This window comes from Populus trichocarpa, chromosome 17 (genome assembly GCF_000002775.5).
Source record: "Populus trichocarpa isolate Nisqually-1 chromosome 17, P.trichocarpa_v4.1, whole genome shotgun sequence".
Classification (NCBI taxonomy): Eukaryota; Viridiplantae; Streptophyta; class Magnoliopsida; order Malpighiales; family Salicaceae; genus Populus; species Populus trichocarpa.
The window spans coordinates 9,630,090-9,702,178 of record NC_037301.2 but is presented as its reverse complement, the minus strand read 5'-3'; the positions used below and the strand labels follow the sequence as shown (position 1 = coordinate 9,702,178).

The 72,089-nt window shown below is 32.3% G+C and overlaps 6 protein-coding genes across 7 annotated transcripts in view; 4 read left to right on the top strand and 2 right to left on the bottom strand.

The window, feature by feature from the left end:
* LOC7495980 (defective in cullin neddylation protein AAR3) overlaps nt 1-5,401 on the top strand; it is a 9,921-nt gene extending 4,520 nt beyond the window's left edge. The window contains exons 2-8 of the mRNA XM_024588520.2: nt 1,414-1,465; nt 1,636-1,711; nt 1,808-1,887; nt 2,177-2,273; nt 2,970-3,015; nt 4,576-4,664; nt 4,772-5,401. Coding sequence (XP_024444288.1) covers nt 1,414-1,465; nt 1,636-1,711; nt 1,808-1,887; nt 2,177-2,273; nt 2,970-3,015; nt 4,576-4,664; nt 4,772-4,920 — 589 coding nt within the window. The 3' untranslated portion in view covers nt 4,921-5,401. The remainder of the gene's footprint in view (nt 1-1,413; nt 1,466-1,635; nt 1,712-1,807; nt 1,888-2,176; nt 2,274-2,969; nt 3,016-4,575; nt 4,665-4,771) is intronic.
* An 11,530-nt stretch (nt 5,402-16,931) lies between these two features.
* On the top strand, nt 16,932-19,981 carry LOC7495979 (uncharacterized). Its single transcript, XM_024588602.2, has 4 exons — nt 16,932-17,824; nt 18,108-18,503; nt 19,081-19,301; nt 19,422-19,981. Exons 1-4 carry the CDS (start codon nt 17,047-17,049, stop codon nt 19,677-19,679), a joined length of 1,653 nt encoding a protein of 550 aa, XP_024444370.2. The 5' UTR covers nt 16,932-17,046; the 3' UTR covers nt 19,680-19,981.
* Nucleotides 19,982-21,065: 1,084 nt separating this feature from the next.
* On the top strand, nt 21,066-27,005 carry LOC7495978 (granule-bound starch synthase 2, chloroplastic/amyloplastic). Its single transcript, XM_024589058.2, has 8 exons — nt 21,066-21,671; nt 22,699-23,248; nt 23,371-23,435; nt 23,794-23,871; nt 23,974-24,084; nt 24,479-24,523; nt 25,148-25,321; nt 25,761-27,005. Exons 1-8 carry the CDS (start codon nt 21,384-21,386, stop codon nt 26,715-26,717), a joined length of 2,268 nt encoding a protein of 755 aa, XP_024444826.2. The 5' UTR covers nt 21,066-21,383; the 3' UTR covers nt 26,718-27,005.
* Nucleotides 27,006-29,926: 2,921 nt separating this feature from the next.
* LOC7495977 (ATP-dependent zinc metalloprotease FTSH 6, chloroplastic) lies at nt 29,927-38,964 on the top strand. Its single transcript, XM_002324024.4, has 6 exons — nt 29,927-30,723; nt 30,897-31,437; nt 31,529-31,842; nt 32,027-32,267; nt 32,374-32,691; nt 37,412-38,964. The coding sequence occupies exons 1-6, from the start codon at nt 30,122-30,124 to the stop codon at nt 38,867-38,869; spliced, it is 3,474 nt and encodes a 1,157-aa protein (XP_002324060.4). The 5' UTR covers nt 29,927-30,121; the 3' UTR covers nt 38,870-38,964.
* A 9,867-nt stretch (nt 38,965-48,831) lies between these two features.
* On the bottom strand, nt 48,832-50,571 carry LOC7482478 (amino acid transporter AVT1I). The gene is made up of 3 exons (XM_002323826.4): nt 50,258-50,571; nt 49,547-50,154; nt 48,832-49,410 (listed from the first exon to the last, which is right to left on the bottom strand). The coding sequence occupies exons 1-3, from the start codon at nt 50,424-50,426 to the stop codon at nt 48,895-48,897; spliced, it is 1,293 nt and encodes a 430-aa protein (XP_002323862.2). The 5' UTR covers nt 50,427-50,571; the 3' UTR covers nt 48,832-48,894.
* A 16,382-nt stretch (nt 50,572-66,953) lies between these two features.
* On the bottom strand, nt 66,954-68,999 carry LOC7482477 (amino acid transporter AVT1I). Of its 2 annotated transcripts, XM_024588917.2 has the most exons (4): nt 68,784-68,998; nt 68,475-68,660; nt 67,787-68,394; nt 66,954-67,660 (listed from the first exon to the last, which is right to left on the bottom strand). In XM_024588917.2, exons 2-4 carry the CDS (start codon nt 68,644-68,646, stop codon nt 67,145-67,147), a joined length of 1,296 nt encoding a protein of 431 aa, XP_024444685.1. In that variant the 5' UTR covers nt 68,647-68,660; nt 68,784-68,998; the 3' UTR covers nt 66,954-67,144. The 2 variants fall into 2 exon arrangements, with proteins under 2 accessions (XP_024444685.1, XP_002323861.3); XM_002323825.4 differs by having other exon boundaries at nt 68,475-68,999.
* Nucleotides 69,000-72,089: the final 3,090 nt, after the last annotated feature.

Below are 72,089 nucleotides of genomic sequence, written 5' to 3'. Positions count from 1 at the left end.
TGCAAACACCACAAGGAGGGAATTTTCCTTTATTTTTGCATTTCTTGGAGCTGCTTGCATCACCTTGTTCGTTACTACCTCGTCATTTTTTATTTTTTCCACCTTTATTGAGTGGAAATTTATTTTTGTGCTATGTCTGAAAGCACCTTTGTTGGAAGCTTCATTCCTTCTCGATGTTCTTTGCCCTTGAGCTTGTAAAGAACCTACTTGCTCAGTGACTAAGAGTTGAGTAAGATCTTTCGACTCTTCAATGATGGTGATGACATAATCAATTTTTCTGTGAGGGAAATTAAGATTTTCTTCACCACTTTTGATCCATGATGTCACTGCCATATGCTTTGGTTTGGTTGACAACTTCAATTAATCTAGAAGAGAAATCTTTGATGGTTTCTCCTTTCATTAGTAGATTTTGAAATCTCTTCTTAGAGTATGAAGCCTTATTGCCTGAATTTTAACGGTGCCATGAAATTTATCTTGTAACGTGTCCCATGCTTGCTTTGCCGATGAAGAGTTCATGATTCTTGAAAGATCAAGTCTGAGACACCTAGATGAATTTTGGCAAGTACATCAACATCTTTTTTCTGCCAAACGTGCATCGAAACTGTCTCAGAACTCGATGAACTTTCTAGTTTTGTGGGAGTAGTGGTTGTGCCTTCCGCAATCTCTGTTTTTCCTTTTGGCGAATCTATGGATTTTGGAATGCCATTTCCCACTATTTACCACTAGTCATAAGCTCATAGGATAGTTTTGATTTTGATACTCCAGAAATCATAGGTGTTTCTTTTGAAAACAGAAACAGGTTGGTGGTAACTCGAATTGGGGGATGCCATGGTGATGAGCCTAGAATTTGAAGAAATTTAATGTTTTGTGCGGAAGTTGTGTTGGAGTAGTGCTATGAAATTGTACTCGAGTAGTGCTGGAATTGTGCTGTCTTGATTGACTTGTGCTTTGATACCACATGTGGTACAAAAAAAGAAAAGAGAAGAAAAGAAATTTGGGAAATTAAAGAAGCAGCATGGAACCAAGAGAGAGTGGAGGACACCGCAATTTTTGAAATTTGGTTCCTTGCTGCAGGAAGCTTACAACATCACATATATATAGAAACTAAGAGGACTTGCATGGAGGAGCTATTGTAGAAACTTCAACATTTATCACATGCTCACATGCAGCCACCTATATTGACTTTGCATGCTCAAAGCATGTATATGCATTTATTTAGTAAACAAAATATAATATAGATTTTTCAGTCACTTTGAACAAAAATTACACCTGGTGTATAATTATAAAGTCTATCAGTTTGGTGTCATTTGCTCTGTGGTTCTATGGAGTAGTTCTTTTTTAGCTAGATATGAACTTTCCTTTATATATATATATATATATCCATTTAACGATTTATGGCATTTCCTTTGACAGAATTAAAATTTTTGATGAACTTCTCAAGCTCATGTCAAAGCTAGAACTTATGGTGAGTTCCATTTATTAAGCTCTTGAACTGGATACATTTCTTTTGATTTGATCATTGATGTTCTCTACTAAGAACCAATTACTCCTAAATCTTTCTTTTTTCAATCCACAACAAAAGAAATGAATATATAATATTGTGTTCCTTGTTTACAACCCTCTATCTCTTTGTAGGCGGATTTCTCAGAATTCTCTCGTTTCTATGATTTTGTATTCTTCATGTGCCGTGAAAATGGTCAAAGGAATATCAGTAAGCTTTCTCATTTCTATTGTCTTCATATATAGGCGTTGGTTTGATGGATTGTTTTACATAGAAGATTTATATTTTCATGAATTTCTCTTGCAGCCGTAAACAAGGCTGTTTCCGCGTGGAAATTAGTTTTAGCTGGGAGGTTTCGGTTGCTAAACCAATGGTGTGACTTTCAGGTATGGGTGATACTAAGCTAACTGGATAATTGTGTTTTTTATTTTATTTATATTTGTTTGTGTTTCTCTTTTAAAAGCATTGTCTAGTTGAGTAGAGTTCTTAAAGAAATGCTTATGTAGCTGTTCATTATTCATGGATACGCAAGTTTATGAATTGGGACACATCGCCTCGCAGCTGAACTATGAATTATATTTTTTGTCAATAGATACCTTGTGAATATTGGGTATGATTACATTCTCTTGTTTTTCACGTTTCTGTCTAAGCAACTAATTTTTCGATTGCCTTTAGGAAAATCAACGACACAATATATCTGAGGATACATGGCAGCAAGTTTTAGCTTTTAGCCGGTGCGTACATGAAAATCTTGAAGGGTATGATCCTGAAGGTACATTGTCTTAAGGATATAATGATTTAGTGCTCACATTTAAGCTATACTATAAAGATACATGTTTGACATCCTGCATTTAGAACAATTTCTCTTTGCCCTTTTTTTGCCAAATTTGGTATTGGTAGAAAGGACTTTTTCCCTGTGATTTTGAACAACGTCGTTTTTCCAAAACAATGATTGGTCATATTTGCTATGCCTCTGGTTTGTGAAGTTTTCCACTTTTGAGCACCACTTTGTGCTCTGGTTTGTGAATTTGGGGTCTTGGAACAAGAATTTTGGTGCATGCTTGAAATTTCTTAAAATCAGCTGGAGGAAAATTATATTTGTGCTTTGTAAATTCATTCACCATTGTTGATAGACTTCTGCTTTCATCAACCATGTGGAACTAACTGATTCTCTCATTTCTCCCATCCTTCACTATGCCTTTCCATTTTCAATTTTGTTGCTCTCTGGCAGTAAGTGAGCAGGATTTTGTTATGATGGGTGTGGGACTCTGTACTAGGGTCTTAAAAGTGGAAATTTTGTGGAAAATAATAAAGCAACAAGTCTATAGAAAAGGTCTTAGGCATCTCTGTGCTCTTCTTCTCTCCATTGATTCAGTGTGTTTGCTTTTTCAGGAGCATGCTTGACTTGGTTCTGTTTTATCTTTGTTTGTAACAGAGTAATGTTCACTCATATGCCTCTTATTTGCAGGTGCTTGGCCTGTCCTAATTGATGACTTTGTTGAGCACATGTACAGGTTTGATATCTATATCCTTAACTGTTTTTTCATTGGAGAGATTACTTCATTTATTGGATGTTAGCTTATCTAGAATATACATTTTACAGAAATTAATTTGTTGTTCACTGATTACTTTCTTTTTCTATTATTTTCTTTTTCACATGCCTACAATAGAATACTAATTGTATAATCATGATAGTATTTTAATCTGGCCAAACTGCTGATTGGCCAACAATCTTCTAACAATGTTTGTTTCCCCATGTTCATCTGAAGCGAAGTTGTATTTTGTCTAATGTGAGGAACCTCTAAACATTGAAATTTAAATTAATTGCTAAATTTCTGTTTGTCAAACTTCATATAATGATAGGTCATTTTGCTCTTAAAGCCTATGGTCAAAAATCTTGCTAGGGAAATGATAGAGATATTCTCAGAGTTATTATTGTTAGTATATCATTTCTTAAACTTCATCTTCAAAACTTGGATAGAGGTTCACCCTCTGGTTATTTGAGTTTCCCATTCTTCTCATGAAACATGTATGCATGGAATTTGAAATTCAACTGAACAGAGTCTTTATAGTTTGTACCTGCTATTCTACCCATGTGTCCTTGACCTATTTGTGCTCTATCTATGAATTGGGAAGTAGTACTTATGAGTAGATAATTATAATACTTTCAGTAGCTTTTGTTTGAAGGTTGACATGTTATTGTATGAGATCAAAATGTCAAAGGGGTCTATGCACATTCTTTCAATATTACAATAAAGAATCAAGTTTGTGTGTCTTGTTTTACTAGAGATTCATTTTCATTTGAATTTATACATTTTGAGATCTTCATTAGGTTGTTGAACAAGAATGGTAACTGCTATAACCTTAGTTAGCGCATCATAATAGTTACCATGGAAGAAGTTGAGGAAGTGAACATCCATTTACCATGGAAGTTGTTGAGAATGGAACATAATTTCAGCTTAATTTGTTTGGTGGAATGATACAGGGCCTTAGGTGTAAGTTTTATTTTGTTATAGTTGACTGGTCCATGCATGATATGAAAGGGAAGAAAGGGGGAGTGGGGGGTGATTTTGCACGTGAGATTGCTTAGAATATATTTGGCTTTGAAAGAGCGTTTAAAATGACCTTGAGTCAGAGATTGGAAACTAGTTGAGTAATTTACATCAGCTGTAGAACTTATTGATAAATATTTTTGGTACCTATGGTGATAAAATGTTCAGTTTGTCTTCATCTTTTTCTATACTTTTTGAGCTTCTATAGAAAATTATTTTTTTTCTTCGTATTTTTGCTTAAAGAAATGTTAGAATTGATATGTAACTTACAGATTCAAGACAATATTTTCAAACAAATACTTTTATTATTATTATTAGTTTCAAAACACAAACTCCTGGAGTTTTGCATGTGGGTGTAATTTTGCGGGTCTTTGAAATAATGGTACTAAGTAGTTTATAACCATTCTAGCATGAGTAACAAAGACAAGTGAATTCTGATCCTACGACTGTTGTTCTAACTTTCTCGCCTTTGTCACTGAATTATGAATGAACTCACATACTCTTACAATATTTTTCTTGCAGGATATTGGGGTCAAACAAGGAACCAAACTTTTTCTGTAACTGTGGTGATTCAGAGTCTCGACCATGCACATTCGAAGACCCTCTTCCTGGTAATTACTTGAAAGTTCCACTTCATTTCCATCTTGTACCATGCATTTTTTTCTCTACTTTTATGCTACCTGTATGCTGTTTCCTGAAAACTTGGTTTTTGTTGCAGGATTGAAGGTCGCTCCTGGTTTGAAGAGGAAGTTGCCTAGCTTTCAAGATGAGGAAATGGACTGCTCAGATGCCCTCTTCCCTGATTCCACCAGGCCAAATCATATACTAAATTCAAAGACAAGTAGGCTGCTTGATTACAGACATTGAACCTGCAGGATAACCCAGCCAGCGACTGCATGGATATCAATAAGCTGAACAATTCAATGGGGTCCACCAAATCTCCATGTGCAGTTGAAGGATGCTTGTCGAGGGGCTTTGCAGTGGTATTCTCAACTCGTTCATGTCTACAACTTGATCGGGATAGGAGAGTCTCGTACACAGAGAGAGCTTCCACCTGAGTCAAAACACAGAAAAGTTGTTCCTTCCCACTCTACGCTCTGCAGGATTTTTATTGATTTGATGATCCATGTTACATCAGTCTTCTGCTCTAATTATTTAGAAGTAACAAAAATATTCGTTAGATTGTTTGATTTCATGATCTTTTCAGAAAAAAAGGAGGATTTTCTGCTTCAGTTTTTGTAAATGTAATTATTATTATTTTTAATTGTAACATGTCAAATGTGACTGTAGTTCTTACAATTGAAACATACCTTGCATAACATGAAGCTGGTAGCTTTTGAATTATGAATTTTGATTTTGAGTAATAATCCAAAACTTTTTGTTTATTAATAACTTGTGATAAAAATAAAGCTATGTTTGATATATTTTTTGCGAATTGATATAAGTTGTTTTTTAATAGAAAAATCATAAACATTTTTTTATTTATTTAGAAATAACTTTTGACTTAATTTTATAACAAACTTTTTATTGAAGTTAATATTTAACCAAATATATTTATGACCATTTTTATAAATAAAAAATTAAAAATCAATTTACAAAAGCTACATCAAGCCAACCAAGGCCCTGCGAGGAGCTGAATAATTATAGAAGGTTATTTGTCCACACCGGACAGCACTTGAGCTAGGTTGCCTCTCGCAAATTATCCCACAAGGACTCGTCTGCTACCTTTTTTTTTATTTTTAGTTTAATATAGAAGGTTATTTGTCCACACCGGACAGCACTTGAGCTAGGTTGCCTCTCGCAAATTATCCCACAAGGACTCGTCTGCTACCTTTTTTTTTTTTTTAGTTTAATATAGGTGTTCGGGCCAGCTTAACATGTTCAATGCAACCATGACAATCATTAAGTTACCTGACTTAATAATAATAATAATAATAATAATAATAAAAATATTTGAGAGAGTGGTATTGAAAACGTGTGATATCTTTTTGTTGGTGCGGTGCTTACGTTGTGGTGTCATAGTGGTTATGTTCTAGTGGTTTTTTTTATATTAAAATATAAAGGTGTTATATCATTTATTTTATATTTAATTTTTTTTTGAATTTCACCTTTCATCATTTGATTTAACTTGATTTTTATATTAAATTTAGTCCTTATTTCTTTTATTTTTTAATCCTTTTACTATTTGAATTTTATTTTCAATTTCATCCATTAACATTTGATTTTAATTTATTTTTATTTCAAATCCTATCCCTATTATTTTATTGTTATTTGTTTTGTTTTGAATCTTTTTTATTGTATTTTTTTTCAATTTTATCCCTCAATTGTTTTTTGTTGATGATTTTTTTTGTTTTTGTTTTTTATTGGGTTAGTCACTAATTCATGACTAGGATCATGAATTTCAATGATTAACACGAGTTAACTTTTTTTTGTAAATTATTTTTATTTTATTATTTAAAACTTGATAATTTATATAGAATAAAGTCGAGTTAAAATATAAGATACGTACGAGTCATGTGTAAAATCAATAGATAGATTAACTGTAGATAATAATTGGAATCAAATGAGGAAAATATCAATCAATTGAAAGAATCGAAAGATGTGAGCCGCAGTCGGAATAATACATGATAGCTTGAAAGCAAGTTCATTAACTAAATCACCAAAAGGACATAATTAACCCTCGGAGAAAAAAGAACTTCGATGACAAGGCGACAGACAAGAAAGGTTCCACGTAATAATTAAGGATAAGAATGATAGAAAATCAAACCCTTGAAAAGGACAACTTAGCAAGGGCAACGTAGAAAGAAACACAAAATAAAAGGCTGTTGATTTCTCTGTTTTCTAATTTAATTTACCAACTGACCTCACGGATATTTTTTTCGAGGAAATTGTCCCTCCTAATTAATAATATGTAGTTAATAATAATAAAAGAAAACCTCATAACATATACTAAAATGATTTTGGTTTTTCAGTATAGTAATGAACATTGAAAAACCAAATTTCTTTCCATTTTGGTCCTCAAAAGTTTTGAGGACTTTACTTTTCATATTTTTTAAATATCATCCTCTAACATTGAATTTACTGGTATTGAAGATTTACTGGTATTGAACTTCATAATTTTTATTTTTATTTTCTTTCTATGGAGTTATCCTAATCTCATGAACTAGATCGTGAATTTTACAGGTTAACCGTATTGACTCGAGTTATTTTTCTTTTATCATTTTCTTAATTGATTTTTTTCTCAACTCTATCTTGCAACATTCAGTTGATTGAGAATTGAACTTTAGAATTTCTTTTATTTGTGTTTCTATGAAGTTATCATAGTCTTCTGACCTAAATCACGAGTTTTGTGGATTAATTGTATTGACTCGAGTCATTTTTTATTGGGTTTTTTCTTCTAAATTCCATCCTTTAATATTGGATTGATTGAGAATTGAGCTTTATAATTTGTTTATAATTTTTTTTTCTATGAGGTTATCATGGTTTCATGACCTAAATCACGAGTTTTACGGGTTAGATAAGTTGATTGTTTTTTTTGTCATTTTTTAAATTGAATATTTTTTGTTTCAATTTCATCCTTCAACATTAGATAGATTGAGAATTGAGATTTATATTATTTTTTTATATTTTCTTTCTTCTGAGTTATCTTGGTCTCTTGATTCGGGTTTGACAAGTTAACCCGGGTTGACTCGAGTTATTTTTTTATCCTTTTTATTTGTTTTTTTTTCAATTTAATCCTTCAATATTGAATTGATTAGGAATTAAGTTTTATAATTTTTTAAATTGTTTTCTATGGGGTTATCACGGTCTTATGACTTGGGTTGTTGATTAGGTCGATTAACGCAAGAATTCTTGTCCTTCTTTTAGTTGATTTTTTTTTTCAATTTCATCCTTCAATATCTGGTTGATTGAAATTGAGTTTCACAATTATTTTGGTTTGTGTTTTATGAGTTTATATTGGTCTCATGACCTGAGTCACGAGTTTGATTGTTTGACTTGCGTGGTTTTTTATGTCTTTTTTTTAATTGATTTTTTTTATATAATTTTATCCTTCAACATTGGGTTGATTGAGAATTGAATTTTATAATTTGTTTTGATTTTTTTTCTATGAGTTTTGTCGCACATGTGTGGCGTCGTGACAATCTTCCTCTCCGATTAGGATTTTTGGGTATGGGTGAAAATAATAAAGAATTCTTATCATTTATCAGATAAAAAGGTTTAAAGTCGTCACCTAGTATTTTGGTCACTAAAAATCCTAATTGGTCTTTAGAGACTAGATAAAAGGACTGGTTGTATATAAGAAAGACAATATCAACCCCCCAGTAAATCTTACCTAAGCTAAGTTACATTGTACAGTTGTTTGATTTCTAAGGTATTGTTGTGTTTTAACTATTTTTCTATCTATTAGTTAAAGTCAGTCTACCTTAGTAGCGTGGGCCATGACTTTATGGGTCAATCCTAATCATTCTAGAGTATAAATTTTTTTTTTGTATTTTTTTATACCGGGAATACATCTTACGTATAAGTTTGTAATCCTTGATATTGAAACAAATAAAATAATTTTTTTAGTATCTTTGAAATGTAGGCCAAGTTCTCATAGATTTTATAAACTAGTTATTAAATTCAAAAATACATGTAAAGATATAAACAAAACTATTTTTCTTGAATTTTGATATTTAAAAATGCTCAATCATGTCATGTGTTTTTTTTTTTATTATTTATACAAATGTGATTTTTTTTTTTAATTTAAGACACTTGGACATATGCAATAAAAATGTTTAAATGTGTTTTTGAAAGAAAGCATTTGTTGTTTTTGTGGAAGAAAACTGATTTATTTAATACCAAAAATATGCCTTGCATGTAGGTCACAAGTCCAAATATTAAATATGAGGGTAAAAAAAAAGTGAGGAACTCAAATCAAATGTAAAATGATCTTTCAAATTTTGAAAATTTATTTAAACTAGAGTAAGGCTAAGTTTGGCAAAACACAATAACATGTTTAAGTTAAACTATTTTAATCAAGCTATTAACTCCATGCAAATTACTCACTAACTTAATAATCCGACAAATCAACAGTCAAACATCAAATCCTGTTAATTTCACAAATTATATTCAAATTGCATATTAATTCAAACAAATCAACACAAATCTAAACATAATTCATGCATCAACATTTAATTTTCAAAAAGCAATCACAAATTAAAAAAATAAACTCACAATTCAAAATTAATAATAAAATCATTTTAAAATAAAAAACATACATCAAACCAAATTAATAGTGTCCAAACAATTCAAAAATTATACACAACAACAAACATTTTGTCCTAAATTTCACAGCATTATAACAATTTATCCAAAAAATAATTTGAGATTATGAATCGATCTTCGATGGTGTTTAACATATCCAAGAACTACTGGAATCAAATATAGAGGATTGTTGGAATAGTGGTGGCAGGAGTATCCAAACGTCGCCACCACTATCGACATGTGGATTCACGTGTCACTATTATAACATTCATAATTATTATCAGGACGATTTACAAGGAATTTTTTTTTACAAATGTATACTTAAAATTTAACCAAAATTTCTAATGAAATTTTTCCAGATTTTTCCCTGTAATGGGAAGTCTCAAGTTATCAACTAAACTTGTTTCATATTCTAACACAATTTTATTAATTACCTGATTCAATCATCCTGAATTATTTCCCCATCAATCAATGTTTCTCAAAACAACTTCATCGATACAAATATATTAGCAATAACACACACACACACACACACACAAACTACAATAATTTCATATCCTTGAAATTGATATTAAATACAACATACATAAGTGTCAGAGTGCATTTAGGCTAGATAATTACAATCCATAAAATATGAACATTTATGTTTACATGCTAAGCAAAATAATATTACAATTCAAAATACATATCCTGGATCCAGTCTATATAATCAAAAGATGCAACATAGGATGTGTTAATTAAGAATAATCAATTAAATAATTTAATACAACTGAATTACATGTTCAATACAACTGAATTACATTTAAATTATTCCTTAACCATTCTCCTTTTATATATATATATATATATATATATATATATATATATATATCATACATGGTCCATCTAAAATATACCCATATCAATATCTATCATGGTTATCATTAGCCTCCTAATTCCAAGAGGAGCGACAAGTTAAATCTCGAATAATACTGATATCAATAAATTTTATTAGTATCATTAGTCTCCTAATTCTAGGAAAGACTAATCAAATCTCAATTAATGGCAATATCAATAAACTTTATTAATATCATTATTATCTAAATTTTGGAAACGATTAATCAAATCTCAAAAACATCAATATCAATAAACTTTATTGATATCATTAGTCTCTCAATTTTCAGAACGACTAATCAAGTTTGGAAAGTACTGATATCAATAAATTATATTGATATCATTAATCTTTCAATTCAAGAATGACTAATCAAGTTCGGAAAATACATGATTTTTTCTTTTCTTTTCTTTTCTCCTCAAATTAAAGCTTTACAAAGTGTTAAACTACCATAATAATCAAGTTTAAAGAATTAAACAAGCCATTAACACAATCAATTCCTCTAATCCAACTTTTCCATAATACAAAACATCTAACATAATAAAATCATGCTAAAAACCAAAATTGAGCTTTGATTATTGTTCCTTACCTCTTAACCATGAATTTTTGGAAGAAGAATTGCAAAGAAACTAGTTCTTCCTTCACCCCTTTTTCTCTTTTTTTTTCTTTCAAAACCATCCCTCCTAATTTCTTTTTCTTTGATTTTTCCTTCAATTACCTAGCTAAAACTCCTTCTAGCCCCCCCTTTGATCTTTATTTTTCAGGTGTATTCTTGCAATTTTTAAGGAAACTTAGAAGAATTTTTGACAAAATCTTCCCTTCTTTCTTTTGCTATAATAGTCGGCCACACATTTATACTCCTCCTCAACCCTTCACTTTTAAATTTTAGGTGTTTTTATTTTGACCAATTATCTATTTTATCAATGTTCTTAAAAATAAATCACGTTCAAGGGTTTTAATCCTTAAAACTTTATTTTTAAAATAATTATCACTGTTATATTTATTTTATTATTATTTATAAAATCTTAATTTTATCTGGGGTTTACAACCATTGCTGGAGAAGAGTGAGTTGTTGGATTCGATGCTCTTCTGTCTCCTATTTGCTTTTACACTAACGGTGACACCCACCACTATTTAAGGGAAGAGATATGTCCTTTCAAAGCTTCGGTCCTCTTATCCCTCTCATTCCTTAGTTTAATTGCTTCAACTACAGGTATTATTGGAACTGCTATAGTTCATGGTGGTTGAGGGAGAAGAAGAGACAACAACGTGGGAAATGGATGAAGAGGAGTTACTGGTCGTGGTTGTTGGAAAGAGTGATGTTGTGCTGTCATGGTGGAGGTGTTGGCATTGGTCTATAGGGTTGGAGAGGAGGGAGCTATTGTTTCAATGGTGATAGAAGGGCGTCGATTTTTTAGTTTTTGGAGGGGCTGTCACTAGAAAAGAAGAGTTTGTGTTGGTGTGGGTTTTGTAGTGACAAAACAAAAATGAAGGAGACCGCGTAAGGGAACTTAAGTTGCTGGAAGAAGGGACTCTCAAATGTTGAAAAAAAAAATAGGAGAGTTCGTGAGCTTGGCCTATGAACGAGAAATGGAGAGGCTGGTTTGGTTTGCTTGGACAAAAGAAAAGAAAAGAATGACTTTGATGATGATAATTTCGGGTTTTGGTAAGACAAAAGAGCTAGGCAGTAAAGGAAGAGGGAAATTGTGATGCTTGTCATTTTGGGTCTGCTGGCGTGGCTCATGGGTCAAAGAGCTGCCATCACTGCCATAGGTTTGAAGGAGAAAAATGACTAAAATTATTGTTGGGAGGTGATAATTGATGGATGTTGATGGAAAATGAGAAGAAAATGGATCTTTGTGGGGGAATTGAGATTGTGAGTTGTGTTTTGGTTAGTGTTTTTTTTATTTTATTAATATGGGTGTCCGGGCCAGCTTGCGCGCACCTTGTCTAATTCCACGGGCGTTGAAGTTAACGACCATGTAAGCCTGCAATGGCCCTGAGGTTTGTGAGATTCGAACTGGTGACCTCTAGGAAGCAAACCTAGAGCCTGACCAGTTGAGCTACACCCCTTAAGGTTTGGTTAGTGTTTTTTTGATAGTAGGGAAAGAGGAAAATAGAGGCTAGTTCATGGTGATGATGATGGGTGGTAGTGCATCGTGAGGGAGAGAGTGAGTGAGGTTAATTTATTTTGAATGTGTGTATATTGGTAGAAGATACACATTGAGGGAGACAGATGGATGAAGATGAGTGTCTTTTTTTTTTTTTAACCGTGGGTGTCCAGACCAGCTTACACGCACCCCGACTAATTCCCCGAGACCTTGAAGTTAATGACCATGTAAGTCTCTAGTGATCCTGAGATTTGTGGCACTCGAACTGGTGATTTCTGGGAAGCAAACCCATAGCCTAACCAGTTGAGCTACACTCCTCAGGGTTAATGTCTCTCTTTTCTTTTGCCTATGGATAATAACTCGTGATAAAAGAAAAAAGATTAGGCTATGAGGGTTTTCTGTGTGTGAGAGAAGTGTTTTGGTGTGTATGAGGTATTTTTTTTTGGTTAATGCTCTAAGTAATTCTATTCTCCTTTTTTTTTGTGAGATTTCTTCAATATTTATAGGCAAAATAAACTTGTCTTTTTCCTTTCAATTAGTTGGTCCCCAAGCAAACTTGATAACCAAGCAACCCAAAATCATTTTGGTCCCTCATTTTCTTTCTTTCCACTTTTGGTCTCTTTGTCCATATTTTTTTTTCTTATTTTTTTGTATTTTTTTTAAAAGGAAATGTCAATGCCGATTTGATAAGAAAAAATGATAAATGATTTTGAAATGGACACGTTAATAGTTGAACGCATTGAAAATAAATTTTTGAATTTTGTTTTTCAAAAGACGCTTAAAATATCAAAATGATGCAAACATATCAATTTTTTTTTTGGATTTTTTGTTGTTTATTTCTATTTTTGGATTTTTTTTTGAAAAAAAGTGAAAAAAAATAGGTAAAAAACTAGGTTATGATAGTGTTATTTCAATCTCATGGCCCAAGTTTGTCATGTTAATTTGGGTTGACTCAACTTATTTTCTTAGTTGATGTGCAATTTCAAATTCATTCTTCAACATTGAATTGATTAAGAATTGAGTTTAATAATTTTTTTTATTTGCTTTCTATATAGGGTTATCGGGGTCTCAAGACATGAATAACGGATTTGGCCAATTAACCTAAGTTGATCTGAGTCAATCTAATATATTTTTGTTTCAATATTTAAACAAAAATATCATCTTGATTTTTTTAGTTAAACTATATTTTTATTGGTTGTACGGGTTATATTTGAACATAATATATCAACCCAGTTACATAAAACCAATCCCTATATAGTTTTAAAAAACAAATCGATTAAAAAATATATTAACAACACCTAAATATTTTCTTTACACCAAAAAAAATAAATCTAACCTACAATATATCACGAATAATAATCTAGTAGTTGCTAAAATGTAAACTTAACTACTAACGGTTTGATGATATATTTTGCGTTTCAATTGTTGACGTTGCGATAAAATAAGATTTGGACTATCAATTTATCTATTGTATTCTCCTCGTAGGGTTTCATCAAATTTAAAAATTTTAAATTCTAAAAACAATTCGATTTTGTTGACCGATAAAAATAATAATTAAAATACTAATTAATTGATGTATTATTTAATGTTATCCTTAAAAGAATTTGACCAGAGACACAACCCTGATTCGGAAACTTTGTCTTCTAAATCTATTTATTCAATTAATTAAAAGAGCACTGCTGCATCATTTATCTATTTCCAATTTTTTTATAATTATTTTATTTGTAAAAAAAATCAAGTTGTTTCAAAATAGTGTCGTTTAGAGCCATTAGACTACTTTTCAAATTTAACAGCAAACCTTAATTTATCTAATAAATAATAGATTGGTGATATAATAGACCAAATTAATAGTCCATGTCTTGTTTTACTACAACTCTAATAATTTAAGAATAAAATATTTTTATTAAACCAACTGCTAACTATTAACCTAAAAAAATGTTATATATTAATTAATTAATTATTATCCCCGTGAGAAGGGGATAAGCTAGCCTAAAGAATGGATGGGGCAATATCATCATAGGTAGAAGATCAAAAAGATAAAAAGAAGAGAGCTGCGAAGACCAAGCACCACTAAGCTTTCGATGCATATAAATTGAAAATAAAGTCGCGAGCTATAACCATAATTAAACTCGAAAAAAATAATAACATAACGTGTAAATTTAAACAAGAGTGTGGTTGAAAAATGTTTTTGAAAATTTTTTATTTTTTTTATTTTTAATTAAAAAATCAATTTAACCCAAAAACTTAAATTGTTAGGTGAGTTTTCAAGATATAATTTATATTATTCTTTAATATATCCACTCAAATGAAAGCTTTTTAGGGCTTGAAATTTGCATAGATCCATACTATTTTGTGCTTAATTTTTATCAAATAAATAAGAATGATGAGATTCGAACTCGTCACTGCTTGATCATCAAAACTCTAATACCATGTCAACCCAAAAGTTTAAGTTGATAGTTGAGGTTTCAAGATATAATTTATATTATTTTATAATATTATTTCAATTATTTTTTTATTGTTTTAATACGCTTTGTCAAAAATAAATTTTAAAAAATAAAAACAATATTATTTTAATATATTTTCAAAATATAAATCACTTTAAAAAAACAATCTTTAATAAATTAATCTAATTCAAGATTTATTGAAAGAGACCGTGGAAAAAAAGTCACACGTTTTAACCCATGTACGCCGGCATGGATGTCCTTCACGGTGTTGCTATCACACAAATTTCCTTGCCGAATTCCCTTCCCCAAATAACTTCAAGCAGTTGATTATCCATGCCGACAACGATCTAACATGGTATATACTGTTAAATATCTGTTGGTGTGAGTGAAATACAAGATTGATGATAAGAGAGGAATATGTTAGGTCCGTAGTTAGTTAGGGAAAAATAAGGTGTAAAAGTTAAGTCCATGATTATCCACTAATGATGTAAGACCAGAAACGAGTGACGATGCATCACCTTACGTTCTTCCTGTGTAATGCATCCAGCCCCATTGGCTTGTGCTTGACCTGTTCTTGATTATTACAAATTTGTTCGCTTGTCTTCAACAGTTAGGCCATCGTTTTCTTTGTTTATTTGATATTTAATCATTTTGATGGGGACTTGATGTTGTTCATTTTAACTAAATTTTAAAAAAAATAAAAATTCACCCAATCTGCCGTGATTCAATTAGCTGCTCGGAATTATCTCTCTTAATTAATATTGTCCATCCACCAGTAAATTATATTAGTGTTCTCTCTCACCGGAGGCCTAGAGTTTTGACCTCTTTTCCACGACCACGATGACGACAGCAACGATACTGTGTCTCTTCAATGGACAATATTTTCCTCATCAAACTTGTTTTGGTCCTACCAGAAGATCAAAGACCTTGGAACAACACAAGTGGTAAAGACCGGTGAAGGTCTTAAACCCTAAGGCGCCTATTTGGGTACTTCCTTCTCGAGAGACTTTTTAGCTACAGAGACTCCATGTAAAACTAACTAGCCAGGTGCGTAGACCAAAGAGATGGACTCGTGAGGCGCCATTTTTTAAATAAAGCAAATCACACATTGTCTGCTGCTTTTTTCTTTTCCGAGAACCGGAGAGGTGATAAAAAAAAATTGAGATGGTGTTTCTTTGATAAAAAATTTATTTTTAACTTATTTTTATTTAGAAACACTTAATAAATACTCTAAAAATCTTAATAAACCAATGTATTAACTAAAATATCCTTCAGTTCAAAAATAAAAAATCAAATAAAAGAAAAAACACTTAAAATCCCGATCTACTTTTTCCTTTTCCCCGTAAAACAGAAGTTCAAAAATATTTCAATAACACTTTTCTTATCAAAATAAACACATTGAAACAAAATTTATCTTTTTTGTTAATGAAATCTCGCCAATCAATTACTTGCTCTTCTTTGTTATTTTTCGTTGATTATATCTTTTATTTTGTAATTTAAAACTAAAATATGAGAAAATAAAATATTGATCAAAATAATTAAGGTAAAAAAAATTCAACACGCCAAGATTTCTTAAAAGGCTCTAAATAAATAATATAAAAAAATCTTGTATATTTTATATTTTATCAATTTTAGTCCCTGTATTTTTATTTTTTCACAAGCAATAAAATCTTTTATTTTTTAAATCAAGCGACAAAGTATTTTTTAAGGAGACAATAGAAAAAAAAAAACCCTTAATTCTAATTAATTTCTAAAAAAACACAATATTTGAGGACGTAACTTGAAAAAAAATGTTTGATACCCGAATTAAAACAAAGAAACACTTTTAAAATCCACAATGATTTTATACTCATGCTACGGTACACTCGACAGTAAAAACAGCTTTCTCTTTCAGATTCTTGTTAAGGTAGATAGGATCCAAGTAAACATATACACAGGTAGTTACCTTATCTTTCTGGAGATTTAGCAAAATGGATAGTAAAGAGAGGCGGAAAGTATATTCTAAGCCAAGTCTTGTCTATCTTGAAAAGGAAGTGAAAATTTCCTAATTATAAATTCATCATGCCCCACTAGTAAGTAGTGACAATTATTTAAAATGATTAGAGATTAATGTCAAACAAGGCACTTAATTATTATTTATCGGTTTCTTGATCATTTCTGTGTTCTTTTTAAAGATAGGGAGAAATGACACTGAAGGTTAATATGTATATATATATACTAGCTAGCTAGTATGAGAATGAAGCGAACACCCCTTCCTCCAGTAAGAAACTAAGCCTTTCTGAATTTTGGTATTGATTAGAGTCATGAAGTGAGTTTGGGAATGGCTCTCCTTGCGTCCTGCTGGTTAATCGTTGAATCTTTTGTCATCGCTGATGGATTTTTGAAGTGGTTTTATTTGAGTTTCTACATCCATCCCATTTTTCTTTTTGTTTGCCAGATATTCCTTTGGCTCAAGTTGCTTCAAAAATGTTTTCTAGTAGCCATCTTTTATCTTTCCCATGTTGGTCTGTGTGTTTACATCTTCTTCAAAGATTGTGTCGTCTATATATTTTCATTCGGTAGATGCAGCAATATTGAAGATGTAGAAGAGATTGAGAGTTTTGGACCTCTAAAAAGTTTCAAAAATCAAGTTGTCATTTCTTATAGTTGTTCAAGTATTGCACCGTTGCCATGCCAGCTACAGGTATTCAAGCTCAATAAAAATTGGTCTACAGAGGAGAAAGATTCTGGGGGTGATGCAATTCCATGCAAGGATGAAAATATGGAACAGCAGGCTCTTTTCGTTGGTGAAGATGAAAGCATGATCAATGGTCATTTGTCTTCAATTTCTTTTAGTTCCAGATTTTCCACTACAGCTGAAAGTTTAAACAAGGATGATGACCTATCATCCGTTAGCAGCTCCAATTCACCTGCTGCCGGAGATCTAGACATGACGCAATATTCATCATTGGTTGATAGCTCCAATTCACTGGCTGTGGAAAGGGAATTTACAGCCAACTGGAGCAGAGAGGAAGATCATCAAGATCCATTCTACAAGAAATACACCGAAAGAATGAGGTGGTTCGATGTGCTCAACGACGAACGCACAAGTGGAATAAGTGTGTGCTTATCCTTTACATTGTGTTATATAGCTATAGACATTTATGTTTGACTTGGGGTTTTCTAAATCATTCAAGCTAAACTATTTCATGCCATATATGTAATATTTAAACATGAAGTCATGTAGGGTTTTTATATATATACCATGGCTAGCATGGCTTTTGTGTCACGGAAAAATCTTAGTCAAGGAGGGGCTGGAGTTTCGAATTTGTCATTGAACAATATGATACTTACTATATGCAATACTTTATTTCTTGTTGACGTGCAACTTGGGCATTCTAGGTGCAATTCTGAATAGGCAAGTTGGAAATATTCCAAGTTCATTTGAGCGTATGAAGCTGCCTGCTGATATGTCGGTGCCGTTTGTACCATGGAGCAAAATGGAGAAAAGGAAGCTCTTGAAAAGCTTAGAGAGTGATTTTGAGCTGGTATATGTGGCTCAATCATGCTTGTCATGGGAGGCCCTTCACCACCAGTATAGAAAGGTTGAAGCTCTTGCATCCTCTAGCTCTCAAAACGGGGTGTTTTACGATGATGTGCCAGGCGAATTTCAGAAATTTCAAGTATTGTTGGAGAGATTTATGGAAGATGAAAGGTGTGAATTAGGCAAGAGGGATTGGAATTATGTTAGAGGAAGATTTTCTCTCAAGAGCCTTCTCCAAGTTCCCATGGTTTCAGGTATTTAATATCTTATCTTCTCTTTTCTGACTGTATCATTTTAGATCACGGATTCATGAGCATTAATCTGAACGGATAACGAAGACAAGGCATGATAAAGCCAATGGATTAGGACTCTAATATTATACAATCAATTACTTGCTTAAGTTAATTCACGTCATAATCGATCTGCCCTTCCATTTAATAGCAATTTTTTTTTAAAAAATTTTCTTACCGTTTCAAGTCCTTATCTCCATTGACCGAGCTATGGAAAGATTCCATACACACATGTAATTTTTCTATAATTAATGACCGAATTGAGTAACGTTTCTATATATATATATATATACACTACAAAGACCAACATCACCTTCACTAGGCTTCCATTTCACAATTTGGGTCGACATACGTGGGTACAAATATATTTATTTTCAGCCACAGAATATTGAAATATTAATCAAGCTTCTCCATTCCAAAATCTGCGTTTATTTTACACCTTTTTAGACGTTTTATGCATATGGATCATCTTTTTGTTTCTTAGATTTCATGTGCACGCTTTGCCTGATCTCATGAAGTTTATTAATTTTGGTCCATAAAGGCTTCCATGAGCAAGAAAATGAAGAAATAAAACGTGAAGCCATAAATGTCAAAGAGGTAATGGAAGCCATAGAGAGGGGCATATTAGCATATTGGGTATTTATTAAAACAGATGGTAGAAAACCTTGGTGGAAGTTGAGAAGTTCATTATGGACATGGCCAACTGTGGAGGACCCTAGAGATGTGGGGCTACAAGCTGATCTCACTAGAAAGCTCCAAAAGGTAATCCCAAAAACAAAATAAACACAACTATAGGATAATTTTCTTCGATCGGGTCCTTAATTTGTAAGATAATAAGCTATATATAATTATATATATAAGCTATGGTTATTATTTGTGCAGAAGGAACTGTGGTTGAAAGAGTCGCAAGGGAAGCTCAAGTGTTGGTTCAGGAGAGCAGTAAACCCTACCCTAGAAGAGTCACAAAAGAAGGAGATGTTATTCGCAATGATAGACTTGAAGCTGATATCAAGGGTGCTCCAAATGTCTGTGCTCTCCACTTCCCAACTCAAATGGTGCCAAGAAAAACTAGAGAAAATAGAGTTCAAGGAAGGCAAGATTGCGAGAGCTTGCACTAGCGGTCCCTTGTTTCCTCCTTGACATTTCGTGGGAAATAACGAGATCCAATTTCAAGGGTTCTCTTTTATAAAAGAGAGAGTAGGCTAGGAAAGCTTGTCTCATGCATGAGTGTCATGTAATTAATACAGCTCTGTATCGTACAAATTAACTCAAGATCAGCAGTGGCCGTCAACCTCTGAATCAATTATATCTTCGCAAAAAATGCATCTGGTTTATCAACTGGATTGCTGAAACTCCCAAGACATGTATGATCTTGATGAGTAATTCATATGATTGGGCCAATAGTATGTGTCACATCATGAATAAGGAATAATTTGATGAAATCCCTCAACTCTTCTGATAGTTTAAGACATTCCAATTGGGTTAGTAGCGAAGTTGTTCTTTTTCATAGCAGTAATGTGCAGTCCTCAAGTGAATCATCCTTTCTCACCTTTTCTTTGGCTTAAAAAAGCTGTTTTTCCCCTTGTTAATTCGAGTAACCCAACTAATCTCAACCCCTTTTGTAAAGATATGTATTTTTTTCCCCTTTATCTAGAGCTTGTAAAGGTCAAAGATTACTGATGAAAAACATGTTTAAGTCAAGAACACCTTTTTGGCAACCCATTTCATTATATTATAACTACAAATACAACTATGGGTTAGCTTAATTATTGATATAATCAATGACACATGTTGCTATATTTTTTTAATCATTTGATTAATAATTTCATGTTTTAGCTCAATGGCATGGTTAGCGTGTGCTTACAATATTGAGGTCATGATTTTGAGATTGAAAAATACAATATTTGCTTTTATGTGATGAAACACGGTTCTAGATGTCTTTGACTCATGTATTTTAGTTTTTTTTTTTTTACTAGTTTTATAATTTTTTAGTTTAAGCTCTTTTTTATTTTTTAATGTTGGATTTTAATTGAATTGAATTAATTATTTGTATTAAGTTGATTGCATATGGGTTATTGTTTTTTTATAAAAAAAATTCAATTATAATTTTAATCATGAGTTTAAAAAATTAACTAGGATAAACACAATTTATTTATGATTTAATTTTTTATATTGCAAAAAATTTCCTGTGAAAGCACGGACGATCAACTATTTTGTACTACAACTTTTATCTTTTTATTAATTTACGCCATAGGAAATCAATTACAAAAAAAAAAACTTTTCAAATGCAAAAGCATGTGCCCTTTCAAGACTTTCACCTTATGAAATTCACCTCCTAAATTATGAACTATCGGTGTCATCAAGTGGAAACTATTCATGAATCGTATTTGGAGAATCTCACGTTTTAAATTCATGGAAACTTATTAATTCATATTTTTTCAATTCTCTACGCATTTTCTTGAGGCCACCTTTTAAAGTAGCCCAGGCCCACACTTGATCTGTCCCTGAAAAACTGTAGAGCAGTAGCATATGTGGCTAAATCCGAATGTCAATTTGAACCTCAAAATCGTATTTCAATGATTTCCCCTTCGGTGGTTCCCATCTCAGCGACCTCTAGAGAAAGCTTTTCCTGTTTCTTTGTTGTTACCTCTCTGCTGTCTACCCTCTAGAATCTGTATCATATTTAACTCAATTCTCCCAGAATCCCAAGCCCCTCAATTGCGCCTGTTTCTCTTCATCTCCTCAACCTGGTCACTCCCAGTTTTCACTGAAACGGTCCCAGCTTCCTGAGCCAGTGAAGTCTTGTTGTTAGTTCTGTTTGCGCCAACTTATCAAATAAATACAATGTCTTCTATAGGATCACTGCCTTTTATTATTGAAACAACCAAAGCAGAAAGTCCTGTTCTTCTCTCTCGCAAAAACAAAAATCGAGACAAGTTTTCTTTTTTCACGTGCAGAACAAAGAAGTCTCATAATTTAGCTGTTTTGAATTATGGGTTTTCTCCGAAATCTAAGCCTGTGAGAGCTACAGTTGAGGAAGGTGCGAGTGGTGATGAATCAGAAGATGCACTGCAAGCCAGCATTGAAAAGAGCAAGAAGGTTCTTGCTATGCAAAGAGACCTACTTCAGCAGGTGATCTATTGTGTTTTTCTTGTTTAAATGCTTCTAATGTTAGAAATTCATATTTTCTAGTGCAAATTACAATGTAATTGCTGTTGTAGACTCTGAATTTAGGTGCTAAAGGCCGTGGCTTGTATTTTTTCCCTTTTTGGTTGTCCAAGATGAACTTTTGAGGAGCATTACAGATTGAATATATCATTAAGCATCTCCCGTAAAAGAATATTAGGAGTCCCTTGTTTCAATTTTCCTCATTGCAAGCGGAAAGTGATGAAATGCTTTTGCCGGACTATTAAAATATTTAATAGCCCCTTTTTAAAGGGTGCCTTTTGAATTATGTTTTGAAGAAAGCTTACTTATCATTAGAGAACTGAAACACATCCAAATAAAACTGAATAAACGGTTGGTGTTCAAGTGAAAAACCTTAATACCATAGCAAAGCGCATTATTTGCTTTCATGGGCTACCAGGTATCGATTCTCAGTATATACATTGAGAAACTGTACCGCTGCATTAGGTGGTTAGATGATTTCTCCCTCAGCTGCATTGAACTTGTGATGAACGTACCTCTTTAATGTCTAGGATTTGATAAATTTTAGTGACAAATAAATAGGTTGAGTGAGAGATATTCTGTTTTCTTTTCCTTGATTCATTTTAGAGACTGTCAGGCTTTTTAATACCTTGTTGTGGTGGTTCTCTTTCTGTGGACGAGAGTAACACTGCTTCTTGGTTGGTTGTAATGTTTTTGGTCTCTAGTGTAGGTCTCTCACAGCCTAATGATCTATGGGTCGATTGTTTCTGTGACTCCCATTAGTCCCCATGAGCATAGTGACTTGGTATGCTATTGGTATATGTATGTTATTTCAAATTTCATAGACCCACTATTGGAAATCTGAAAGAACTTAGTTTTATCTAATGCAGTTCTTGATATTATTTGTTAATTTAGTTGTATCTTCCAAAATCAATATCACCTGTCCGATTGGTTTCCTTTCAATGAGTAGTCAAATTTGAATGCTTTTGTTGACGGATCATGTCATTTGCAGATTGCTGAGAGAAGAAAAATAGTTTCTTCTATAAAAAGTAGTATCATTGACTCAGAAGTAGATGAAGTTCCTTCTGAGCAGAGTGAGGAGTCTTCTCCAAATCAGGACCATACTTCAAGTAGTGGTCAGGGTGTTCATGAAAAACAGAATGGCAGCATTCTTTGGAAAAACTACATCCACTCAACTGCAGATGAGGTACCAGAAACTTCAACTTTAGATATTAGTAAAGGTTATGATGACGATAAAAGGGAACTTGAGCAGCAACTACCTCCTAAAAAGGCTTCTTCTCATGAGGATTCTTCCAAACAGTTGAGAGTCACTGGTTCAGAGAAAGTTTGGTCAGACAAGCTGCCTTCTTTTCTTTCAAATACCTCAGAAATATCAACTACTAATGAAAAACAAGAAAATGTCAATGAACCTATATTGCCAGAGATTAATAACATCGAAAATGATCCTGCAACTGAAGACATTTTACCCCCTCCATTGGCTGGTGCCAATGTCATGAATGTTATTATGGTGGCTGCAGAATGTGCTCCATGGTCTAAAACAGGTCTTTTATCTCGACCATAAGTAGCTTGAGATGGAAAATCATTTCTGCTGTGTGTGCGTGAGTGCATGTAATTGTGCCCTTTACTATATTCACTCTAGCCTGATACGAATAGGGTCTTTCAGGTGGGCTTGGAGATGTTGCTGGGTCTTTACCAAAGGCTTTGGCTCGGCGTGGACACAGGGTTATGGTACCATAACTCTTCTTTCTGTAATCAAATGAACAATAGACTAATGCCTACTCGAATAAATGAAAGAGAATTGATTTTACTAGAAGTTCTGCGTTGAGTAATAATTTAGTTCCTAAATATTTCTCAATATTCTATCAACAAAGTAAACAATCCAAAGTTTGAGAACCTTTACATGCTTGGATTCAATTAGTACACTCTTTAGATGTACTTGACAGTTTGATTTACATCGTTAATGCTATCAAGGATCCATGATTTTCAGAAAAGGAATCCTGGAGCGTGATGTTTGTTTAATAAGTAAAGATTGATTTTATGTTTTTCATTTTTCATTTTTCATTCCTCTATTTGTTCTTTCTTTTAGGTTGTGGCTCCTCGGTATGGCAACTATGCGGAACCTCACGATATTGGAGTTCGAAAAAGATATAAGGTGGATGGTCAGGTGTGCAACAGCTGCAGCATTTATTCATAATTGACCTCCCATCATATTGTTTAATGATATAGATACTGACAAATGCAATAACAAGGTAATTTCTCTTTTCAGGACATAGAAGTAACATTCTTCCAAACCTACATTGATGGTGTGGATTTTGTTTTCATTGATTCTCATGTATTTTGCCATATAGAGGGTAATATATATGGAGGAAGCCGATTGGTAAGATAGCTTGTTCTCAATTGTAATTTTATATGATCATTAAAAAGTGTAATTTTTGTTCTAGATAACCTAATTTTATTTGGTCATTAAAAAGTGTATTTTTGTACTAGATAACCTATGCTGTGATCTAGAGAAAAGAAATGATGATATGCCATGACAGATTAGACAGAGCATGAACTCCATACAGGAGTTCATCTCATTATATGTTGAATATACTTTTTTTAACCTTCTACAGGGACAACAAATGGGACTCTTATATCCCTGCTTTGAGCATCTCAAATGAATATGACAGATCAGTTTTAAACATGTGAAAGATTTCAGAATTATCCTTTGCTTTGATTTTCTAGTCTTTGCTATACATGGAGTCTTACATGTCTTGATTTTCATGGCGCAGGACATTTTAAAGCGCATGGCGTTATTTTGCAAAGCAGCTGTTGAGGTATGTTTTTACTACAGGCATTCCCTGCAAAATCTGCTTTTGTTAGATATATCAATCCTAAGATATTATCATTTAATGTTGATTAAATCATGTCACTAATTTTTATTTAAGATTGGTGTAGACCAGTATCTTTACTGTTTTCTAAAGGCTGCAATTCTGTAATATTTTTCCTTTGGACTTTGGACACGCATGAATTCAAACAATTGTCAGAAACAATTTGTTTCGATGAATATTTTGAATTATGTATTCTTATGTTTAAGTTTTCTAATATTTTTTGGAGGATTCATATTGTGGTTTATCCCGCCGACATATTTTAAAATCAGCCATGGGCACTTTATTGGTACCATTAGAACCATTGCAATGTTCTAAAATCTAAACTTCCTGTGTCTTAAAAGCTAGGTTCCTTATTTATATAGTTGAAGTAATATTAAGAAGCAAGAAATATTGGATTGTTGTATGCATGACAAAAATCAAATTGACAAGCATCATCTCAAAGTATAAATAACTTGTGAGTTTGGAGTTTAACAGTCAAGGTGGCTTCTTTATATAGTTTTTATGTTTGAATTTTTAAAACCAATTTTTCATCTTATCTATGTAAATTAATGAAGAATTGATGATTTCCAGGTTCCTTGGCATGTTCCATGTGGAGGTATCTGCTATGGAGATGGAAATTTAGTTTTCATTGCAAATGATTGGCATACTGCTTTGTTGCCAGTGTATCTGAAGGCATATTATCGGGACAATGGTTTAATGAAATTTACAAGATCCATACTTGTAATTCATAATATAGCACACCAGGTTTGTTCTCTGCTTGATGAGGTTAATTTTATTTTCCTAGAGAGCACCAATTTCTACATATGCTACATTCGAACTACCCTGATTTTGTCTAGCTGAAAATATTTTCAGAGCTAACTTGATAACATGAAATTTACTGTCCTACTAAGCCAACCATGTGTGACTGGCCAGTGCCCCAACTTGAATAATTTATCTTCAAAGCATGGAATGCTGCGGAAGACATATTTAGAATTACCTTGAAAGATGGAAAGATGCATCAAACATTATCTTCCGTAGTTATTGTTTCCAAGTTCTGCTTGTCTGTCTCAAGCATATCTAATAAAGTCAGAAACAACATCAATAATGTTGAACTTGGATCGTTATTGATATATTACACAGATGTCTTTGTAGACAGATTAAAACTTTGATCATTTTATGACTTGGGAAACTCTGTGGCTTCTAGGGTCGTGGACCAGTGGATGATTTCTTCCATGTGGATCTGCCAGAGCACTACATTGACCTTTTCAAATTGCATGATCCTGTTGGTGGTGAACACTTCAATATCTTTGCAGCTGGTCTGAAGGCAGCGGACCGTGTGGTTACTGTCAGTCATGGATATTCCTGGGAGCTTAAAACTTCTGAAGGTGGTTGGGGTCTGCACAACATCATAAAGGAAAATGATTGGAAATTTAGTGGCATTGTGAATGGCATTGATACAAAAGAATGGAACCCACTGTTTGATGTTCACCTGACCTCAGATGGTTACACCAACTACTCCCTGGAAACACTGCACACTGGCAAGCCTCAATGCAAGGCAGCCTTACAGAAGGAGCTTGGTTTGCCTGTTCGTCCGGATGTCCCTATGATTGGTTTCATTGGAAGGCTGGATCAACAGAAAGGAGTTGATCTCATAGCTGAGGCAGTTCCGTGGATGTTGGGCCAGGACGTGCAACTAGTCATGTTGGGCACTGGCAGACAAGACCTGGAACAGATGCTTAGGCAGTTTGAAAATCAACACCATGACAAAATCAGGGGATGGGTTGGTTTTTCTGTAAAGATGGCTCACAGGATAACTGCTGGTTCAGATGTTTTGCTCATGCCATCACGATTTGAGCCTTGTGGGCTGAACCAACTATATGCTATGATGTACGGAACAATTCCAGTCGTCCATGCTGTTGGGGGACTAAGGGATACCGTGCAACCTTTTGATCCGTTCAATGAATCCGGGCTTGGGTGGACATTTGATGGTGCTGAAGCAAATAAACTGATACATGCACTAGGGAACTGCTTATTTACTTACCGAGAGTACAAGAAAAGTTGGGAGGGACTCCAAAGACGAGGGATGACTCAAGATCTCAGCTGGGATCATGCAGCTGAGAAATACGAGGAAGTACTCGTTGCTGCCAAGTACCAGTGGTGAGTGTCTGTCGCTGTGGCCCAGCCATTTTGCTGAGATCAGGGCAGGCAGTTCAGTTGACCTTCCATGTACTACTACATAGTTCCCTTGTAATTATCCATGTCATGAGTTGGGTTTTCCTTTTCCTTGTAAAATAGGAATTGATATTAAAAACCAATTATTTCCTATTTCAAATTTTCAAATGTAACCAGGTAACTATGTTATTGTAATAATATAAAAGTCCTTGAAGCAAGAAATAAACAAAAATAACAAGATGTAATGTGCATTTGCATCTTTATTTCTTGTTCTTAATGATGCTTCTCTCTAATTTCTTCTTGTTTATTTTCAAGTCTTGTATTCTTGAGACCACCCAATTTCCGGCCAGCAACGACCTCAATCACATAACTCCTGCCGCAGGCCTATACCAGAAATTGTATCACGGGGTACAAAACCTTCGGACATTCACACCAATTCTTCGTTATCGCAAAAGACGCCTTCAAATTCTGAAATCGGTACCTTGAATTGTCCACTGCAAAGATCTACCTTTGCCAGGATATTGACCTGTTACGAACCTGCGGTCATTATGGCTTTGGATCATGGGATGATATTTACATGTGATTAACACAAAGAAGAAGAGGCGGGAAGAAGTTACAGATGGATTATGGCACATGGAAGTTAGGCAATTTCAGTAGTTATAGTTAGTTGATAGACTGTTATTTAGTTCGTCCAGTTGGAGAGGAACTAGTTGTTGTCAGTAAGTCCATGTATATAAGCTATAAATGTATAACTCGAAGGACAGGCAATAAGAAGCAATCTTTTAGCAGAGTAATTTATTAGTTCTCTCTCCCCTCTCTTTCTTCTACTTCTCCCACAATTTCTTTTCTTCGTCTAATTCTCTCTTCAGTTCTTAAGTTCTTTAGCTTTGTTAAGGTGAAGCCTTAACATAACCTTTGTACATTCAATTGTCCATGCAACCAAACCAGTACCAATTGAGTTGAAGAAAACCTTGATCATGCACTAACAAGAGCGATTGAAGGATGCTAGCTTGAACAACAGGTGACTGCAGCACCAGCGGCTGGACAACAACAGAACAGCCACCAGCAGCACCAGGAAACAGAAGCACAAAGAACAAAAAAAAGTGCTTTTGGGGCAATGTAGTGAGACCAGACAATTCTTACTCTTGTACATTCAATTGTCCATGCTAGCTTGATCATGCACTTTAGGCCTTGGCTCCTGACCATACCCCTCCTATATAAGTTTCTTGTCCTCAAGAATCAGTACAAATGAAAAGAAATTAGTTGTTAATTTTCTCAAGTCCTTACATTTTGCACCTTGCTTAAACAAGTTAGACCATTGTATAAGTCCCATTGTTATAACTCGATTTCCCTATTTTATCATCTTTCTATCAAGAACAACCACTGGACTAACTCTTATATATCCATCTACCATTGGAAAGCTGGAAGACCTACTGCTTTATCTCTTACTTTCCTCTTGAGAAAGGATATACATGAAAGACTGGATGTATGGTAATTCCTTCTGGTAGCTATACTTTGTAGGCCACGATTTTAGTTCTTTGGATAACTTTATAAGGACCATAAATAAACCTGATATTCAATTTGAATCTCTTTCTTGAAGCCACACTGGTTTTTTTATATAGTTGTAATTTGAGGGAGACCAAATCACCGACCATTAGCTCCCTTTCTATTTGTGATTTGATTCATTTTATGCCTAGCCACTTTGAAGAAACTAGTTCATTCTAGCCCTCAACTGGATCATTTCTTCCAACTATTCACTCATTATTTTTCAGTTCTTCTCCTATTCATAATTTACTTCATTTTATGCCTAGCCCCTTCCAACTATTTATGAAGAAATTTGTCCATATTAGCCCTCAACTGGATCATGTATTCTACTGCATGCAGCCATGATAATAGTCTCGTCACTAGTTCTCTGTTGGGTGGAGGATATTTATACATAGCCTAGAATGGAGTCATATATGTCATCTCTTTGGATTGTGCGTTGTTATATATTCTGAATAGATCTTCGAACATTGACTGACCCTCTCAATTTTTTTAATTATTTTATGAATAATAAGCTAAACTCATCAACAACATGACATTTAACATCTTAAACGACTTCCTCCAAAACAAGCTTGTGAATATATTATATAGTTGGTGATTTATAAAACTTGTAAAAATAATCCAAGAACACTACTTAAAATATTTTTTGAGCTATGAATGGATGTGTCAATGTAATAAAATATCATATTCTACCATAAATTTGTTGTTTTTTTATCAGCCAATATAATATTAATTTTAGTATTTTATAGGAAGTCTGAATTTCTACATGTCCTCCACCCATCAATATGTTTCTTAAATCTCTAACCTTGCCAATTACAATATTATTTCTATACCTCGAATTCCTTCTGCAAAAGTTTATTATATCCAATTATTAGCGTTGATCAACTTCCCAATTATAATTTCCTATAAATTAAGGTCATCTTTATAAGTATTGGACATTAGACATTTGAGTTTAGACAACCATGCATTTCAATAGGACAGAAAAACAAGTGAGAAGTGTTCTTTCTTTCGCTCTTAGAATTTCTTCTGTAGCCTTTATAAATGAGATGTTGTCCGACAGTATTGTGCAATTTTCTTGACTACTCTTTCCTTCTTTCATATTTACTTTTATAAATAACTAGTAATTGTGCTCTCTTGATGCTGAGTTTCTCCATGCTTAGAAAGATGTTTTTAATATTATTAAAATCTTAATATACAATTTATAACGGTACTTTTACAATAAAATATTTTTTTTTAATTTTTTTTTCAAATAAAAAATACTTTAAGAAACTTATATAATCACATTTCCAGACACCAGACGCCCTGCAAGTTTACATGAGCTCAAGGACTGATTTTATGGAGAATTCCAGAACTAAATTTGAAATCTTTGGTACTCCTGAGCTTAATTATCTTTAAAAGTAAAAGTGCTCATGGTTCTAAGCTATGACCACATAAATTAGAGAACGTAAACGCGGCATCAGTATTCAGTTCCAGAATATGCCTCAGGCCCCATGAACATCAGAAATCCAAATGTCCAACTTTTTATTTCCAAGTGTATGGATGTGGAAGAAAGAAAGGAAAGACAGGTTTTATCGTTGTTTCATGTCAGAAAAAAGCACTTGGACATTCCAGATAATAAGGTCCAAAACTAGATCAATCTCGAACATAAGCTCTGACCTCTTTCTAGACCTTTCATGAATGTAAGACTAAACTACAAATATCCCACTCAAACAATGGCCGAGTTGAAGTGCTGGAAACATCCCATGTTCTCCTTCTTTAAACAAGTCATCCATCAACATTTCCCTCCAACCAAAGCAGCAGTACGCCACCATTTCTGAGTTTCTCACGAGTTGAAAGGTTGAACAAGGAAACATGGCACCCGCTCTATCTCTTTCTCTCCCCCACATTCCCATTTGCAAATCTCAGGACCTTGCAAATGATGTCCAGATTCCTAAAAGCACTAACAGAGACAGCCCATCTCTCAAAACACCCCTAGTCCTAGATATCAAACTTAGTAAGAGAGAACTACTTAATGCCACTTCTGTAGTACTCTTAAGTGAAGGACTCTCTGTTGCTAAGCCTGCAAGAGCTGCAGAGCCAGAGAGTCCAGTTACTTCAACTTCAAGTAGAATGTCTTACTCCAGATTCTTTGAGTACTTAGATGAAGGTGCTGTAAGAAAAGTGGACTTGTTTGAGAATGGGACGGTAGCAATAGCTGAGATTTTTAATCCCACACTTGAAAAGATCCAGAGGGTCAAAATCCAGTTACCAGGACTGCCACAAGAGTTGTTGAGGAAACTAGAAGAGAAGAATGTTGATTTTGCTGCTCACCCAACAGAGCCGAACTGGACAGCTGCTCTACTTGACTCGTTGGGAAACTTGGCCTTTCCATTGATATTGCTCGGCTCTTTGTTGTTAAGGACATCATCTACCAACACCCCCGGAGGTCCCGGCTTGCCATTTGGACTAGGAAGGTACAGTATATATATATTTTCCAAATATGTATAGCTAGTTCTCACATGTTCTTAATGTCATAATCCTGTTTTTTTTCTGGTTTTCATGACGTTAAAAACATGCATTAGATACCAGAAGGATATCATATATGATGACTTGATAAAATAACTATGTGCTAAATGTTCAAAAACAGGAGCAAAGCCAAATTCCAGATCGAGCCTAATACTGGAGTGACATTTGATGATGTTGCTGGAGTTGACGAAGCAAAGCAAGATTTTCAAGAAATTGTGGAATTTTTAAAAACTCCAGAGAAGTTTGCTGCAGTAGGTGCAAGGATTCCTAAGGGAGTTCTGTTAGTAGGACCTCCAGGAACTGGAAAAACCTTGCTAGCTAAAGCAATAGCTGGAGAAGCAGGCGTTCCTTTCTTTTCTCTGTCAGGATCAGAGTTTATTGAGATGTTTGTTGGTGTAGGGGCTTCAAGAGTTAGGGACTTGTTCAACAAGGCTAAGGCGAACTCACCATGCATAGTTTTTATCGATGAGATAGATGCTGTCGGGAGGCAGAGAGGGACAGGAATTGGTGGAGGAAATGATGAGAGGGAGCAGACACTGAATCAATTACTTACTGAAATGGATGGTTTTAGTGGTAATAGTGGAGTGATTGTTATTGCTGCTACAAACCGACCTGAAATTCTTGATTCTGCTTTGCTTAGGCCAGGAAGATTTGATAGGCAGGTAAGCTATCGTTTCTTATTAATCAAGATGCTTAGCATGAGAAGCCTCTATGAATTAGGTTCAAAGAAAGTTTTGTTGCTTGCATATGTAGGTCACAGTTGGGCTACCAGATGTGAGAGGAAGGGAGGAGATATTAAACGTGCATAGCAAAAACAAGAAGCTGGACAAAGGGGTCTCTCTGAGCGTTATTGCCATGAGGACGCCAGGATTCAGTGGTGCAGACTTGGCTAACCTAATGAATGAAGCGGCAATTCTTGCTGGTAGGAGAGGCAAATACAAGATCACCCTGAAAGAGATTGATGATTCAATCGATCGAATCGTGGCAGGCATGGAGGGAACCAAGATGACTGATGGAAAGTGCAAAACTTTGGTGGCTTACCATGAAGTTGGGCACGCTGTTTGCGCGTAAGTCATCAAACAAGATTTAGTACAAGCGCTCTAATCGTATTTCCTTTTCTTTCCTGTTTTTTTCTAGCCGATTCTATCTGGGAACATCATTCGTCCGTAACTTGTTTCATACAAATATGTTGATGAGAATCACTTATGATATGAGGTTACTTATATCTTCTATATACTTTTCCATACACAGGACATTGACACCCGGACATGACCTGGTGCAGAAAGTCACTCTAATTCCCCGGGGGCAAGCTCGTGGTCTAACGTGGTTCATACCAGGTGAGGATCCGACTCTCATTTCCAAGCAACAGCTATTTTCTAGGATAGTTGGAGGACTTGGAGGAAGAGCAGCAGAGGAAGTGATTTTTGGTGAATCAGAAATCACAACTGGTGCAGCAGGGGACCTGCAACAGATCACTCAAATTGCTAAACAGGTAAGTCATAACAAACTAAGATTACTAAACAGATCACTCAAATTTACAGATCATAAAACGAAAGGGAAACTTATCTAACTTGGATTGATAAATTATTTTCCTGCAGATGGTAACAATGTTTGGCATGTCTGAGCTCGGACCATGGGCACTGACCGATCCAGCAGCACAGAGCAGTGATGTGGTGCTAAGGATGCTAGCTAGAAACTCCATGTCAGAGAAACTCGCAGAAGATATCGATTCATCAGTGCGAAACATAATTGAAAGAGCATATGAGATTGCTAAGGAACATATAAGGAACAATAGGGAGGCCATTGATAAACTAGTGGAGGTGCTGCTAGAAAAGGAAACCCTCTCTGGGGATGAGTTCAGGGCAATCTTGTCTGAATTCACAGATATTCATGTTGATAAAATAGATAGAACCCCTGTAAGAGAATTGATTAATGCCTAGCATAATTACTTGGATAATGTAGCACATAAAATTATAGTAAGAAGTGTAAGGCTTGTATTCAAAATGTGCATGCCAGTGACCTCTCGTCCTGATGGTAGCATTCCCGTTGCAAAGCAAAGAAGTGTTCCCCGTTGATGAAGTCGTGAAAACTTGAGATGTGCTTTCCACGGCTGCTTCTCCCCTGCAAAAGCAAATCTCTTATTCAAAAATAAGGAAATCTTTGATTCAAGAAGCGAGAATATATAACCAAAAGAACGAGAGTTTAAGTGTTGTGGATGTTAGTAGAAAAGGTTAGCGACCACATGTGATTGGTAAGAAAGGTTGATGTTATACTTACATAGCTAGCTATTGACAAGAAAGTTATTATACTAACTTCTTGGAGGTCATAACACCACCTTGTAGTGTGTGCCGACACTAGACTTCCTTGAAAAGGGAAAGAGTCATAACTTTACATGGACTGTCGACTTAGAGAATGCCCATTAGCAAATAGGATTGTCCAGATGATTAGCTAAATTGTCTGCATAGGTTAAATCCAAGGGACAAGTGTGACTGTACCATTATATATATATATATATATATATATATATATATATATGAACGGAGATAAATGGACAAAAAGTTATTGATTTTTTAGTTGATGGATCCAATTGATTATTCCATATTTTTTTCACATGGAAATGTAAGTCGAGATAAATTTGTGAGGCTTAAAGGTCTGTTTCATGTTAAATATTTTGCAGGAAAATATTTTTTAGATTTTCATGTGTTTGTTGAAAAATATTTTTTAGAAAATACTTTCCTGTGTTTGTTTCATGAAAATATTTTACAAGAAAATTGGTTAATGAAAAATATTTTACAATTAACATTCAAATTTAGTTTATTAATTAAAAAATATTTTTAGTTCATAAAGTTCTGTTAAATAGTAATCCACATATAATATTATCTAACTATTTCAACCACCATCATCATCTCATCACCATCTCTTTAACCACTGTCGTCATCTTACTACTATCATTATCATCACCACCATCTCACTACCACCTTCTCTTCCACCATTACCACGACCACCTCCTTCACCACTGTCGTCATCTTAATACTACCAACACCATCACTACTACCACTATGTCACCATCACCTTCTCCACGATCACCTCCTCCACCATTATCATCATCTTACTACTATCATCACCATGCACTATCACTACCACCATCTCATCATCACCTCCTCTTTTACCACCACTATGAACATCTCACTACCACCTCTTTCATTATCACTGTTATCTCACCACCACCTCTTCTTTCACTACCACCTCATAAACACCTTTTTCACATCACTTTCATGTACGACCATTATCAGCATTTCACTACCGCCACAACAACCTCCTTCACCATCACTGCCATGTTATCACCACCATCTCACCACCACCTTCTCCTCCACAACCACCTCCACCATCTCACAACCAACACCATTGAAAAATATTTTCATGTAAAATATTTTATGTAAAAAATATTTTTCAAGCCAAATATTTTATGAGAAAATATTTTACATGTAAAACATTATATAGTAAAATATTTTTCATGTAAAATATTTTTTATTTGTAAAATATTTTTTATTTGTAAAATATTTTACATAAAACAAACGGACCCTTAGTAAATGAGAACTTTCACCAGTTCAATAGATACTTGATCATTGGTTTGCGTTGCCCTAAGAGTCAGATTAATTTTTTTAATGTAAAAAAAAGTCTAAGAACTACTTGCATGTTTTCTAATTAAAAAAAAAGTAATCATGAACTCAAAATATGATTAATATTGAATGACATATTTTTTAAACATTAATACAGTGACATATTGAATGATATTTTTTAAAAATATTGAGACTACAACATTTTTGATTGACTCGGGTTAACCTGTTAAATATGCGACCTAGATCATAAGATTGTGTTAAACCTATAGAAAACAAATTAAAATAAATTTTGAAGGACAATTTTTAATCAATCCAATGTTCGAAACAAAATTGAAAAAATATTAAATTAAAAAAGAACAAAAAATATTAAATATTAACTTGAGTCAACCCGAGTTAAACCTCCAAACTCATGATTCTGGTCATGAAATTGGGATAACCTCATGAAATTAAATTGAAAAAAAAAAAATCAAGGTCCAATTTTTAATTAGCCCAATGTTGAAGGATATAATAAAAAAAATCAATAAAAAAATAACAAAAAAAAACTTAAATCAACTCGGGCTAACTTGTTAAACTCACGACTTGGATTATGAGACCATGATAACTTCATAAAAAGATAATATAAAAAAGTTATGAAGCTACATTTTCAATAGATCCAATGTTGAAGGTTGAAATTGAGAGGAAAAAAAAAATTAAATCCATGAGACTAAAATAACTCCACATAAAGCAAATTGAAAAACATAATAAAGCTTAATTCCCAAACAACTTAATATTGAAGGATAAAATTAAAAAAAAAATCTTAAGTATGAAAAAAAACAAGAAAATTGAGTTGTTGGATGGTGAAATTAAAAAAAATCAATTAAAAACGAACCCAAAAAAATAAATAAAGTCAACCTTGGTTATGAGATCGAGATAACTTCATAGACAGTAAATAAAAAAAAAATATAAAACCCTATTTCCAACTAACCTAATGTTGAAGGATGAAATTAAAAAAAAAAACAATTAGTAAAAGCAGCCCAAAAGAAACAACCCATATAAACTCGGGTTAACCTTTTAAACCGACGACTTAGGTCATGAAATAAAGATAAATTTATAAAAAGAAAATAACAAAAATTATGAAACCTCACTTCCAACAAATTTAATGTTAAAGGTTGAAATTAAAAAAAAATATTAAATCCATAAAACTGGTATATATTTTATAAACAACTTAATATTGAATGATGAAATTAAAAAGTAAAAACCTAAATAAAAAAAATAGTTTGTTGAAGGGTGAGAAATAAACTAAACAAAAAAATAATACAAAATACTATTATAGTGAATAACAGTATGAGTATAACTATAGTGATTTAACCATATTTTTTAATATGTTGTTAATAGTATGCTTTATATTTGCTTAGGTGAATTTATTTTATTCATGTTTTTTAGAAAGTCAAACACCCCCTTAAATTAAATAAAATATATTATAATTATATATATATATATAGTATTAAAATTAAAAATTAAAAATTAAAAATATCAAAATTACCTGGTAATTATGTACCAAGAAATTGTTCTTTCTTGAACCCTACTTATAAGTCTACTTATATTTGGGAACATCCACTAAAATTCGAACTATGTAGAGATAGAACTCTTAACTTGTTAATAATGTATTAATGCTCAAATTACCAAAAATCTAATGATATATGTTGATGTTGTGGAAATAATGATTTATTATTTGATATATAAATTAATTAAATGATTGTTCTTCGATTAATTTCTTGATTTTTTCTTTTTGTGAATTAGAAAATAATTGAAGATATTTATCTTAATTATTTTCTTACCTAGTAAGTAATCATTTGTCAAGTTTTTTTTTATTTATTTACAAACTAATATATGTTAAAAGTTGAATGTTATTTGTTAATGTTAGAACGAAAAAAAGTGTCAGATTTTAATATTTGTTATTTACATGAAATTAATCTGACCATGCATCATGACATGTGTACATCATAAGGTTTATAATGCAACACAAATCACATTGTCTTCTCGGCTTCTCATGTTTTCTTCTCTCCCTCTCTACAAAATAATTACAATGAACAAAATCAAACACGAAATAAAATAAATTGAGTTACCTATTAATTAAAAAGGAATCTTCTAAACCCTATTTTGTCTTTTGAAATATTCTCTTCTCTTCTATTAATTAACTTCGTTTAACCTTTATTTAATCTTTAATTAATTATTTGCAAGACACAAAATGCCAAATTTCATCATGTGGGAGCAACACATGCGTCGAAAAACTATGACACCGACTATACATCGTGCATAGATGTGTAAACAAGTATTGGATGTTGACATGAAGGAATTTCAAATTCGAGATAACTAAGGCTATGAGGTTTTTATGATGCTTTTAAATTGAAGATGTTATCATTTCTTGAAGATGAAGAAGACAGTCACTTGTATGTTGATGTAGACCCAGAGAGTGTAGTGCTCTCTGTTTTTTTTTTTTTTTTAATTGTAGGTATTCGAACCAGTTTACGCGTATCTCGATTAATCTCTCGAGACCTTGAAGTTAACAACCACGTAAACTTCCAGTAACCCTAAGATTTGTAACACTCGAACTAGTGATTTATGGGAAGCAAACTCTGGGCCTTCAAGATTGGATGTAGTACTCTCTTAATTTATAAATAGTTGTTTGTTTTTGTGTTTTAAAAATATTTTTGAAAAAAATTAATTTTTTTATTTTAAATTAATTTTTTTTGATTTTTTAAATTTTTAATATACTAATATCAAAAATAATTTTTAAAAAATATTATTTTAATATATTTCTAAACAAAAATTAATTTAAAAAACAACTTATATCAGATTTCAATCCTCTCGTACGCCTAAATGCTACTTAAGTAAACGCAAATATAACAGTAGTGAGGATGAAAAGAGGACATGATGCGAGGAATTCCCAAACCCAAGACTTTAAAGCAATGTATGCATGGTTCGACTTCCAGTCCCAAGAACCGTTAACAGCAATTCAAAACTCCTGTCCAAAAAGAACCATTGCATCTCTCTACTGAAACTCTCATCTTCAGTCAAACATGTCTCTCAAATCCATGCACAGATCCTAGTCTCTGGTCTTCAACAAGACACCAATCTTTTAACTGAACTCATAAGATTCTGTTCCTTATCTCCCTCTAAACACCTCAGTTATGCCCATTCCCTTCTATACAATTCACTTGACTCACTGCCTCCTTGGAATTTCCTCATTAGAGGCTACGCCTCGGGTGATGCACCGAAAAATGCCATACGGGTGTTTCATAGAATGCGAAAAGAAGGAGTTGGACCCAATAACTTTACCTTCCCTTTTGTTTTGAAGGCATGTGCTACTTGCTTGGCACTTGAAGAAGGGAAACAAGTACATGCGGATATTTTTAAGTTTGGTTTAGATTGCGATGTTTATGTTAACAACAATTTGGTTCACTTATATGGGTCTTGTAAGAGGATTTGGGATGCATGTAAAGTGTTTGATGAAATGCCTGTAAGGAGTATCGTTTCGTGGAATTCGGTGATTACTGCTTGTGTTCAGAATTTATGGTTAGGAGATGCAATTTGGAATTTTGTTAAAATGAAGGACTTTGGGTTTGAGCCTAATGAGACGACAATGGTGATTATGCTTTCCCTCTGCGCACAAATAGGGAACTTGAGCTTAGGGAGATGGATTCATTCTCAAGTGATTGAAAGGGGGATGACATTGAATTGTCAATTGGGCACTGCCCTTGTTGACATGTATGCAAAAAGCGGAGATCTTGGTTACGCTAAGCTAGTTTTCGATAGAATGGAGAAGAAGAATGTTTGGACTTGGAGTGCAATGATTTTGGGACTAGCTCAACATGGATTTGGAAAAGAAGGGCTTGAGCTTTTTCTCAAGATGAAAGAGAGTGTTTCTATTTGCCCAAATTATGTCACATTCCTAGGGGTTCTCTGTGCTTGCAGTCATGCTGGTTTGGTTGATGAGGGGTTTCGGTACTTTTATGAAATGGAACACAGGCATGGAATTAGACCAATGGTCATACATTATGGTGCCATGGTTGATATCCTGGGTCGTGCTGGGAATCTTGAAGAGGCTTATAACTTTTTAATGGACGTACCTTTCCAGCCTGACCCAATTTTGTGGAGGACATTGCTCAGTGCATGCAATATTCACAATGCTAATGTCAGTGATGGCTTAGTAGATAAGGTAAGAAAGAAGTTGCTTGAACTAGAGCCCAGGAGGAGTGAGAACTTTGTGATAATTGCAAACATGTATGCTGATGCTGGGATGTGGGAAACGGCAACAAATGTGCGGAGGACTATGAGAGATGGTGGTTTGAAGAAGATAGGTGGCGAGAGTTGCATTGTTTTAGAGGGCTCAATCCATCAGTTCTTTTCTGGCTGTTCAAAAGATGATCATGAAAGTATCGAACTGCTTCTAGATGGACTGAACTTGAACATGAAAATGGTAAACTCCCTGTAATCAGTATTGCTTGTCATGTCATTTATTCCATTGGAGGATTTTGCGACCTTGACTAGCACTTGCATAGTTGCATATGAAATTTCCATTCATCATTACATATTTTAGCCATTTTTATTTGTTTCCATACATTTCCCTTTCAATTTGTTGAGTGCAAAGATCTTGATTTTGGTAATATGGTTTCCAGTTGAACTGCCTTTTCACTAGCGAGAAGATTGATAAATTAGCTAGATTATATTTGTCACCACTTCCTGTTAGATTTACGTGAAAAAAGGTAATAAAACATATTTTCAAGTAGCAGATTAGTCAAACACCGTTTTAAGCTATTGACCAATAAAAACTTTGGCCTTTAATATCATCAAATTGATTGTATAACTTTATCTTTTAAGAGAGAGAAGGTTTGTAAAACACAATCTCAGGTTGAAGATTTCTCGAACACCTTTCTAATCACCACCAAATTCTTAGTATAAACTTTAGCCAACCAATTTAAAAGAATATTTTTCGGTGAGTGCAAGTCAAGTTACCTGTTCATTACGCATTTTATATATATATATATATAAATGTTTTAAACATTTTGGGTTTGTCAACTATGTCAGACACAAAAACATTAGGTCTGGACCAATATCAGATCCAAGAGCTTTGAGTAGCTTTGTTTAGGTGTGTCTAGGTTCGAGTCCAAATCTATTTAATTTTTTATATATATAAATTTCATATATGGATTAAGTATAGTGCTTATCAGAATCTAAGCAGGTGATAATTAAAATGTTAAGACTTATATATATATATATATATATATATATATATATATATATATATTTAAACTATCTTTGAAGTATCCTAAATAAAAATTCAAGTTCAGAAATTATTTATAAATAACAAATCATCACAAAATCTAATTTAGCATTTTAGATTTAAATTCAAATCATATCTTTCTATTGAAATAGTTTATTTTTTATGTTTATGAATTTTTTATTTTTTCAATAGAAATTTATCTTTTCCCTCTTTTTTATTCTCTCTTTTTTTATAAATTTTTATTTTTTATATTTTTTTAATCAAACTCAATGCAAAAAAAAAAAAAACATTTATTTAATGGGTAGTCATCGGTGATTTTTCACCAATGACAACATTATTTTTATATTTTTTAACAATATTGTATTATATGTGTTTAGTTTTATTATACAACTTATTTAGTTTTTCAACTTTTTATTATGTTTGTATGAATGTTTTATGTGGATTTATGTTGCAAATGAGGTTTCTTTAAAGATATTCGTGATTTCTATTTAAATTTCATGCCATACCTAATTTAGGGGCTCACAGCCATGCCAAAACCAATTTATTTGGGTCTGGCAACTAAGTAATTTAGGTTGGACTTGTTTGTCAGAACCAAGTAAACATGGGTCCGATGCAGCTTTTTATTTTAAAATAATAAAACAATATCAAAATATCAAAACGCCCCCTATGATTATAAAAAATTACACAAAAAACAGTGTGAAAGAATAAAAATACCCCTATATGCAAAGCTTAGTTTTTGTTTTTTTCAATGCTAAAGATGTATTTTAACTATTTAACAGTTTGTGAAAGGTCAAAAAACCCCTAGACGACAGGTTTTAATTTTTTTAACCTTGGGGGTGGAGTAATATTTTTATTTTGCAAATAAACATGAAAAGAATACCATACCCTCGCTCAAATGTTTAATGACAAATAAGCTTATGAAAAATATTGAAATACCAAAAAATAAATCTTTAATTTTTTTCAATCAAAAAGCAAAATGATAATTAAACTTTATATGAAAAGACAACATTAGCCCATCTCAAGCCTTCAGAGCTTGAAAAATCCACTGTGCAAGTCTATAATGGATTTTGTCTTGGTCTACAGTATACCTGCATAGGGTTACCAGACCCAAGAAGCTTAGGTTTGGCAACCATGTCAAACTCACTAGCTTAACAACTATGTCAAACCCATGCTCTTGGCCTAACAACCAAGGCAAACCCAACCATACTAGACCATAGTTATCAAACCCGACCCGGGGGTTGACCCAGCCAAGAAGTCGGGTCCTGGGTTACCTAGGTTAACCCGGGTCAACCCGGAAAAATTAAAAAAATAAGGTTTTAATATTTTATATGAAATAATTAAGAAACAATCAATGTGGATATAAACTAAAAGATCATTTCAAAAAGTTTTTTTTATCCTACATTGAAAAGATATTATCTTATCTTATTAAGTTGAGGTAGTTAAACAAAAAATTTTTTTTATCCCATATTAAGAAAACACAACTTTTTTTTTATGAACATAGAGTATATATATTAATGGGCTTCAAATCTCACATTGAAAAAATAAAACATTCTTCTAGTATTTATATAGTGAACTTTGATATGGGTTAGTAACCAACTGAAAAAGATAAAAAAAAAAAAAAAAAGAGGTCTCTAGCTAGGGGAAATACATATTTGAAAAAACAAAACAGGTCTCTATCGGGTTTTGCTAGGTCACCCGAGTCCCAGGTCTAATAACTATGATTAAACAACAAAAATGAGCTTGATAGCATTAATTATAACTTATTCCCTTCTTCTCTTGTTCAATAAAACCAATTAATTGATCCTTAAAATTTCAAAATATAAATTTAGGTTCGCTTTTACACTATTATTTTTAAATTTTATTTTTTACCCAAGTGTTTGGGTCTGACACCCATTCTAGGACCAAGCACCTGGGCATGGCAACCATGTCAGACCCATATAACTTTTTTGATTGCCAGACTAAAACATGGTTGCTAGATCCAGATAGCTTAGGTTTGGTATGATTGTCAGATCTAAGGCTCTTAGGCTGACATGGTTGCCAGACCCAAGTGTCTTGGGCTTGGCGTGGTTGCTAGACCCAAGTACCTTAGGTCTGGCGCCTAGAATTTACATAATTTTCGTGAGCCAGCCAAAGATAATGGTTTTGTTGAGGACCAAAATACTCATGCAAATGTGTTTAATGGTCTCAAGATATTTAACTAATAATTCCTTGTAGACTTCTAATGTATTGTTAAGAGAAAAGCCAGAACCACTCGCCTGGGTATGACAACCATGCCAGACCCGTGCCTAGGTCTGAGATAACCCAAGCACCTAGGCCTAGCAAGCATGTCAGACCCATGTGATTTTAATATATATAGGAATTCACTTATAATTATTCTAAAAACATATTTATTTTTTATTTTCATCTTTGTCTTTTTAACAAAATATATTTTTATCTTTTCTATATTTCTTTATTGTATTTTGGAACATTAACCACACGCATCCCTAAAATTCACTCATTTTTTTTTATTAACCTCTAATTTTAGTGAAGAAATCATCTACAAAATTGCACAAATTAAGATAGTTCAAAGGACAATAAGTTTTTTACATATACAATATTTTCTTTTCCCACAATATAATATATCAATTGAAAAGTTTTCTCTTATAATCATATATTTCAAATTGTTATATATACTAAAAGTTATAATGTAAAATAAACTCTTCTTATAACAAACTTTGATAATCAAATCATGCAACATCTCAAATTTAAAAAAAGTATGAACCCTTTAAAAAACTGTCCAACACTTGGATGGAAACATAAAATTAATATTTTCATCCACAATGCATACAAAAAAATAAAAGTTTATTTTTGAAGACTTGAAATAAATCACTTAGAACTCAACATTTTTTTCCATTCTTTCCTCTTCGAATATAACAAATTTATAAAATAAGTTACACAAACAAAAAAGAGTTTGCAGTTAAGTTCTACTGCATATGAATGAAAAATCTTACTTGAATGAAGCAGTGTTTGTTTTTGCAATCCAATCATATTTTTTTAAAATTTTAATTTTTTTGACCCAAGCGTGCGGATCTGACAAACCTAGGTGCGCGAGTTTAGCATCATTGCAAGGCCCAAGCATATAGGTCTAGCAAGGCCTAGGCACATGGGTCTGGCATGGTTGCCAGGCCCAGGCGCTTGGGTCTGAACCCAAGTGAAAATACTAAAACACCCATATTGTCCTCTTAATTACACAAAATACTCATGTAAAAATACAAAAATACCCCCAAAGACAAGGTTTTTTTTTTTTTGTCTTTTATGAGGCTAAAAGTGTTATTTAACTGTACTTGAAAATTAGAAAAACCTGAATCCCCCTTTAGAAGAAAGTCGAAGAAACATTTATCCTCTCGCAAAAAGACTAGAAATTAAAAGTGAAATCACTATTATAATCCACAATAAAAAATTTCTTGATCTACAGTGATTTTTCCACACATTTTAGCTTTTGTTATAATATAATATATAACTTTATCTTGTCAAACACATAATTCACACTAAAAGCTCTTTCAATCTACAATTATTTTTCTACACATTTTAGCTTTTGTTATAATATAATGTATAACTCATCGTTTAAAGCTATTGACCAATAAAAACTTTGGCCTTTAATATCATCAAATTGATTGTATAACTTTATCTTTTAAGAGAGAGAAGGTTTGCAAAACACAATCTCAAGTTGAAGATTTGTCCAACACCTTTTTAAACACCACCAAATTCTTAGTATAAACTTTAGTCAACCAATTTAAAAGAATATTTTGCGGCGAGTTACCTGTTCATTGCTCATTATATAGAGATAAGACATCAAAACAGAAGTGGCTTGGAAAGCAATGATAATGTCTCTAGACAGCTAGAAAATGAGCTGGCTGCCCAGAAGACCTAGGCAAAGTGAAACACTAGAAACGATGAATGAAAATCCTATTAGTAGCGTAGATTTTGGAATAAGTCTTCTCCTTTTGTTGTTTTGTTGTTCTTTTTCTATTTTTTGTTGAATGAACAAATCCAGAAACCAATACAAGGCTCTTGAATGCCCTTGATGATAAGAGTCGTCGCCAGATAGATAGGTCAGCGAGTCTTGAATTGTCTGCAACTCCTGCAATCCAAATTGCTGGGGCATTTTTTAAGGATATATAATGTGGTCAGATAAAGATTTGTAGATAAAATTTCGTTGTTTTTTTGGCTCCAATGGTGATGTGGAAGACACAATTTCAATCCTCTTCTAGCCGCCTTTAGCTGCTAAGGCAGATGAGTTGATTCAGGACTCTTTTCCAGTTCTTTATTAAGTGTATTCCACTTTCAAAGGAATGGGAATGAAAAAAACAAGAAAAAGGGTGGCTAGTGAAGGCCAACCAAACTACAAACAAGAAGAGGTTACCTACCGGTTTACGCAATCAACATTTCATAGATTAGAATTGTTAGATTACTTGTGCTATGCATGGAATTAGATATTTTTATTTTTTATTAAAAAAATTATATATGTAGATTTTTTTGATGTATTTGTGCAGCTGAAAAAAAATTTGAATTGCAAGTAAAATTTATATATATATATATATATATATATATATATATATATATATATATATATATATCGAAAACTATGTGTGCTAATAAAGTAAAAAAATCATTAACGCTAACTAAAAATAAAACTGGAAAAATCAAAGATAGGTGTAGATCAAGATATTTAATCTTGCAGAATAAAAATTTACTTGGTTGTGTTTACTAAATCTTGTTAATCAAAATATTTTTTTATCAAATTAAATGATAATAGAAATTGACACACACATTAAATTATTATTTCAATAAAATAAAAGGAAAAACAATATTATATAAGGCTGCACATATTAGAAATATTTTTTAAAAATATTTTTTATTTTAAAAAATAAGGTTCATCTATACAAAATTTTTTTTTAAAAAAATTATAAATGAATCATAAAAATTGCATAAAAAATTAAACACACATAAAATAATTTTTTTAAAAGATCTCTATCCAAAAAACATTAAATAAGCAAATAAAAAAAATTCAATATGAGTGATATTAATTAAAACATAAATTTAAAAATTACTTAAAAAAATAAAAAAGTAAAATTACAAAAAATAGTCCGAGTGTCGTGATTTAACTTATCAAATTTGTGATCTAGGTTATGAAATCAAACGGGTTAAATAATATTTTTCTCTTAAATTTATACTTAATTATATATATATAGAGGGAAAAAACTAAAATAAAACCAGGCGCATGGGCAGGCGTTCAAGACCAGGCCCGTGCGTCTGGGCTTGGTTATTTTTTTTCTCAAGGGGCGAACAACCCTATTTATTTTTGCAAAAAAAAAAAAATACACAGGCGACACGTCACCTGCAAAAGCAAATGGCATGTCATCTGCAAGCCTAGATGGTGGCTGGAAAATCGAGGCAGCCCCTCTTATGGTTAGATTTTGAGTATTTTTAAGTTATTTCAACCCATAAACACCTCACCAACATTCCCAGAACACACAAAAACCAATTCATCAACTCAAAATACCCGAAAAAGGGCCAAAAACCTGAAATCAAACCGGGTTAGATTTATCATTCTCGGCTTAAATCTATTTTTTATGAAACATTGAAGCTCTAAATAACCACTATCAAGCCCTTCTCATCTCATGGAACCTGTGAACACAAAACAAATCCATTTTGGTGGTTAGAAATGGCTTGAACGATGAATTTCTCCCTCATCGCTAGAATATAGCGACCCATCTCTTTCTCCTCTTTCTAACCAATGACTGAAAAATAATAAAAATAAAATTTTATACCAAAATTGATTTTTTTACAATTTAAAGGGACCAAAATTATATAATTTGTGTTATTTTTAAAGTTTGAGGATCTAAATGTATTTTCCCTAAATTATCTGTCATGTCATCTATGTTTGGCGTCTTTTTTATTCTAGTCCCTCTTCTTCCAATTCCTTCATTGACTAAGAAATGAAAAACAATTGGCCTTTATTTAGAATCAAATTGCTCAAAATTAAATTTTGAAATTTTGAGGACTAAAATGAAAAACTAAAAAATGCACAGTTGGTCCACTATGTTATGTGAGTTTGTGAACAGTGCTCGCTACACTTAAAAACCCATGAATTTTAGTTTCGTACTTAATAATAATGTTAAAGATGCCTTAGTAAATAGCTAAATATCCCAAAGTTAAGGAGTCAAATTTTAACATGACCTCTTCTTTAAAAAAAAATAATAAATTGAAAGTAAAAATTTCAAAAAAAAAATACAATTAAAAACAATAGCAATTTGTATGATTAAACTACATAGATAATGAATTTGATTATTGCTGTTGAAAATTCTGATTGATTGGACTTGATTTGTAGGATATAAAAATAAAAAGTCAGATATCTTTTTCTATAGAAATAGAATTTGGTAGTAATTTCTATTTAAGTGTAGTTAATAACAATTATAGAACTATCCTAAAATAGACTCATAGATGTTGTATATATTCATGAATTCCTACTGCAGTAATGAGAAATAAGTAGACAATAATTCTTCATATGGTATCAAAGCTAGATTGAAAAAACCTTCCTATCCTACTCTTCCATGTCGTTTCTTGTTGTCTAACCTAGTAAACTTGTTCAATTCTAAATCATGTTTGAAAACACCACAAAAAAACCTAAATCAACCAAACATCAGGGGAACTCCAAAATTTACAATTGTCTTATCGACTAAATGAAAGAAACTATTTGAAGTGATCATAAATAATGAAAAATTTTCTGAAATGGAAGGGAAAGATCAACCATTTTATGGACAGTCCTCCTAGTCCAGAAGACTCCATGATTATGTCGTGGTTATAGAACTCTATGATATCGGAGGTTTGTGGTCTTTACATGTTTCTAACCACATCAAATGATATTTGGGAAGCAGTGAGACAAATCTATTTCAAAGTAAAGGATGTTGCGTTAATCTATGAGTTTAAGATGAAACTTTCAATGACCAAAAAAGGTACTATGATGGTTATTGAATATTACAACACTATGAAAGATTTCTGGTTGGAGTTAGATTATTATTAAGACTTTAACATGCAATGCATTAAAGATGTTGTAATTCAAAAGAATTATATGGAAAGATAGAAGATCTTTGAATTTCTTGCAGGTTTCAATATAGAGTTTGACCAAGTACGAATCCAGATACTTAGGAAAGAATCTCTTCCTTCATTTAATAAGGTATTCTCATTGATAAGGGCTGAAGAAGAGAGGAGAATTATGATGCTTAATGTTCCTAATACTGAAGGATCAACTATGATGATAACCAATAGCATGAACCCAAGTGATGCCATGAATGTTGCAAAAATGGTGAAGAATGAAAGGAAAAATTCTCTAAAGATGACCAGTTTTGTAATTACTGCAAGAAAACAGGTTATACAAAGGAGAAATGCGGAAACTCCATGGAAAACCACCAAGGATGGGGCAAAATGAAGGGTACAAATGGAACCATTCAAAAGGACAAGCACACTTGACAAATTCTAAAGAGTCAGCCCGTGAGTTCAACATACTAGAAATTGGGGGCTCAATAAAGAGGAGATTGAATGCCTAAGGACCTTACTCAACACAATAGAGAAACCATCTAGGCCATGCTCTCTTGCTCAAAATGGTAACATTCTAATTTCTCATGTTTTAGTACCTCAAATAAAGGCTATTCTAGCACCTGGGTCAATGACTCAAGTGCAACAAATCACATAACTTATTCTGCGGGTTCTTTCATATCCTATCAACCTGTCATGGCAATAAAAAAATCACAGTGGTTGATGGATCCCTAACCATAGTTGCAGGCCAAGGAATAATCTCTCTTAGTCCATCACTCTCTTTTAAAAAAGTGTTACATGTTCCTAAACTTGCTATCAATTTTTTATCTATTTGTAAAATAATTAAGGATCTAAATTGTAGTGTAACTTTCTTTCTTGATCACTGCATATTTCAATGCCTATCTACGGGGAGGACGATTGGGCAAGCTAGAGTCAAGGATGGGTTGTACGTATTTGGAATACAAAGTAGCAGTAGTAACCTTTTTTCTCTATCCTTCATTTCAGTCAATTCTAATAAAGATGATATTTGGAATCATCATCGTCATTTAAGGCATCCATCATTTAAGACTCTTAAGAAAATGTTTTTGTCTTTATTTAAAAATCTTAATGTTGAACAATTTTATTGTGAAATTTATGAGTTTGCAAAGCACTATAGAGTGTCTTTTCCTCTAAATGATTCAAGATCTTTGTCTCCATTTACTATAATTCACTATGATATATGGGACCATATAAAATCTCTAATATTTCAGGAGCAAAATGATTTGTGATGTTTATTAATAATTGCACCCGAATGACTTGAATTTACCTTCTTAAAAGAAAATTCAATATGGGTCATATCTTTTCAATCTTTACAAATATGACAAAAAATCAATTTGGGGTTAGCATTAAGGGTATTAGAACCGATAATGCTAGGGATTACTTTAATCAAATTTTATCATCATACTTTGAAAAGAAATGGATTATTCACCAATCATCTTGTGTTAATACTCCCCAACAAAATAGATTAGCAGAGAGGAAGAATATACATCTTCTTGAAATTACTCGAGCATTTCTTTTTTAAAATTAAATTTCAAAAAATTATTGGGGAAAAACTATTTTAACCTCTACATGTTTGATAAATCGGATATCTTTCAAAGTTATTGATTTCAAAAAAGTCCCTTAAACGAAAGAATAATTTTTATTCTAAAATCCCTCCAATGATATTTTTTTTGATGTGAAGTTCAACATTCATAATCATTAACAAAGTAAACTTGATTTTAGAGCATTCAAATGTGTTTTCATAGGATATTTCACCGTACAAAAAAGTTACAAATGCTGTCATCCATAAAAAAAAAATCTGTTTCGGAGGCATCATTTTTTTTTATTTATGAAAAACAATCTTATTTTAACAATTCTTATCTTTAAAGGGAGGATATTTACACAGAAGATAAGAACAAGAATGATATATTTTTATTCTAAATCCCAGCTGGGCAGCAATAACCTCCTTTCATTTCACCTTCGTCTTCGTCACAAAATCTGAATAACGAACATTATTTCATCCTTCCAACAAAATTATAAACTGATACCAACATTAAAATAGAGTAAATGTGAACTGCATATATATAATACCACAACACCATTTATTTTCATTACCAAGGAGAAACGTACTTGGATGCATCTAGTTACAAGTGCCCTATTATCTGCAAGATAGAGGAGTAAGTACCAAATACTACAACTGCAATGCCCAGTAGCACTACGCTCACTAATACCACCATTTCAAATCCGAATCTTCTATAAGTTCTTGAAATCTTCATGTAACATAAACATGGAAGTACAGTAGAAGCTGTCATACTTAAGAATGCCCCGACCAGCGACATGAGATCACCGAAGAAAGGGACAGAGAGGGCTACCATGACATTGCTTATCACAAAAGCCGTACTGATGAAGAGGCTAAATGGCCTGTTATTGCAGTTCAATGGAAACCAGTTTTTGGTAACTTTCACTATTGGTGTCACCATCAGCGCGTATTTGGCTATTGGATTGACCAGAGTGGTGTATATTGCCAGTCTTGAGCTGAAATTATGAGTTGGAAGGCTTAATGTTATCTGTGACTGAACGTTTGATCCGAACATCAAGTAACCCAGAGCTGCCATTGATGCGTAGCTTAAGGTGCATAGAATAAAGCACACAATCAAAACCTGCAATTAGAAGTGGTCAAGTAAGATTCATTAACTCCAAAGAGTTGAAGCACTAGTTGAACATTCAAATGAAAAGCAATGGAATTTTGACTTCAAAGCAAATTTTTTGAGGAAGTAACTCATGATGGTTACTTACGTTAGAGAACTGGCGCTTGTTTTTCATAGAAGTGTACAGGGTAGGGAAGACTGGATGTGCACAGTAACAGAAGGCATACAAGCTTACCGCATTAGGTATTCCATGCCAATTTACTAATGTTCCCTTTTGATTAAACCCAATTCCATCAAATGCACCAGTCCAGAAAATTGAGACCAGAATGATAACCGAAGCTAAAACCCCACTGGCAGAGATATAAGAAAGAATGCTCAAGTTATCCAACCAAACCGTGGGCAAAATGATAAGGGCCACAAAAATAACAAAGCTTTGTCTTGCACCTATTTCAAACCCTGCCACTCCAAGCACCATGTCAGGAAATAATCTTTGTAAATTATCCCCTTCAAGAATCAGGAATCCTGCTGCAACTAGGTAGAGTTCTGCATAGATGACAACTGAAACCAGAAGTCTTCCCTTGTATCCAAAAGCACGCTCTCCTATATCAGGATAGGTCCTGATATTTGAATCCACATCCATGCATCTTTGGATCAGTAAGCCCGAGTAAAAGGCTGCGAAGGAGATAACAAAGAGGAGAATCAAGCTCAACCATCCTCCAGACGATAGAGCATATGGGATCGAAAGGATCCCAACCCCTGAAAAATCAAACAGAGAGCAAAATCAGTTACCCAGATTCTCTTCAGTTTGGGATGTGTACCACACTACATCACAAGCAGCACATTTACTGAAGAGTGAAACCTGACAAAGCATTTAGTCCGTGGAAAACAGTCTTGAAGGAAGAGGCGGTCCCCGTAGTTGAATGACTGTAATTTGTCTCCACATCTTCAAGTTTGCATCCTAGACTTTGTTTCTCCTCAACAATGAGAGGCACAGTCAACGATGGTTCATCACGAGACATGTTTTCCATGCTTCAGACTGCAGAGAGAGAGGGGGGAGGAGGGAGGGGAGGCTAGAGGTTAAAATGCGAGACTTAGAGATAGAGATGGCAACCTAAGACGATTGCTTTTTTTCTTCTTTTTTTTTTTTTTTATAAATCTATGAGTTGCTAATTTGTTAGCTTGAACTTCCAATAAAAGCTCAACAACTAGCACGTGCCTCCCTAGGAATAGTTTTCTCCCTTTGCAAGTCCAGGTGCCTCACAGAGATATATATATATATATATATATATATATATATATATATATATATATATATATATATATATATATATATATATATAAGTCCATCGCGATTCAGGAAATCTTTAAATAATGCATTTCTCGCAGCTCTCTCTCATCTTATACTTGCAACCAAGTGGATATGAAGAAATAAGAAATCACATAAAGACAGAAGTCATGTTTATTTACGAGTCGAGCAAAACGAGGACGAAGAAAAAGTAATCAAAAGCACGTGAGTAAACATGATTTTTGTGGTAAAATTAATAGGAAACTTTCTTAAAAACCACATTCCCAAATAAACTAATTAATAATGTTTTATAAGTGTGATTATATTGATTTAGCTACATTTTTAGTGTTTTGTTAAAAAAATTACAAATTACATTAATATCAATACTAACAAACTAAGAGAGTAAAGAGTTTCACTGATTGTCATGTGTCTCTTCTTTTCTTTCAATGTTGATGGTACTATTCAATGAACAATATTATTATTTTAATTTTAATTTTTAATTTCATCCTATTATATTTGTGACATTTTATGTGTTGATGTTCTCTTCTCGGTGGATTTTATTAACGGTTCAAAGTGTTTAGAAGAGTTTTGGAGTTGAATCAGAGGCCAATTTCATTAAATAGACCTTAAATTTGTAATATTAAAAAATATTAAGAGAAGGACCAAAATAAAAAACGAAAACAACTAACAGGGTTTCTCTAAAACTTGCAAAAAAAGTTAACTTTCATCCACATATTCTCCATTTGCTCTTTTTAGTCCCTTTAGTTATAGGATTCTATATTTTAGTCCTAAACTTTGTTTATTTTACATTTCAATCCTTGAATTTTAAGATAAGAATGAAAAAATATCTTATCAAATGTGAGAAAAGAGAGAAAATGGTTAGTTGGCACCATCCCAATATAGAAAAGTCAATTTAGTGTCATTAGATTACCTTTGAAGAGATGAGTGTTAAACTTTTATCTTGCAAAAGAAAAAATATCAGAGATCATAAAATATTTTTTTATTTAATTTTGATTTTTTTATTGATTTAAGAGTTTTAAAGATTGAAAATTGGTTCATTTAGGTGCTTCACTGCTGGAAAATTGGTGAATATAAACAGAAACGCCGACAGATTTTTTCCGTCGGTATTTTGTGGTGATCTTTACCGACTAATTTTTTCATTGCTAACTTTATCGGTAAACACCAACGAAAATATATCGTTGGTATATACCGAGGGAATCGTAGTCGAAATAGAAGGAATAAAAAAAATCAAACAGTGTGATGGTATGTAAGTTTTTACAAACGCAGTTACCGATAGAATTGCAGTGGGATTCAAAAAGCCAAACCATACGGTGATGTGGCATTGGTATCGATAGAAAGGTCAATGGAGTCACCATCGAAATAATTTCATTGGTAATATTTAATATATGACCTGACACTCAACCTTCCTCTTCCCGTAAGGTTAGGGTGTTTTTTAAAGGTATTTTCAAGTAAAAAAAAAAGAATTAAAAAAAGATTTTTATGTCCAAAAACTCAGACTATGAGTTTTTGACCATTGGAAAAGTTTACCAATAGATGAAGTGTTGTTTGTCACAATAGATAATGGATCATCAATTTATTTTATTTTTTAAAAAATAAAATATGGTGGACAATATGTTAAACAACAAAAAAGAAGGTTAGACACGTAGAACTAGCCTTGCAAATCTATCTGTGCTTGGGCTTTCTCGTATCGGGTTTGGCACAAGGGTCCAACAATCTAGGTTTAAGCGTTTGGCCTTGTTTTGTTTTTTCTTGATTTTTTTCTTTAATTTTAATTAAAAATATTAATTTTAATTATAATTCAAATTATATTTAAGATATTATTCCTTTAAATATCATTCAATTTTGCCTTTCAATTTCATAGCATTTTTTTTATAATATTAGAAATCATTCATTAATTATTATGTATGAAATTAATATGCAAATGTTTTTTTTGAATTTGTGATAATGAGTATTCAATAAAGATAATATATATTAATCTTTTCCCCTTCAATTGCATATAAAATATCCAAATATGATTTTCAATCTTATTTATTTATTTGTAAAAAAGTTCTTTTCATATCATGATTAGTTTTTTAGTTTAAAAAATATGCTTATAAACTTATTTTTGTTAAAAACGAATTCATTAACAAGAATATGTAGTTTATATTGAAAACATATTTTTTTTTGCTTTTTTTAAAATATTAATGTTTTTCAAAAAACTTATTTTGATTACCTTTTCTTTTTATTAAAAGAAAATGCAACTAATAAAAAAAATATTTTGGTAAAACAATACATTAATAAGAGATGAGTAATTTGTTTAATAAAATATATATTTCTTAGAAAAAATTAAATCTTAGTCTTTTTGTATAAATATCTATTTTATTGCAAAAGAAACTCATAAAAACAAATTTCAAAAAGTACCCTCGCTCGGGTAAATAACTAGTTTAATCTATTTTTTATACATGATTTCTTCATAGATTTATTGTGTATATATATATATAGGATGATTCATAATAGGGCTAAGATTATAAAGTTATTGAGTTAAGTGAATGGTCTTCAAGTTAATCCATATATTATATTTGTTGTTCGAAATAAAATCATTTTATTTTTTTTATTTTAATCTAATCAAATTTAACTGACTTAATCAAATTATATATAATAACTCATGAAATTATTTAGATTTAATTAAGTCATTAATTATCAAAACTAATTTAAATTAAAACCGTATACAAGTCTAGTACCACATGAACAACAACTATCAATAATATTCAAATAGTCAAAGAGTTAGGTTCTTTTGTTTTTTAAGATTAGTTGGTAAGGGGAGATCTGACTTATTTAGTGTAAACGACACTGATAAATTTTATTAAATGTATTTAATTATCCATCATGCTTCCTCTTTCCCCTCGCCTATTTAAAAAAATAAAATAAAATTACATAAAGATGTAGACATGTAGGTTGATATTAATAATTGCCAATATATTTTCCTTAATCATGATGGCAATACATGACAAATTTTATACACAGAATAAAAAGATAATCCATCTTCATTGTATTCTCTACATAGATAATTAATATCTCTTATTTGGTCTTGTGGTACAATGCTAGTCTAATTATATTTTTTTTTAATATAATAAGAAATATACAGGTAAAAAACAATTATTTAATATTGTTATAAAAAAAATCTAGCAAGTTAATCTTAAAATCTATTAATTTCATATCTTATTTAATTCAAGTTTAAAATTAAAATTATATGAGAATCACCACTTAATTAATTTGATATATTCAAAAGCAGCTCAGCTTATAAAAAAATATCTCAATCTAATTTTTTTAATCTGAGTTTAAATTAAATAATCTAAAAGATGAAGAGAAAGAAAAAAAAAAGAGGTTCAGCTACCCAGTCGTTGTATGAATGGGTCTGTCCTTTATTTTATTTAATTTTTTGTGTTGATGTCCGTGCCAAATAAAAGCAAATGACAGAAACGGAGCTTTCTTCTGTATTTTATTTTTAAATGTTCCTGATTTCCACACGTGGGATCAAAGGACACCTTGATATAACTATAAAGGTACAATTTAAATCGTTAAGTTTTAAATTAATTTTTTAAAAATTATTATTTCAAGTTTTATAAATTATAAAATTATAAAAAATTTATATAATTATTAACTTTAAAATTTATAAAATTAATTGAAATATACATAAATTAATCTGAAGATACACATTAACTTAGAAAAAAAAAAAACACCTCGGATGCGGTGTCGATTGATGGCAGGAAGGAGCGGAGGCAAATTTTATTCGAGTCGCAGTCGTGATTAGATGTAGCACTAAAAAACAAGAATACAGAAGCATAGGCAAAATGCCAAATGCCACAGGACAAAATTTGACCTAGCATCGTAGTAAATTATGAGAACAAGCATACGGACATCGAATGTGGAAAATATGGGCACTTGCCCACAGTAAAAAAAAAAAATTCAAATCACAACATACAAGTATAAAATAATCATACTGAATATTTAATTTAAAATGAGTGTTGCGATATTACAGTCACACAAATTAATTACTCTAAATTAAAACACAAGACACAAGATAGTATAAAGCAAGTAAATAGTCGATTCCACAAGGAAAATTCAAGTCAGATTTTTATGTTATATGATATGCAACTGGAGGAGGTTGTGAAGTTATCTAGGTTAAAGTAAAAGAAAACAGAAAACTATCAAGCAAAATTAAATAAAATCAGAAAATAATCAAGAGAACAAACCTTGGTCACAAGTAAACGTCCACCAACAGAAATCAGAATTGATCATGGAAACGAAACATCAATTTATATTCTGAATATTTATCTCTTCTTAACATTGGTTAGTTAACGGATCCGCCGTATAACTAAACCTAGCCATCAAACAACCATAATGTCCACACTAGTAATTTAATGCACTAGTAATTTAATTCAATGGCACCCTTAAGAACTAGATAAGTTGATTAATTAAGAAAACATAACTGTCCGCAGTCTATGTTTAATTTGATTTAATGTTCTCCCTAAGATTAATAACATAGATTCGCCACAATTTTTAAACTTAGTTGCTTCACAAGTTCGTATACCACAACACCAGTTTTGATGTCAAACTTAACAATAGATTGTCTACAACAATAACTTAGAGTCCGTTCTAGCAATTAAAATAAACAATCATAGAAAAAATAAGTATAGAAGAACAAACATATTCATTATATAAACTAGAAAGAAAATGTAAAATAAATCTCACAGTTCTTGAAATCCGAAGGTTTCCGTGTCCTTGCAACCAAGAAAAAGAGTTTAGCCCTGCATGTTTATTGAAGAACTAATAAAAAAAAAAAGAAGGAATGCATGATTTCAGGTTTCTTAGAGGAAGGGGGTGTTTTTCTCTTTTTGGCTGGCTGCCCCCCTTCTCTTCTATCATTCTTTTTATATCCTAAGAAACCCTAATCTCTATTTTACAAAACAGTCCTCACTTAAATAGATAGTTTACATTTAAGTACTTCAATAATTATTTTCTTAAAAAATGAGAAATAGCCTTGCATGAAATCTTCAAGTTTTGACTTAGAGGAGTTAAATTGCTGAAATAAAAACTCGGATGTCGGTTTAGATGCTTTGGAACGTAATTTGGACTCGTTTCTTCACGAAACCTATTTACTAGCAGAATTCAGCTATCATCTTTGAAAAATCATATCTCACTCATATGACATCTTTTTTTTTTGCTGAAATTTGGAGCGTTGATAGGTAGTTGAGTCATGAATCCAAAACAATTGAGTTGGTATTAATTGGACTTCTGTAGCTCCAGATATTCAAGTTGGAATCATAGTTATTAAACCTGGCCTGGGGGTTGACCCGGCCAAGGGGCCGGGTCCCGGGTTTCATGGGTCAACTCGGGTCAACCCGGAAAAATTAAAAAAAAATTAAAGTTTTAATATTTTATATGAAAAAATTAAGAAAAAATCCATGTAAATATAGGCTATACATATTGTAAATAATGAAGTTTAAAAGAATATTTTAAAATGTTTTTTTTTATCTCACATTAAAAAGATATTATGTTAAGCTTTTAAATTGAAGTATTTAAACCAAAAACGTTTTTTATCCCACATTGAAAAAACATAACTTTTTTTTCTAGGAACATAGAGTATATATACTAATGGATTTCAAATCCTACATTGAAAAAACATAGTATTTTTTCAAGATAATTTTTTTCTTAGTAACATAGAGTATATATACTAATAGGTTTCAAATCCCACATTGAAAAAACATAGTTTTTTTTCAAGATAATTTTTTTCTTGGGAACATAGAGTATATATATTAATGGGTTTCATACCCCACATTGAAAAAACATAGTTTTTTTCTTGTGAACATAGAGTATATATAAGATAACTTTTTTCTTGTGAACATAGAGTATATATACTAATGGGTTTCAAATTCCACATTGAAAAAAGATAGCTTTTTTCTTGGAAACATAGAGTATATATACTAATGTTATCCCTTTAAGTTGAAGTATTTAAACCAAAAGGTTTTTTTATCCTACATTGAAAAAAAATAACTTTTTTCTTGGGAACATAGAGTATAATACTAATGGGTTTCAAATCTCACATTTTAAAAAAACAAATTGGGTCTCGCCGGGTCTCGCCTGGGTTGACTCACCAGGTCGACCAGGTCGTTGCATCGGCTGGTCTTTTGACAAACCCGGACTGGTCCAGCCCCCGAGTCAACCCGCCGGGCCGATCCGGGTTTAATAACTATGGTCGGAATGGCCAAAGGTCAACACTGGCAGATTGCAATATTTGACTTTGAAGGTTGCGATTTCCATGCTCTTTCTTATTTTATTTTCTTGCCTTCGATGTCCAGAAAGGTATTGATGAAATTTTATAAGGAGCATTTTGACACATTGCTCTATATTGACTCATTAATGACATTTTCATAAATAAGCTTGGAAAACTAGAAATTCAGCTTCTTCTTCTCCTTTAAAGTGTCAACCAGTGCTAAAAATAATTAGAGGAGGAAAAAATTGAGAGTTTTCTCGCTAAAACCATGGAAAGAAACTAAGATTTAAGGCAAAATAGATGAGAGAGTGAGTATTGAACACATCTAACTCAAGAATTAAAGAGAAAATCAAGTGAGGGGAATGAAGTAGAGAGAGCAAACTCATTGTTTAAGTAAATATTAAGAAGACTAGGAAACTTTGATTGGTTAACATTCAAAGTTCATATCATTATTGAGTAAGACATTATAAACTCGATTGTACAAGTTTAAGTAAATATTAACAAAATTAATGCAAAATTCTTAAATTTTGAATTAGATTCCTTAAATGTTAAATTGGAAAAAAGTGAAATTGTTAAAATATGATGTTCTTGGTATGAAATAAGATGTAAATGTTAGTTTAATATGCCTTGCAACCAATCAATCGATTACAAGTGACATTATTATATTCATGTAAATACATATTTATTATCAATAAAAGCTTAATTTATCTTTAATATTTATATAATATTAGATTAATAAATTTAATATTTGATTTATGAATATAGAGTAAAGATAAAGTCTATGAAACAAAAATGTTTTGCAAAGAAAATTATAAAGTTATTATAATTATGAGATTTGTATTACATTAAAGCATTGTTTCTAAACTGTTGGTTGATTCTCTTTTATTGGACATTTATTAGAGTCGTAAAGATTGATTCATATTATGTTCTTTATTTTATGAGAATCATTTGTTCTCATAATATGAGAAACAAGAGATATTTATAACTAATATGTAGGTGTTTGTCACAAAGCATGTACATTGAACTGACCTGCATCAGAATTTCATATGGAGAGATCAACTATGTATATGGAAATGCTCATATGACGATTGTGTAAGTGATCCTTAGACTTGAGATCACTAAGTTATCTTATATAGAGAATGTTATGCTTTAATCTTGTTACATGTTATCTTAATCCAGGTAACGAAGGGACAAACATTGGGTATAACATGAACTATATAAAGGTATTTGAGTAATCAAGAAAGGATTCATCACCCTAGGTGGATTAGAAAAAATATTTCATCTGTTCTCAAATAGTTTGACTGAGAAATCATTGGCTAAGGTAGAATGAAATTTGAAAAGAGTTTCAAATCTTATTCAAATGATCAATAACTATTATGTAGAAAACAAACATGATTTAACATAAAAGACATGCTTCATGCTTTAATGTTAAATCGAAATATTATTGATAAAAGGATATTAATTACAATGATAAATTGGTCACTGAAAGTTAAGCCAAACCACTAATGACTTTTCTAATATTTGAGGGATCATGACACGTTACTAGACGATACACTTGATCTTCAAATATAAATTAATCAATTATTGAATTATAATAAATTAAATTATTGAATTTATTTAATTATATTTAATTAAAATTAAGATTTATATTTGGGTCAACATATTAGAAACCTAATGGGTCTCACACATTAAGAACCATTAGTCACAAATTAAACTAGAATGATTCAATTAAGTATGATTTGATTAAAATATATTTTATAAATTAAGGATTAGAATATAATTAATACATGGATTATATTTCTAGACCTAAAAAAATCAAGTAAAGACTTGATTGAGTTAATTTATAAAATTATTCTGAATTAATTTATGAATATTATTTAAGGGGAAAATTGATTTATTTTCTTCTAATTTATAGAGTGTTTTTAGATTTTCCTATAAATAATAAGTTACACCTTTTATTTTTTTGTGGTTGTTTATTATACAGAAAAACTACGTAAGTCACAGAATAGAGAGCTAACACTCTAGGCATAATAATCCCTCTCTTCTAAATAAGAATTTAAGAGATTTCTGACTGGTGGTTCATGTGAATTATCATTGAAAGCCAGATAATTAGATGACTTATGGTTTACGATAACTTAACCTTTAAAGAATCATACAAAGCCGAAGAAGATCAAATCTTCAAGTAATAAATCTCTAAACAACTCTAGATTTGTCTAACAGGATTGTAGGGAGTCCTCAAAAATTTTATTTTACTATTTTTGTTGTATGTATGATATTTGAGAATCCAATAGTGGTAGTGAAGCCATCATTAAACAATTAGGGTTGTTGTTTACATGTTCAAATTGTTATTGGTGTTAATTTTGCATTAATTTTATGTGCAATTTCGTTTTCCAAAAGTAATTTTTCTCTCATGAATTGAAGCATGCAATAATTTTATTTTGTATATTAATATGTTTTTATGCATGATGGATGATAATGGACATTAAAGATCAATGCAATTATGTTTTTATGGTTAAATGATTGTATTATTAAATAAGGCCTACGTGTTTTGCCTTTTCTATATTTTTCTTCTGGGTTGTAATTCTTTCTTATCTAATTCCCATCAAATGGAATTTGAGGTTTCTTAATTAATTATATGTTATGTGATTTAGAAATGTAAGAATTTAGATAAGAAATTATTATGTAATCTAAGACAAAGAAAGAAATGGCGATGAAGGCTACAACCAAGATGTTTTCAATGGACTTATAAAGACTTACTACAACTACCTAGGATTTGACCATCTAATTCCCTTCAATGGTTTGAGGAAATTAATCATCCAATTAGAATGACATGTTAGAGGTGTATGTTTATATATAAATTATTATATATGAAATGTATAGCTGTGATTTCATGTTATGTATATGACCTAATTAATTGATAATAAATCCCTCATTTATATATTAAGTACATGTTAAGAACATGAATAGTTGCTTTCCAATTTCATATGTATAAAACCAAAGTTTTATTCATAGATAACTTGTTGAGTCACTCAAGGTTATCATTAATTGAATATGTTTAATCCTATAAAATTAGGTTCTACTTAACTAACCTATATGATTTAAATGAATCACTCGTGATCATATAAGGTTAAAGGCATGGGTTAGGCGAAACATATAAGATATGTTTAGATAAAGAGTGACCTAACTGATCTAGGAGTCTCATAGAAATGTGATTGATAAATTATGTTATCTATTTAATTTAATTTATTTTCATTATTAAGTCACTCAAGGTCGGATAAATTGAATGAGATCCTAGCCCACTAGAAAAATGTAAGAATTGTTCTCAAGCAGGAAAATAGGTTGTATGCTTTACAAAATCCAATCCTAAATGCCCCTTCTAAAATGAGGAAGAAGAAGTTATGAATGAACATCAACGTCATATTGAAGAAAATAAACAGGTTGTATGTGTAATGTTAGCTAGTATGTCACCTGAACTTCAAAGGCAACATGAGAATATGAATGTCTATATTATGATTATGCATCTCAAAGAATTGTTTAATGATGCCAATAGGAATGAGAGGTATAAGACCTCTAAGGAATTGTTTCGTTGTAAGATGAAAGGGGGTTCTTTAGTGAACACCTATGTTTTGAGAAATTAGATCAATTGGGTTTTGTCATGGACCAAAAGTTAAGTGTTGACTTGGTTTTGCAATCATTACCCCAAAGCTGTTCGTAATTTATTATGAACTATCACATGAACAAGTTGTTTAGTACATTGCTAGAATTGCTTAATATGCAAAAAACTACTGAAGGGACCTTTAAGAAGGAAAAAGACCTAATTCTTCTAGTTTAGTTTTCTAGAATATCTAAGAACAAGGATAAGAAGAATAAAAACATTGTCTCTAAAGCAAACAAACCTACTAGAGGCATCAAGAAAGACAAGGGCACTTGTCATCATTTTGATATGGAATGATATTGAAGGAGGAATTGTAAGGAATACCTTACAAGCGTGAAAGCAAAGAAGTTTCATGATGCTTCTACTCCAGGTATTGATACAAATCAAGTCATCTCTGAATTTAGCCTTAAAATATCTGCTGACCAGTTTTACGAGATCAGATATATTTCTTAAATCGTACATCGAACGAGCTGAAATTTTACAAGGATATATTATATACATGGAAATATAGTTTGGTAAATGTTTCGGCAAAATAGAGTTCAAGAACATATTATTGCATAGTGTCAAAATTACTAGACAAATCTTGTCAAATCTATCATTCTAGACATTTCTGTACTATTTGGGACATATCTGGAGTTATAGGTGGAATTGGTTTATGATTCAAGTTGGTATGGAAACTAGACATCTAAATATTTCCAACCATATATAGTAGGCCCATCAATTCAGACATACGGGAGAGAATGACGTGTTTGAAGTCAGGAATGAAAATCTGCCAAAAATTTGTAAGAATTAGAGATTCAGGCTGTATAGAGGAATTTTGGAATCAAGACTTTGTTTTTATTATCCTTATTTATTTATTTGTGAAAAAATATTTTTAATTTGGATTTGTTTTGGCCAATTAAACATTCTTTAGAGATTTATTTTATTATTGGACTTCGTTAGTTGATTATTAGTTTATTCTATTAGGGTTAGTTAGAGGATACTATATTATATTCTTTTAGCTGCAAATTTATGCAGCAAGTTAGATAATAAACGTGAGTTTTTCTTTTATTTGTTTGTGGCAAAACAATCTTTCTTTGCAGAGACAAAGATCGTACACTAACTTATCGAAGATTAACTAGCATCATGACGTTATTCACATACTTAAGGTTCTTAGATACAAAGTTATATCTAGGTCCAAGTCTTTTTCCAATACCTTTGGTTCGTAAGTACAGGGTTACCTATGAGTCAAAGTTCTATCAAACCTGATTTTTGGCTTTCCAGGTCGTTATCTACTTCGTTGGGGGTTGTTTGAATACGTGATCAAGAGATTCACATCAGTTGCTATCGAGCTAGGCTCCAAAAATTAGGTTATATCCTTTATTTTCTTCTTGTTAGTTTCGACTTCCTTAACTTTAGGTTTTTTTTATTCAGTTTTTTATTATTTTGTGTCTAAAGCTTTGTAGTTTGCATCTAGGTTTTCTTAAAAAAAAAGAGGTTTAATTTTATTTTGTTATTGTCTTAGAATACATCATTAGCATAAAGAGTAAAAAAAAGAAAGAAAAAAATATCCAAAAGTCACTTTTGTCCAATTTGCCACAAAACACAAACAAGGAAGAATTTAGACCAAACCAATTCATAAAATTCTCAAATCTTAAATAATGGTTCTAGGAGTACTAATTGTACCCCATATAAAATTTGAGCTTATTTGGAGATCATTTTCTATAGTAACCAAGGTTAGGGTTAAAACTTGTCGTAATAGGTCAGATTCATATCGAAAGGGAATCTCAGGTAAAAAAATTCAGAAAATTATCTAATTTTATATATTGGGTTTCAAGGTTCTAATTACACCTTGTATAAAATTTGAGGTCATTTGGAGATCTTTTCCTATAAGAACTAAATTCAGGATTGGAACTTGTCGTCACGAGTCTAATTCGCATCAGTAATTCATATTTTTTTATACTGTTGTTATTTTTCAATTATGAAAATATAATAACATCATAATTGATATATTTAGGTGCCATCTGAATATTTTTTTATATAACCTTTGCATCTTTTTTCCTTCGCATCTTCAAAAATACCCATTTTACGTACAAATTCGTTTGTTAAACGCGAAATTATAAACATAGTTTCGTCTTTGCTTATTTTCATATCTTTCTTGCTTCTTGAGATATATTAACATATTTGGATACACTACTATGAATGTTATATTTGGTGTTGATTTTAGTTTCGCAAGTGTCGAAGAAAGGTGAGATGAGAGGAAAAAGACGTAGTGAATATATTTGAGTGAAAAGACTTTATTTGAGTGAAATACAAGGGGAGTGTAAACATATGAGGGAGTAGGAGATGAATGTATATTTATTATCAACTAACCAATTTTCAAATTCAAAGATGTCGAAGGTAAGCAACAATATGGCAACAAAGAGAAGAGACAATGAAATTGAAATACAGTTACGCATTATAAATCAATGAATGGATCAAATGACCAATGAATTTGGAGATAGGTTGGATGGTTGAAGAGGCAACGTGTTAATGAGCATGGTAGAGTTTAAATTAGATCTAAGCGAAGAGAATTTAATGTTATGAGGGCTGTTAGACGAGTTAACATTAATGTGGATAAGATTATGGTTGATAATGCAGACATAAGTGATGTTGATTTTGAAGATGTGTCTGTGGGATATAGGGAACATTTTGTACAGTAACAGAATTTTCAGTTTGAAGGGGAAACATATGATGATAATTTTGGTCAGAGGGGTAGTTATAGGTATCAGGACTATAATGTCGAGTTAGATGGAGATTTGAGTATAATTAAGCTAAAAATATTGGCTTTTCAAGGGAAGAATGATCCTAAAGTATATTTAGAATGAGAGAAGAAGGTAGAGTTGATTTTTTAGTGTCACAACTATCCAAAACCCAAGAAAATCAAGCTTGCTGTGATTGGTTTTACTAAATATGATGTGGTGGGATCAATTAATGACAAATCACATGAGAAATTATGTAAGGCAAATCGATACATGGGATGAGATGAAATCCCTTATGAAGAGGAGATTTATGCCTAACCACCTTTATAGAGAATTGTATCAAAGGTTGCAAAGTTTGAGTCACAATACAAAGAGTGTTGATGAGTACTTTAAAGAGATTGAACTTGCTATGATTCGATCTAATGTTAAGGATGATAGAGAGGCTACTATGGTTAGATTCATGAATAGTTTTAATCATGATGTAGCTCATATTGTGAAGTTGCATCATTATGTGGAGTTAGAGGAGATGGTGCGTATAATTGTGAAGGTGGAGAAACAACTTCAACAAAAAGGTACCATTTAGCAAAGCCAACCATTAAGCCTTTTGAAACCTTAAAAACCCAATTAGAAGGCTAACACTGGGGGTGGTCCATCACAACATAATGAAGAGGGCAAGGGCGAATACCCTAAAGAGAAGAAAGACACGTCGATCATTATTAAAGGTAACAATGTTACTCCTACTTCTCGCAACTATGACATTAAATGCTTTTGTTGTTTGGGTTTTGGTTATGTTGCTTCACAATGTTCAATCAAAAGAGTCATGATTATAAAAGCTAATAATGAGGTTGAGACCAATGGGGTGGATAAATAAGAGAAGATGCCACCATTAGAGGAAGTTGATGATGTTTGTGTTAAGTATCTAATTGAGGGAGAGACATTTATGGTGAGGAGACTGCTGAATATGTATGTCAATATGGATGATTTGAAAGTTTAGAAGGAGAACATATTCTGCATGAGATGACATATTCATAATAAGGTATGTAGCTTAATTATAGATAATGGTAGTTGCACTAATGTAGCTAGTACTGAATTGGTGAAAAAGTTAAACATGTATACTACCAAATATCTCATATCTTATAAGTTATAGTGGTTCAATGATGGTGGTAAAGTAAAAGTGAATAATCAGGTTTTGGTTGTTTCTTCTATTGGTAAATATTGTGATGAGGTGTTATGTGATGTTATGTCAATGCAAGCTAGTCACTTGTTGCTTGGTAAACCATACCAATGTATGATAGAGTGACAAATAAATATTCCTTTGAGATGAATGAAAGACCTATAACTCTTGCATCTTTAATACCTAAGCAAATATATGAGGAGCAACTAAAATTAAAGAAGGAGAAGATGATTCAAAGGAGAGCTTGTATATCAGGGGGACCTTCTTTGCTAACAAGGTTCTTCTTAATTTTGATGACGATGTTATTCTTTGGCTTGAACTGATTTTTTAGCCTTAGAAGATATTTTCCATGATACAAATTCGAGGTCAAAAATTTTTTGAAGAAGGGGAGGATGATACGAACCAAGTCAGGTTCGAATTTGGCCTTAAAATATTTGCTGACCAGTTTTGCGAGATCAAACATATCTCTCAAAATATACATCAGAACAAGCTAACATTTTATATAGAGATAGACACATGAAACTATATTTTGGTAAATGTTTAGGAAAAATGGAGTTCGGGAACATATTATTGCAAAGGGTCAAAGTTACTAGACAATTCTTGTCAAATCTGTCAAATTAGCTAAACCTTTATATATTGTTTAGGACATATCTTGAGCTACAAGTTGAATTTGTTTGCGATTCAAGTTGGTATGAAAACTAGACATCTCAATACTTTCAACCATTTATGGTAGGCCCATTAATTCATACATACAAGAGAGAACGACGTGTTTGAAGTCAGAAATGAAAATTTGCCATGAATGTAAAAAAAATTAGAGATTCGGACTACATGGAGGAATTTTGGCATGAAAAATTTGTTTTTATTATCCTATTTTATTTATGTATTTAATGTTGAATAATTATTTTTAATTTGGGTTTGTTTTGGTCCATTAGACATTGTTTAGGAGTTTATTTTATTATTAGACTCATGTTAGTTGATAATTAGTTTAGGCCTATTAGCTTGCAACCCAAAATGGATCCATTAGGGTTAGTTAGATGAGACTATACTATATTTCTTTAACTGAGATTTCAGCAGCAGGTTGGAGAAGAAACGCGAGTTTTCATTTTGTTTGTTTATGACAAAAATAACCTTTCTTTGCAGGAACAAAGATCTTATACTAACTTATCGAAGATTAATTGGCTTTGCGGCATCATTTGTATACTTAGGGTTCTTAGATACAAGGTTATCTCTGGGTCCAAGTTTTTTTCCAATACCTTTGGTTCTTAGATACAAGATTACCTCTAGGTCAAGATTCTATCAAACCTGATTTTTAGTTTTCTAGGTTGTTATCTATTTCGTTGGGGGTTGGTTGATCATGTGATCAAGAGGTCCGCATGAGGTATGTTTATAATTTAAAACTATCTTACTACTTTGCATTGTAGTTCTTGGGTATTGAATACCGAATGTGGTTTTTACATTAGCAATTACATCTAGAAACTAAAAAAAAAAAGTTGAAGATTAGTCGAAGATAAAATAAACCTACTACTTAATAATGAAGCAAGGGTTGTTGCTGTTGCCGTAAGAACTAGTTAGGTATTAGTTATAGGAATTAGTTATTTTCTTTTCTTTTGTCTAAGAGGCTAGTTGTAAGAATTAGTTAATTTGTTTTGCCTTGATTCGTATCCATGTGTCAATCTTTTATTATAAAGGCTCATTATTTTTCATATCATTTATTTTAATTTAATTTAATTTAATTTAATTTTTTATATATATAAATAAAATAAGAATGACATATGAAAAATTTTGATCATAATATTTTTGTTTTTATTTCTAGAATGTGGTTTGACATATTGCCTGTGGGCAAATACAAATCCAAGATTTTACTATTAAAATAATATGAAGTATAAAGCCAATAAGAATAATACGTAACACGGGTGTCTATATGTATGCATTTAAGTTAACAAATATTGAAATCGTTTTTGTTTGATTTTGATTGTCTTAGCTAGAAGATTCCTTTAATTTTCAACAAACTTCATGCTCCAATCTGGACTTCCTCCGGTGTTTTATTTGGTCTATTATTGGCTTCTTCTTTTTTTAGAAAAAAAAAAACTTTTCTTTATACTAAAATATATTTGTATCATGAATTGATAAAACATTTATTTTTTTTAAATAAAAGGCACTAAGATTTAATTTTTAGATTAAGCAATTTATTTATTTTAAAATCAATAGTTGACTTGTCAAGATTTATTTGATTAGTCACCCAAGCTTTGTGTACATTAATTAATTAGGTCAGCGACTCATTAATTAAGTTAATTCTCGAATTAAGCTTCGAGTCACCAGGCTTTTATGTCGCGAAAGCATAGCACACTCACTCGTTACAATAAACTAGATTATTTGTGAATTGCATATAATTCCAAATCAAAATTTGCTTTCACTGAGGAAAATATGTATGGAAACTTGGGGAGAGCTTATATCTTGAATTTATTTTTTATTTATTAATCATGTATTCGAATTTTTTCAGAATTAATAAAGCTTACAGGATTATTAAATTTAAAATATATAGGATTAATCAAGTTATATGTAAATTAATCCAAATATCTATATTAATAATAATAATAAAAAAAAGCATGAAACATAATCGGGTATATATATCTACTTGTTAGAAGTGCCTTATTATCTCCAAGAGAGAGGTGTAAGTACCCAATATCACGACAGCAACACCAAGTAGCACTACAGTCCATAAGACCACCATCTCAAATCCAAATCGCTGATAAGTTCCAGAAATCTTCATGTAACATAAGGATGGAAGTATAATAGAAGCTGTCATACTTAAAAATGCTCCGACCAGCGACATGAGATCACCAAAGAAAGGGAGAGAGAGGGCTACAATGACATTGCTGATCACCAAAGCCGTACCGATGAAGAGGCTAAATGGCCTTTTCTTGCCGTTCATTGGAAGCCAACTTTTGGTAGCATTTACAATTGGAATGATCATCAGGGCGTACTTTGTTATGGGACTGACCAGTGTGGTGTATATTGTCAGTTTTGAGCTTAGCTTTTCGGTTGGAAGGTTTAAGGTTATCTGCGACTGAACGCTTGGTCCAAACATTAGGTAACCCATAACTGCCATTGATGCGTAGCTCAAGGAGCATAAAATAAAGCACAGAATCATGACCTGCAATTAAAGCAGCACTAGACGTTAACGTCAATGAACCTCATTAATCATGTAAAATCGTAAACATAGAAGCCAGTTTTATGAGGAAGTAGAATATTACAGAAATCAGTCATGATGGTTGCTTACGTTAGAGAACTGATGCTTGTTTTTCATAGAAGTGTAAAGGGTGGGGAAGACTGGATGTGCACAGTAACAGAAGGCATACAAGCTTACTGCAGTAGGGATTCCATGCCAATTCACTAACGTTCCCTTTTCCTTAAATCCAACCCCATCAAATGCACCAGTCCAAAAAATTGAGATGAGAACGATAGCTGAAGCTATAACCCCACTGGCAGAGATATAAGATAGAATGCTCATGTCATCCAACCAAACCGTAGGCAAAATGATAAGGGCCACAATTATAACAGAACTTTGTCTGCCACCTATTTCAAACCCTGCGACTTCAATCCCCATGTTAGGAAATAAATTTTGTAAATTATCCCCTTCAAGAATCAGGAATCCTGTTGAAACTAAATACAGTTCTGTGTACATGAGAACTGAAACCAAAATTCTTCCCTTCTTACCAAAAGCACGCTCGCCTATATCAGGATAAGTTCTGATATTTGAATCCAAATCCATACATCTTTGGATCAACAAGCCGGTGTAAAAGGCTGCAGTGGAGATGACACAGAGAAGGATCAGGCTCAACCATCCTCCTGATGATAGTGCATAGGGAATTGAAAGGATTCCAACTCCTGAAAAATCAAACCGAGAATAAAATTGGTTAGAGTTTGAAGACTACAACGGATGCAGCGTATATGTTGAAGAGTAGAACCTGACAAAGCATTGAGTCCGTGGAAAACAGTCTTGAAGGTAGATGTGGAGCCTGAACTTGTAAAACTGTAATTTGATTCCACATCTCTCAGTTTGCATCCTAGCCTGTGTTGCTCCTTGTCAACAAGGAGAGGCACGGTCAACGATAATTCATCATGAGGCATGGTGTCCATGATATTGCAGACAGATGAAAGAGAGAGAAAGCAAAATCAGCTGAAGGTTAGAATCTGCAACTTGAAAGAATTTTTTCTTTTCCTTTCTTTTAGAGAAGTTCAGCTACCAGCAGGTGTTACTCAATGTAAAGTTATACCTCCCAAGAAATAAATATTTTCTCTTTGCAAGTCTCAATGGCTTCTAACTTACAAGGCCGCTATTACATATATATATATATACACGCATTTTATAGTGTCATTTCCTAACAGTAATTCAAAAGTATTTTAAATGTGTCTATAATGAAATGAAATCCTTCAAACACATGAAACACGTCCCCTGTATAGTCCTGATCGAAGAACTGCAACCTGTGGAGATTCAGTGTGACCTTTCTTGTCGGTGTGCTCTGAATAAGACTTTCTGACAGAAATTTCTTCATAATGGATTTTACTGCTAACTCCCCACTTTTGGCGTGATTTTTCATCGCGGGTTAGAATAATTATCTAATGTTAATGTCAAGCAAACACACCATACTGAAAAATCAATCTGAAACTTTGCAAACAAAGCAGAAACGTAAACCAGATAAATTTTCACATATTTTCGTACGCAAAAGTCCTGTCAACAGTAGTTTGTTGTTACTATACTAACACCTACTCATAAACCCATGATTAGAAAGTCATGTTTTCTGAAAGATAATAATTAAAATATAGGACTATACAGTCTATAATCTCTTAGCAGATTAATGAGCATTCATTGATTTCATGTTGCAAATGTTTTCCCAGTACTCGCGGCTACGGGGTGTTTGGAATTCTAGTTTACTTTTTAAAATAGTTTTTTATATTAAAATATATTAAAACATAATCTCTATATCACATCATCTCCATAGAGATGAGAGGGGACCATACTTCTAATAGCATTAAATTTGGTTGGTCTTAAATCCCTTCCTCAAGTTGTCGGAATATAACAGGTAAATATATCCTTAGCTTCGGCCTGCTATAGGGGAGGTGGGGATCCCTCTAAATATATGAGGTGGTAATGGAAGTAATGGGTTCAACCCATCTTTATACCCTTTTCTTTCAAAAAAAAAAAAATCATTGCCTTGAATTTAAGGTGTTTAGATAATTTCCAAGTAGCTGACTTAGTACCTTACCAGAATTTAGGCAATTGTTCAGCATGGTGTGTGTGGCTGACTGGTCAATAATATAATCACCAAGCTTCAAGAATAGGTGAGGTCCAAGATTAGCCAACTAAAGCTAACAGTGATTATATTACCAGCAAGCTCGGTCTCTTGTACTACGATGTTTCACAATCCTCATTAATTAAGGTTTTTTTTTTTTGTGTGTGAATAATCATATGTTCATGTGCTTAAGAAATAGATAATTGATGGTAAAAGATGTAATAACACCAGTATAAGAATTTTTTTGATGGAGTTTGGGAATACTCATATCATAAAATTAGTTATTTTTTAAGGGATTGCAATAAATAAAAGAATATACTTTAAATTCTAAGAACAAAAGTATTTGTTTTTGTTTTGGTATGCTAAATGCTCTAAGATTTAAAAATATGAATACTTAAATAATAGAAATTATAAACTCTATACCTGGATGATTCAGGTAACATTTATAATCCTTGAACCTTGTCGTTTTGATAAAGTGAGGGGGTTAGAGAGTCATTTTTTCTTGATAATATTAATAACGGATAAATATCTCTTACACAATATTAAAAGAGAGACAGGTATCCCTTACAAAATATTAATGACGATGAAAATATATATAGTAATCTCTTAGAAAAAATTTATACACATAGGATGTAGGGAAATAAATATCTTTGACATTAATATTTTGTGTTAAAAGTCATAAAAATAAATAAAAGAGTATTATGAGCATGGTTTAAGCTCTTAACCATGCCTAGGGATGTTAGGTTTTGAAGCGAGTTAGACCTATATTGTGTGAAACAATAAGAAATAACAGAGAGATAACAATAAGAAAACAGAGAAGTACAATAGAAGATAAGAACGGAATGAGATGATTTTATTGAGCTGGACTGATATGCTTTATATAGGCAGATCAGTTACGTAAAAATAGAAACTAACAGTTGCTTCCATTATTCTAGCCACAGAATACTAACAACTTCCTATAATTAGCAAAACAATAATTGAAACTAACGAACTGCAAAAGAATAGGACAACTTTGCTGACTTGGTCAGTTTATTTTAACAAGTCTGGTGTTGATATTTTAACATCCCCTCTCAACACTAGCATCTTCTCTGTTAATCATCCCGAGCTGTCGACAGAAATCTTCAGACTTATTACTGCTCAAACTTTTTGTAAACAAATCTGCAACTTGATCCTTTGTGTTAACATGCTTGAGCTCAATTTCTTTTTGTAAGACCTTCTCCCTGATAAAGTGATAGTGCACTTCTACGTGCTTGGTCCTTGCATGGAAGACTGGATTTTCAGCCAAACGTATGGCTGATTGGTTGTCACAGTATAGTGTGACTGCTACTTTTGTTGACTGACGTAAATCTTTTAGCAACCGTATGAGCCAAGTACTCTCTTGTGCTGCCATTGCTGTGGCTCGATATTCTGCTTCCGTTGTTGATAAAGACACCGTTGGTTGTCTCTTGCTGCACCAAGCAACTGCTCCCCATCCAAGCATAAAAACATAGCCAGTAGTTGAACGTCTAGTGTCATGATCACCCGCATAATCAGCATCACAAAATCCAACAAGTCTGCAATCTTCCTTTTTCGTGTACAGAATGCCTTCATTGAGTGTCCCCTTCACATATCTTAATACTCGACGAACTGTTTCCAAATGTGGCTTCTTTGGATTTTGCATGTATTGACTCAACACACCAACTGCGTGAGAAATATCTGGTCTACTTAAAGTTAAGTAGATCAAACTACCTACCAATTGCCGATACATTGTTGCATCTTCTAAATCCTTTCCTTCGAGAGCACAAACCTTTGCATGTAGTTCCATCGGAGTTGAAACTGGTTTACAATTAGACATTCCAAACTTTGTCAAGAGCTCCCTGCAATATTTCTTCTGATGAAGAACCAGCCCTTCATGAGTATAATCAACCTCTAGGCCAAGAAAATGCTTGAGCTGGCCGAGTTCTTTCATTTGGAACCGTATGGACAAATTCTCTTTTGTTAAGAGAATTTCTTCTTCATAATCTCCTGTTACAATTAAATCATCCACATACACTAACACAATAGCTATTTTTGTGTTTACGAACTTGACAAACACACTACAATCTGCAGATGTTACTAAATAGCCGCTATATGTTAGGAATTCAGCAATTTTTCCATACCAGGCTCTTGGAGCTTGTTTAAGGCCATATAGTGCCTTTCGTAGCTTGCAAACATATTCTGGATGATCTTGATTCTCGAATCCCATTGGTTGGGACATGTAAATTTCCCGATCCAGTTCTCCATGTAAGAAGGCGTTCTTTACATCCATTT

Bases quoted from the DNA above. Each gene is read 5' to 3' on its own strand.
- LOC7495979 (XM_024588602.2), top strand. From the start codon at position 17,047: ATGGCTCTCCTTGCGTCCTGCTGGTTAATCGTTGAATCTTTTGTCATC. The intron at 18,504-19,080 runs GTATTTAATATC...TGGTCCATAAAG, and splicing joins CCAAGTTCCCATGGTTTCAG to GCTTCCATGAGCAAGAAAAT. The intron at 19,302-19,421 runs GTAATCCCAAAA...TTATTTGTGCAG, and splicing joins TCACTAGAAAGCTCCAAAAG to AAGGAACTGTGGTTGAAAGA.
- LOC7495978 (XM_024589058.2), top strand. From the start codon at position 21,384: ATGTCTTCTATAGGATCACTGCCTTTTATTATTGAAACAACCAAAGCA. The intron at 23,872-23,973 runs GTGTGCAACAGC...TTCTCTTTTCAG, and splicing joins GATATAAGGTGGATGGTCAG to GACATAGAAGTAACATTCTT. The intron at 25,322-25,760 runs GTTTGTTCTCTG...TGTGGCTTCTAG, and splicing joins TTCATAATATAGCACACCAG to GGTCGTGGACCAGTGGATGA.
- LOC7495977 (XM_002324024.4), top strand. From the start codon at position 30,122: ATGGCACCCGCTCTATCTCTTTCTCTCCCCCACATTCCCATTTGCAAA. The intron at 30,724-30,896 runs GTACAGTATATA...GTTCAAAAACAG, and splicing joins TTGCCATTTGGACTAGGAAG to GAGCAAAGCCAAATTCCAGA. The intron at 31,438-31,528 runs GTAAGCTATCGT...TTGCATATGTAG, and splicing joins CAGGAAGATTTGATAGGCAG to GTCACAGTTGGGCTACCAGA.
- LOC7482478 (XM_002323826.4), bottom strand. From the start codon at position 50,426: ATGGAAAACATGTCTCGTGATGAACCATCGTTGACTGTGCCTCTCATT. The intron at 50,155-50,257 runs GTTTCACTCTTC...TTGATTTTTCAG, and splicing joins CGGACTAAATGCTTTGTCAG to GGGTTGGGATCCTTTCGATC. The intron at 49,411-49,546 runs GTAAGTAACCAT...TTCTAATTGCAG, and splicing joins ACAAGCGCCAGTTCTCTAAC to GTTTTGATTGTGTGCTTTAT.
- LOC7482477 (XM_002323825.4), bottom strand. From the start codon at position 68,646: ATGGACACCATGCCTCATGATGAATTATCGTTGACCGTGCCTCTCCTT. The intron at 68,395-68,474 runs GTTCTACTCTTC...TTGATTTTTCAG, and splicing joins CGGACTCAATGCTTTGTCAG to GAGTTGGAATCCTTTCAATT. The intron at 67,661-67,786 runs GTAAGCAACCAT...CTTTAATTGCAG, and splicing joins ACAAGCATCAGTTCTCTAAC to GTCATGATTCTGTGCTTTAT.